This window comes from Theropithecus gelada, chromosome 1 (assembly GCF_003255815.1).
Source record: "Theropithecus gelada isolate Dixy chromosome 1, Tgel_1.0, whole genome shotgun sequence".
NCBI classification, from domain to species: domain Eukaryota; kingdom Metazoa; phylum Chordata; class Mammalia; order Primates; family Cercopithecidae; genus Theropithecus; species Theropithecus gelada.
The window spans coordinates 161,657,204-161,729,292 of NC_037668.1; the positions used below are offsets into that span (position 1 = coordinate 161,657,204).

At 41.3% G+C, this 72,089-nt stretch overlaps 2 pseudogenes; both read right to left on the reverse strand.

Annotated features, from left to right (window-relative positions):
- Positions 1-22,175: 22,175 nt before the first annotated feature.
- LOC112610650 lies at positions 22,176-23,063 on the reverse strand (annotated as a pseudogene).
- A 10,584-nt stretch (positions 23,064-33,647) lies between these two features.
- Positions 33,648-34,794, reverse strand: LOC112613251 (annotated as a pseudogene).
- Positions 34,795-72,089: the final 37,295 nt, after the last annotated feature.

Below are 72,089 nucleotides of genomic sequence, written 5' to 3' on the forward strand. Positions count from 1 at the left end.
TCTCTTCAGAGTATATCTGAAATCTAACCAATTTTCATTATTTTCCCTGCTGCCACCATCATTTCTTGCCTGTATTGCTGGAATAGTAACAGGTCTTCTAGCTTCTACCCTTGCACCTCCATAGTCTGTTCTCAACACAGCTGCCTGAGTGATCCTTTGAAAACAGAGTGGCTCCTGTCACTCCTCTGTTCAAAATCCAGCCACAACTCCCCATGTCTCTGAGAGTAAAAACCCAAGTCCTACAGTGGCTACAAGGCCCTACATGGTTCAACCCCCATCAATTCTCTGGCCTTGTCTTACAGTGGCTACAAGGCCCTACACAGTTCAACCTCCATCAATTCTCTGGCCTTGTCTCCTGCCATTCTCATTCACCCAGTCTAGCCACACTGCTGTTTCTTAAAGTACCAGGCATGCTCCCGCCTTGAGGCCTCAGTATTAGTTGCTCTCTCTGCCTGGGATGCTCTGCTCTTAAATGTTCAGATCTGATTCTCTTACTTCCTTCAAGTCTTTGTTCAAATGTCACAATCTAAACTGGGCTCCTCTGTTTAAAATTGCTACCTCCCACAGATCTTTTTACCCCCATTTACTTTTTCTTTTGTCCAAAGAACTTACTTATCACCCCTCAACATCCTGTACAATTTACTTAGTTATTATGTTTGTTGTTATCCCACCCACCTACTCCATACCCCTAGAATGGAAGGTCCTCTTGGGCAAGGAACTTGTGTCTCTTGCCTCCTGGTGCATTTCAAGTGCTCACAACTGTGTCTGGCATGTAAGAGGCACTCAGTACTGCTATTGTTTGAATGCCCCCTCCAAAACTCATGTTGAAATTTAATTGCCTTCGTGATGATATTAAGAAGTGGGGGCCGGGCACGGTGGCTCAAGCCTGTAATCCCAGCACTTTGGGAGGCCGAGATGGGCGGATCACGAGGTCAGGAGATCGAGACCATGCTGGCTAACATGGTGAAACCCCGTCTCTACTACAAAATACAAAAAATTAGCCTGGCGAGGTGGCGGGCGCCTGTAGTCCCAGCTACTCGGGAGGCTGAGGCAGGAGAATGGCGTGAACCCAGGAGGCGGAGCTTGCAGTGAGCTGAGATCCGGCCACTGCACTCCAGCCTGGGCGACAGAGCAAAACTCCGTCTCAAAAAAAAAAAAAAAAAAAGAAATGGGATTGTTAAGAGACAATTAGGCCATGAGGGCTCTGCCCTCATGAATGGATTAATGCTGTTATCTCCAGAGTGGGTTCCTGATAAAAAGCGAGTTGGGGCCTGTCTGCTCTAGCTGGCTTATATCTACTCTCTTGCCCTTCTGCCTTCCGCCATGGGATGGATGCACCAAGAAGGACCGGCCAGATGCGGGCCTCTCCACCTTGGACTTCCCAGCCTCCAGAGCTACAAGAAATTAATCTCTGTTCTTTATAAATTACCCAGTCTATGGTATTCCATTATAGCAACAGAAAACAAATCTGTTGAGTGAGATTTAGGCTAATCGGAACAGTTCAATGATTTTGACAAGGGACAATAAGGCAAATTCCAGTTCAAATGTGCAAAGCTGGAAGCAGGGAAAAAAAACTGAACTACAAACCAGATTCTGAAATCCAGATGAATCAATCAACAACTTGCAAGGCCCAAATACAGTTAACCAAGCGCCTAATTTGCTCCATTTTTGTGTAAAAATGGTTGATACACTTGACTGGAAAAATGTGGAATCCTAAAACATTTATTGGGAACATGGAGAAGACACTAACAATTGTGGAAACCCTGGTCTTGGACCCTCTGAAACAGCCTCTTGTCATGCACCCTTTTGCTGAAAGAGGGCTCTCATTCCAAGGCTAAGACTGGAATGCAGTTTGGGGGCAGGGGCAACATTCCTGGAAAGATTAAAGAAGATAGGTTGCTTGCAACTCCCTTGATACCCTTTTGTTCTGGGTCTGTGCCTGAAGGCTGAGGCCATTAAGCAGAAAACAACTGGCGTTGCTAAGAAATGAAGACACACAGTCCTTGCCCAGGCCTGGCTTTTCACCTCAGTAGGGCTGGAAATACACATGGTAAGATCCAGCAACGTTGCTGATATTCTTTCACCCATAAACAAACATTTCTTTTTTCTTTTTTCTTTCTTAATTTTTTTTGAGATGGAGTCTCACTCTGTTGCCCAGGCTGGAGTGCAGTGGAGCAATCTTGGCTCACTGCAACCTCCACCTCCCAGGTTTAAGTGATTCTTCTGCCTCAGCCTCCCGAGTAGCTGGGACTACAGGCACGTGCCACCACACCGGGCTAATTTTTGTGTTTTTAGTAGAGATAGGGTTCACCGTATTGGCCAGGCTGGTCTTGAACTCCTGACCTTGTGATCTGCCCACCTCAGCCTCCCAAAGTGCTGGGATTACAGGCATAAGTCACTGTGCCTGGCAACAAACATTTCTTGAGCTTCTATTATGGCCAGACACATTCTTGGCTTTGATGAAACAGTGATGAGAATTTTTAATATAAGGTCCCTGGTTTCATGGAGCTTATGTCCCAGTTGGGAAGACAGAAAATAATCAAGTAAAAAGGGATTTAGGTAGTTTCAGATGATGGCACTTGGTAGACACTAAGAAGAAAATTTAAAACGGGAATATGATGTGGGAGAAACTAGTTTAGATAGGGTGATCAGGGAAGGTCTCTGAGGTCTATTAGATACAAAAAGCCAAACTAACGATTTTCTTGCTCTCACACTCAAAGCAGCTCAGAACACTTAACTTGCGATCACCAAATCATGTTGGCATTTCTCCCTACCAATTCTCCAGAGTACAGTAACTGCATATCCTATAATTCAATTCAATTCTGACACTAGATACCTGGACACAGCATCAGATCCCACAGGGTGAGGGCTCAGTCCCCCAAGATGGCCCCACTTCAGGTACCAATTGCAAGTCCCAGGTTATGACCTGTGATTCTGACCTATCAGCTATAAATCCAGGTTCCCACAATCCCCCTCCTCGGGTTTGATAATTTGCTGGGACAGCCCATAGAATCCAGGGAAACACTTAACTTATGTTTACTGGTTTATTGCAAAGCCTATTTATTATAAGCGGTAGAGATGAAAAGCCAGATGCAGAAGCACATAGGGAAACGTGGGGGAAGAGGTACCTCCATGTGTTCAGCAACTTGAAAGCTCATCAGATCTTGTTAAGGAGTTTTTATAGAGCTTAACTTCCAGCTTTCAGCCCCCTTTCCTGGAGGCTGGCGGATGGGCTGAAAGTTCCAACCCTCTAATTCTCTAATCACTGGGTCTTTTTGGTGACTGGCCACATCCTGGGCTATCTAGGGGCTTCACCCCAAATCACTCATTAGCATGAACCCAGGTGTGATCAAAGGGGGCTCATTATGAATAACAAAGGCACCTCTATCACTCAGGATATTCTAAGGGTTTTAGGAGCCCTGTGACAGGAACTGGGATATGTCATATCATACCACAGAGGGTAATATTTCCTCTAAGACCAGATGATGAAAAGGATCCAGCCATGCAAAGAACATTCAGGTAGAGAGAAGAACAAGCACCGAGGCTCTGGGCTGGGGAGGATGTTCATGGAGCACCAAGGAAATATGTGTGGCTCTAGAGAAGTGAGTGAGAAGAGAAGGGACAGAAGATGAAGCTGGAGAAGTCACGTGGGGTTAGACTATGCAGTGGGACACTGACAGTTACAAAGTGAGTATCATATTCTGACTTTAATTTTATAAATATTGCTCTAAACTGTAGGGATGGTTAAAAAGCTAATTCAATACACCAGGTGAAAAGACTTATGGCTTGGACAAGGAGGGTGGTGCTTGTGATGGAAATAAAAAGACATGGATGAATTCAGAGATACTAGATATTTTACAGTATGAAAAACCGGATGCACCAGACAATTAACCATAGTAATTTGTATTCAACAGTGAAAACAAAGGGATGATGTAAGGGATCAGAATATGCCACCCCATGATATGCCACTTTGGCATAAGGATTATTTTGAGCTGAAAGCAATTGAGAAACAGCAGACACTGAAAAAAATTCTCTGCCATCCCCCTCATTTGCCTGAAAGTCTGACATGAATTTTCATTTGTAGAGATGTCTCTCTCTCCCACACCAGCAATAGAAGGACAACTATGAAACTCTTAATTACCAGAGACAACTCGAGACCTTAACAGCCCAGAAATGGCACAGAGAGGAATCTACATAGAAACCTTATAAAATAGCCCTTATCATCCATTAGTTTCCTTCACATATCTACCTTGACACAGTTTACCATCCCTAAAAGGCCTAAATTGCTTTTCCTTTTCTTTTTCTTTTTGTTTTTTTTTTTTTTTTGAGACGGAGTCTCACTCTGACACCCAGGCTGGAGTGCAATGGTGTGACCTTGGCTCACTGCAAACTCTACCTCCCAGGTTCAAACGATTCTCCTGCCTCAGTCTCCCAAGTAACTGGGATTACAGCACCCACCACCACACCCAGCTAATTTTTGTATTTTTAGTAGAGATGGAGTTTCACCATGTTGGCCAGGCTGGTCTCGAACTCTGCCCTCCTCGGCCTCCCGAAGTGCTGGGATTACAGGTGTAAGCCACCATGCCCGGCCCCTTTCCTTTTTTTTATTTGAAATAAGGCCTCACTCTGTTGCCTAGGCTGGAGTGCAGTGGCACAATCAAGGCTCACTGCAGCCTCAACCTCCTGGGTTCAAGTGATCCTGAGTAGCTGGGATCACAGGCATGCACCACTATGCTTGTCTAACTTTTTTATTTTGTAGAGACAGGGTTTCCCTATGTTGTCCAGGCTGATCTCAAACTCCTAGGCTCAAGCGATTCTCTTGCCCTGACCTCCCAGAGTGCTGGAATTGTTGGTATGAGCCACCACACTCAGCCCTAAATTGCTTTTCCTTTATCTTGTCACTTCTCTACAAATTTATTGTTCTTTGCTAACATGCTATATAAGCCCCAAGTTCTAAACATCCCTTTGAGTTACTCATCACTGAGTTCTTCTTGCATGTATCCATGTTGCTTTTGTTAATAAGCTCTGTTTGTTTTTCTCGTGTTTATCTGTCTTACCTCAGTTTAATTTCTGGCGCCCCAGCTGCAGAACCTAGAAGGGTAGACAAAAAGGTTTTTTCCTCCCCTACCGTGGATAATTGTGCACTATCTGTCACACAACAGCATTTATGTACTCTCAAAGTGGTAGAAATGAACATGCTCATTAAAAAAACCCTAAAGATACAGTCTCTCTGTTGCATATAAAAATAAGAAGCACGTAACTTAAAATTATGCTTAGTAATCAGTGTTTCTTGGAAATGGTCTAGATACCTAATTAATATCCATTAATTGTTGCAATTTAGAATCACTCTAAAATTTTAAGTTACCAAAGATCTTGGAAACTACAAGCTAATTATTGTCGAAATAAAGCTTATTGGAATGATTTTTCTATTTGGTTAAACATAAATTTATATGTTTTATAATCTTAAACATTACATAGAACTAATGCTAACTTATTCAATCAGTAGATCTGTAGGAGTTAAAGGGCATACCTAAGTAGAATAAAAATGTACACTTATACTTAATGTCTGTAATTCAGAGAAAATATAACCAAAAGTATTAAGCTAGTTTTGCTTGTTAGAGATTTACCTAAATTATATTAACTCGAGTTCTTAAAATGTTTCTGAGTTAGTTTCTATAATAATACTTCTTTCCTCACATTAAAAATATTAGAAGGCCGGGTGCAGTGGCTTATGCCTGTAATTCCAGAACTTTTGGAGGCTAAGGGAGGCAGGTCACTTAAGCCCAGGAGTTTAAGACAAGCCTGGGCAACATGGAGAAACCCCATCTCTACAAAAAATACAAAAATGCCGGGCGCGGTGGCTCAAGCCTGTAATCCCAGCACTTTGGGAGGCCGAGACGAGTGGATCACAAGGTCATGAGATCGAGACCATCCTGGCTAACCCGGTGAAACCCCGTCTCTACTATAAAATACAAAAAAACTAGCCGGGGGAGGTGGCGGGCGCCTGTAGTCCCAGCTACTCGGGAGGCTGAGGCAGGAGAATGGCGTGAACCCGGGAGGCGGAGCTTGTAGTGAGCTGAGATCCGGCCACTGCACTCCAGCCTGGGCGACAGAGCGAGACTCTGTCTCAAAAAAAAACAAAAACAAAAAATACAAAAATTAGCCAGTTGGGATGACATTTGCCTATAGGTAGTCCCAGCTATTTGCGAAGCTGAAGCAAGACGATCACTTGAGCCCAGGAGGTCTAAGCTGCAGTGAGTCATGATAGTGCCACTGCACTCCAGCCTAGGTGACAGGGTGAGACCCTGTGTCAGAAAAAAAAAAAAATAAAAAAAATAAGGTTAAATTTCATTAATTTCTGGGAATTTTAGGAATATTTCACTTATATAAGTGTTTATTTATCTCTAAGTCAATCAAAATATAATTATTCTAAGAGGCTTTGTAATCTAAATTATTAATACCATCTAGGAGGTAGGATAATACTACACATTCACACAACGAGCGTAAAGACTTTCGTGAGTTATGGACACATGAACACACAGACAGATTGAGAAAGAACTCTTAGGGCTCCAATTCTAAAATTTCAACTATGGGTCAAGCATAACCATAAGGTGGGTCACACAGTTAGAGTTAGCACAGCCAGGATTCCAGCCCTGGTACTCTCTAGCTCCACATGGACTAAGTGATTGAGTTAACCACTTGCAGTAGCCCTACTTTATGGCCAAGTGCGGTGGCTCACACCTGTAATCCCAGCACTTTGGGAGGCCAAGATAGGTGGATCACCTGAGGTCGGGAGTTCAAGACCAGCCTGACCAACATGGAGAAACCCTGTCTCTACTAAAAATACAAAAATTAGCCAGGCATGATGGTGGGCACCTGTAATCCCAGCTACTCAGGAGGCTGAGGCAGGAGAATCGCTTGAACCTGGGAGGCGGAGGTTGCAGTGAGCCGAGGTTGCACCACTGTACTACAGCCTGGGCGATAGACTGAGACTCCATCTCAAAAAAAAAAAAAAAAAAAAGCCCTACTTTACAAAAATGGGGAAAATCAGTGTAGTTAAAATAAAGATTTCCTCTTAGAAAGGGGGAATAAAGGAAACTTTCAGTACAGCTCCAACATTTTGATAGCAAATGAGGTACCCAGGTCCTGCTGGGCAGGAACAGATACTGAGGTAAAAATACAACACCTACATGGCCAGGAGTGGTGGCTCACACCTGTAATCCCTGCACTTTGGGAGGCTAAAGCAGGTGAATCACTGGAGGTCAGGAATTCAAGACCAGCCTGGCCAACATGGTGAAACCTCATCTCTACTAAAAATACAAAAATTAGTTGGGTGTGGCGGCGGGCGCCTATAATTCCAGCTACTTGGGAGGCTGAGTCATGAGAATCGCTTGAATCCAGAAGGTGGGGGTTGCAGTGGGCTGGGATCGTGCCGTTGCACTCCAGCCTGGGTGACAGAGCAAGACTCCGTCTCAAAAAAAAAAAAAAAAGTCAAATTTGTAAACATAGAAAGAATAAAGTCATCCTAATTTCAGAGATCACTTAGCTACCACTTTCCAGGAGCTCTCTAGTCTTGATAAGGGCAAAGATATCACAGCTGTCTTATTTAATTTTTTCTGGATGGTCCTAAACCAAGGTGGCAGGTTTAGTTTAAAAATAGGAGATACTATGTCCCCTTCTCTAAATTACAAGACCTTTCAGAATACTGTGATATTTTGACTTAGAAAAAATATATAAATAAACTTTTTAGATTAGGCAACTGGAAATATCTAGAACAAGGACACCTCTATGTCTAGTCTAGACAAAGACACCTGTTCATAGTATAAGGAAAAGGAACACTGAAAGAACAGTTGCTCTACCTTAGCTCAAAAGATAGGATCTGAAAAGACAAAGAACAAAGTTTGGTTGCCAAATGACAGCTCTGCAGGAGTAGCTGCTCTGGTCTGTCCACAACTGCCCTTAACACAAAAGGGAGAAATTTCCACGCAATTGCAAAAACAGAATACTTTCTTTCTACCATAAACCCTACCACCATTCTATCATTCTCTTCCTTGGAGTAACAAAAAGTTTTCAGTGGTAGAAATCTCAAATACACCTCAGTCTCTGTCTTTGTCTCAGCTGTTTCCCGTCTGTTTGGGCTTTCTCACTAGCCAATATACTGTTCTGCTTAGTAATTTCACTCCAGTGAATTTGTCATAAGTGGAGTACCATAATTTGACCAATAGTTTGATGATGGCAGAGACTGACTAATCACTGCCTAATGCCTCCCCTATAAACATCTCAAACCTCGGACCTAGCTGTGATAGCCTCTGGGTCAAAGACAATTCAGATGTAGGACACACAACAAAGGCTGGATCCTTAAAGATCTCAACTGATCTAGTTATGACCTCCCAAAACTGCTGCAAAAAGGAGGATGTCAAAGCCCTTTAGGCTGTCTTATCTTGTATACTGCCAGAAAACAAAAATAAAAACAAAAACAAACTTCCTTGCACTAGCCCTTATATTACCTGCGTTCTGCCTATCAAAAAGTCCTGTAGGTTCAGCAGCCACATCGTACAAGAACTAGGGCTATTAATAATTTGCTTTCTTGCTTCCCTATAATCGTCAATGCCAATTACATCCTATCCTCAATCCCTGAAACAGCTACTTACTTTATAGTCATAGGCCTATTCCTTACATGCTTTAGAATGTCCTTGCAAACATACTCATATGTTTTTTTATTTGGGAAAACCAACAATACATGTGGACAATGATGCCCAAAGGGCTTACAGAAGCATCCTCTTATTTCACCCAAGTACTCAACAATAACCCTGGAGACATCCAATTCTCCTAGGAATCTATTCTTATAAAATATGATGCCTCTCTGTTATGCTCTCCAGATGAAGAGGCTTGCAAAATTGATTTTCTCCATTTGCAGAGAGTGTTTACATACAAGGCACACAATGTCTCCAAGAATAAACTCCCAAGTTTATCACATCCAAGTCCATTATCTAGGTCATGACATCACACAAGATGGAAAGCATCTTTGTTGAAAAACTTTAGGGACTTGCCCCCATCCAATTACTAAAAGACAACATCAAGGATTTCTCAGCCTCATAGAAAACCATAGATATTGGATTCCTAATTTTCAGAATTTGCTGTCCCTTTAAATGTTCTGATAACAGCAGAAATACCTGAGCCCTTGCCCTGGACGGGTTCACTTGAGACTATTTTCTATAACTTAAAGGACTCCCTTCAAAACATTCCTATCCTTGAATTTCCCAATTACTATAAACCTTTCTATGTATACATGAAAGATCAGTACAAATCTTGGGGGCTTCTAAATCAAAAGCTCAATGGACATCATAGTCCAGTAGCTTATTTTGGCCTCTCACTTGACCCTGTAGCAAAAGCCTACCCTTCTTGTTTGTGTGTAGTCACAGCAGCTGCAAAGTTAACTGAAGCCTTTGATGATTTAGTCTTAGGATTTCCACTTAACCTCATGGTCCCTCATGCTGTTCAAGCCTTATATTCAACTAAAAGCCACCCGACATTTTTGTGCTTCTAGACCGACCTCCTATGGAATCCTTCTACTCTAACATGCATATATTTCCAGTACTGCAATACCCTAAACCTCACCACCTTTCTTTCCCTTCCAGAGGAAGGCGAACCTCATGACTGTCATGCATGAGTTTGGGAGGATTCTTTGCCTTACTCTGATCTTGATTTCTAATTTAATTCCACTTAAGTAAAATAACACACTTAATATAATTTGATTTATTTTAAATGTATTAAGATTTGTTTTATGTCCCAGAATATGGTCTGTGGTATATGGTTCCATGTGTGCTAAAAAAGAATTTTCAGACCAGGCGTGGTGGCTCACGCCTGTAATCCCAGCACTTTGGGAGGCTGAGATGGGCGGATCACGAGGTCAGGAGTTCAAGACCAGTCTGACCAACATGGTGAAACCCAATCTCTACTAAAAATACAAAAATTAGCTGGGCATGGTGGTGCACACCTGTAATCCCAGCTACTCAGGAGGCTGAGGCAGGAGAATTGCTCGAACCTAGGAGGTGAATGTTGCAGTGAGCTGAGATCGTGCCACTGCACTTCAGCCTGGGTGACAGAGTGAGACTGTCTCAAAACAAAAACAAACAAACAAACAAACAAAAAAAGAATTTTCAAAAATAAACGAATGAAATAAAAAATAAGGCTGGGCACAGTGGCTCACACCATAATCCCAGCACTTTGGGAGGCTATGGAAGGGGCATCACTTGAGACCAGGCGTTCAAGACCAGCATCAGCACCATAGTGAGATCCTGCCTTTACAAAGTAAATAAATAAAAAAGAATATTCTTGCAAGGGTTTGGGTCAACTATAAAGTTAGAGGTCATAGTCTTCAAGATTGTCCTCACCTCTGACACCAACTAAAAACTCAGGATGTTCCCAAAACCACTCTAAGTTTTTTTTTTTGTTGTTGTTGTTGTTGTTTTGAGACAGAGTCTCACTCTGTCGCCCAGGCTGGAGTGCAGTGGCGCGATCTCGGCTCACTGCAAGCTCCGCCTCCCAGGTTCATGCCATTCTCCTGCCTGCCGGGTTCACGCCATTCTCCCGCCTCAGCCTCCTGAGTAGCTGGGACTACAGGCGCCCGCCACCATGCCCAGCTAATTTTTTGTATTTTTAGTAGAGACGGGGTTTCACCATGGTTTCAATCTCCTGACCTTGTGATCTGCCCACCTCAGCCTCCCAAAGTGCTGGGATTACAGGCGTGAGCCACCGCGCCCGGCCCACTCTAAGTTTTGATAACTTGCTAGAACTCATATAACCCACTGAAAATATACTCATGGCTATAGCTGTGATTATTGGGAAAAGGTACAATTAAAATCAGCCACGATACAAGCACGTTAAACAGAGTCTAGGAGAAGTATCCAACATGCAGTTCCTGTTTTCCTTTCTCTGTGGAATCAGGACTCATCATTGGTTTGTGACAATATACAAGAAGTATTACCATCCAGGAAAGCTTACCTGAGCTTCAGTGTCCAGAGTTTTTATTGGAGCCTCATCATAAAGGCATGATTGATTGCCCATATGGTTGAATTCAGTCTCCAGGTTGGCTTCTACCAGGTAACCCAAAGCCCCTACTCTCAGACTATTAGCTGTGGCCAACCCCACCCCATATGATGTGGCCAGCCCCTGCTTTAAACAAAGATATTTCTATACAGTCTGACACAGATTATCTGCCAGAAGCTGAGGGCAAAGGCCAGACCTCTCTTTGGGAAAGGCCAAATTTTTTACTAAACAATTTTGTGGTTCTATAAAGTGTTCTAGAAATGTCAATTAAGTAAAATTGGTTGATAGCTTATGCCACATCTTTTATATCCTTCCCCATTTTCTGTTTATTTGTTACATCCATCATTGAGAGACAGGCATTGCAATCTTCAACTATAATTGTGGATTTGTCTAATTTTAGTTACCTCAGTATTTTCTTAATCTACGCTCTGCTATCAGGTACATAAACATTTAAGATTATTATGCCCTTTTGATAAATTGACATCTTTATCATGAAAGGATCCTCTTTATCCCTTGTCATATTGTTTTATCTGAAATACATTTTGTTGGATATTAACATAGATACTCCAGTTTACTTTTCCTTTTTTGTAACAGTGTTACTGAAATAAAATTAACACATACCTCTCTTTGAAGTGTACAATTTAGTGACTTTTAGTACATTCACAGAGTTCACATCTATCACCACATCCATCACATAAATTTGTGATAATTCCAGAACATAAATATAAGCATATATATGAACATATATATCAATCTATATCTATATTATATTTTTCTTTTTTATTACAGCTTATTTTTATTACAGCTTACTTTTCTTTTTATTACAGAGTTACAAGTGTTTTTCAAATATTCTGGATATAACTCCTCTATCTGATATATAGATATATATATATATTTGTGGAGACAAGATCTTGCTATGTTGACCAGACTGGTCTCAAACTCCTGGCCTCAAGTGATCTTCCTCCCTTGGTTTCCCGAGATACTGGGATTACAGACATGGGCCACTGCACTGTCATCCAGAACATTTTAATCAACTTAAAAAGAAGCCACATCAGTTGCTACTCCCCATTTTCCCTAACTAACAGCCTGGCTACCACTAATCTACCTTTTCTCTTTATGAATTGACCCTTCTAGACATTTAATATACATAGGGTCATATAATATGTGATGTTTCGTGTCTAGCTTCTTTCAGTTAGCTAGCATAATGTATTCAAGGTTCATCTATGTAATTGTATGTATCAGAACTTCTTTTGTTTTTATGGCCAAATAATGTTCTATTGTATGAATATGACATTTATCTGTTGATAGACATTTGGATTATTTGCAGTTTTTGCTGATTATAAATAATGATGCTATGAACATTCATGTGTAATTGTTTGTGTGACACATGTTTTCAATTCTCTTGGTACATACCTTGAGTATATACCTAGGAGTGGAATTGCTGTGTCATATGGTAACTCTAGGTTAACTTTTTGAGGGGTTGTCCAGCAGTTTTCCAGAATAACTATGCCATTTTGCATTCCTAATAACAATTTAAAAGAGCTCAAATTACCCACAGCCTCACCAATACTTGTTATTATTCTTCTTTTTCATTATAGCTATTCTAGTGGGTGTGTAGTGATATTGTATTTCTTTCTGGTTTTGCTTTATATTTCTGTATTGACATATAGTGACATTGGGCACCTTGTCATGAGCCCATCAACCATTTGTGTATCTTCTTTGAAAAAATGTCTGTTCAAATCCTTTGACTATTTTTAAATTGGCTTATTTGTCTTTTTTTCTTTTTCTTTTTTTTAGATAATGTCTGGCTCTGTTGCCCAGTCTGGAGTGCAGTTGTGCCATCTTGGTGACTGCAATCTCTACCTCCCACCTCAAGCTATCCTCCCACCTTAGCTACCCAAGTAGCTGAGACCACAGGCACACACTGCCATGCCCGGCCAAGTTTCGTATTTTTCATAGAGATGGGAAGTCACCATGTTGTCCAGACTGGTCTTGAACTCATGAGCTCAAGTGATCTGCCTGTCTTGGCCTCCCAAAGTGCTGGGATTACAGGTCGAAGCCACCACACCCAGCTTATTTTTCTTTTTATTACAGAGTTACAAGCATTCTTCAAATATTCTGGATATAACTCCTCTATCTGATATATGACTTGAAAATATTTTCTCACATTCCAGGAGTCATTTTTTTTTTCTCTTTCTTTTCTCTAATAATTCATCGCTCTTTCTTTCTTGAGATAGGTCTCACTCTGTCACTCAGGCTGAAGTGCAGTGGTGTTATCACAGCTCATGGCAGCTTCAACTTCCTGGTCTCAAGCAATCCTCCCACCTCAGCCTCCTAAGTAGCTGGGAACATAGATGCATGCCACTATGCCTAGCTATTTTTTTTTTTTTTTTGTAGAGATGAGGGTCTCCCTGTGTTACCCAGGCTAGTCTTGAACTCCTGGGATCAAGTAGTCCTCCGGCCACAGCCTCCCAAAGTGCTGGGATTACAGGCATGAGCCCTGGGCTTTTTCACTTTCTTGATGATATTCGTCAAACCATGAAAGTTGCTTTTTCTTTCTTTCTTTCTTTCTCTTTTTTTTTTTTTTTTGAGTTGGAGGCTCACTCTGTTGCCCAGCCTGGAGTGCAGTGGCATGATCTCAGCTCACTACAAGCTCCACCTCCTGGGCTCAAGTGACTCTCCTGCCTCACTCTCCCAAGTAGCTGGGATTACACGCACATGTCACCATGCCTGGCTAATTTTTGTATTTTTAGTAGAGACAGGGTTTCACCATGTTAACCAGGCCGGTCTTGAACTCCTGACATCAGGTAATCTGCCTGCCTCAGCCTCCCAAAGTGTTGGGATTACAGGTGTGAGCCACCGCACCCTGTTGAAAAGTTTCTAGTATGATGAATTTCAATTTATCTATTCTTTCTTTGTCTCTTGTACTTTTGGTGTCATCTCCAAAAACCTATTGTCTAATCCAGAGTCAAGAATATTTATACATATGTTTTCTTCTAAGAGTTTTATAGTTTTAGTTCTTAAATTTAAGTCTATGACCCCTTTTTGACTTAATTTTTGTATATTGTGTGAGGTTGGGGTCCAAATTCATTTTTTGCATGTGGCTATTCAACTTTTCCCATACCATTTATTGAAGAAAATATTCTTTCATTCCTATTGAATGGTTTTGGAACTCTTATTAAAAACCAGTTGGTGATTGATATATGGATTTATTTTCGGACTCTCAATTCTATTTCATTGATTTATATTTCTGTCCTCATGCCCATACCAGACTATCTTTTGTATTGTTTTGTTTTCTTTCTATATATAGAGAGAACAAAAAGAGAGAACAAAATAAACCCATATATATTTTATTTATATATATATTTTTATTTATATATAAAAATATATTTATTTATATATTTGTTATACATAATATTATATATTATATAATTGTATATATTGTTAAAGGAAACTATATGTGGCCTGAGAAGAACTCCAAACTTCTATATTTGAGTACTTGTGAATGAACTGTAACCTAACTTAATAGGTAGACAAGATTGAAACCCTAATTTAGAAGTATGCACCTGTAACAATAGCTGAGCACTGGCAAATCCCAGTAGCTATACTTCAACCACTCGTAGACTGCTGACTGTTCAAACTGTGTTCAAATAAGGCAAAAGCCGACCTGTAACCAATCCAGTTGTTTCTGTACCTCTCTCTCAATTTCTGTACATCACTTTCCTTTTTTGTCTATAAATTTATTCTGACCACAAGGCAACCCAGGAGTCTCTGAATCTGCTGTGATTCTGGGGGCTGCCCAATTTACAAATAATTCATTGCTCAATTAAACTCCTTTAAATTTAATTCAGCAGAAGCTTTTCTTTTAACAGATGATGTCAGAAGTGGGGTCTGAAGTGGAGCTTCTCACCACCCCCAGGAGTCCTGAGTCAACAAGCAAGGTACCTGCAGGACCCACTTGTATACATTGATCTCTTGGAGCAGCTAGGGATCATAGGTAAGTTATCTCGATCTTGGAGTTCCACAGATTTGTGTTTTGAGCTCTCTGAGTTTCTTTGGGCAAATTTCTGATCCAAACTGGGTTTGGAAGTCACAACAGAAACTGGACTGGGTCCAGGAACGGATTTGATCTGATAATTAACTGGCTTGGATCCATTAGAGGCCTTTTACATCTGACTGGGTCAGAAAGAAACTGGTAATAAATGGTAACATTGCAGGGAGTGTAAAATTTGGTTTTTAAAAATTTGTGGGGATTTTTGTGTTCTATCTCTTTGTTTCATTTTTCTTGCAGTAGGAAAAAAATCATTGGCTAAGTTAAACAAGGGAACTGGAGAGTAAAGCCAATATTTTAGGTAAAAATGGGATCCTTAATTTCTGGAAAACTGAGTTCCTTCTGGCTTATACATCAGACACAGAAAGCAGCAAAGTCTTACAGAAATGGCAAAATCTTACTAAAGATGACTTACAGTGGAATGTTCTGAATGAAAAACAATGCATTGAAGTGCGTTTTAAAATGAAGACTCAAATATTAAATCTTATAAACTTTTAGCTTAGTTACTATCCCGATCCAAAGGAAACAGACTGCTGCAGCACCAACTGGCTGACTTTGGATAAATAATGGGCCACATTTACCTGAGTAACGGATGGGATTGGGTTAGAGACCCTCCCCTCAGTGAAGTTCCTCTTGTTTAAAAATGGGTTAAAGATGACAGGGCCCAATCAGGGTCAAGTTTGAACCTTGCCAGTTTGATATTTGGTGCCCCATGCAGCCAGTTGAGTGGCATCTTGCAAAATTCAGAGGCTGTTGCCCGTGGTTCCATGAAACAGAAAAATATGATTTTCCTTTATGATGTGGCTTGGCCCCCAGGGCTATAGTGTGGAGATCTTGGTCACTAGGACCACTCAGGGAAAGGGAACCCGGAAGCCTGGCATGCAGGCCAAAGGGTAAGAATTTCTTACTAGTCAGACTTCTGGCCCCTCTCTTCCTCTCTCTCTCTGTGCAGACTGGCTGAATGAATGGTAAAAATCATTGTTTATCTCCTCTGTAAAGTTTTGATTAATGGAAAAAATGATTCATGAGGCTCATCTTAAGCTGTATTGTGCTTTTTGTGTCTTTCTGTATTGTTGTCATAATGAGGGGTACCTTAGGATAGAATGCGGGCTTAGGACCCCATAAGCCTGTTGTTCAGGAGGGCTCAGCAAAACTGGTCAGTAATAAACTTTGCTGCAGGTCCTTGAAAAAAAAAAAAACGGGATGAAGTCTCCATCTGGTCTTGTATGTCCTTGGTGCTTGACCTGGTAACTACGTGGCAGGACTTTCTTTGGGTCTCTGCCATTTTAAAATGCCCAGGTTCAATTCCCAGCTTAGGAAGTGAGTACTTTCTGATTGGTATTTGGGTAATATTTGCCCTTTTTTAATTCTCTTCCCCTCAACAAACTGTCTTGAATTTTCCTTTCTCATAGCACCTGTGAGGTTACTTTCGGTAAAGTTTAAAAGCCAGAAATATCAGCCATTTGGTCTGGCTAAAGTCAGGTAAAAAGAAATTTAAAAGGACTTTTAAAGTCAGCTTAATTAAAAGTGGATATTCAAGCTCTAACAACCTGGGACTCCTTGGGAAAAACAACAGATAAAAGAGATTCTGTTTTGGGAAAAACCTCTGTTTTCCTCATGAAATCCTAGGAATTGGAAGTGGATAGATTCCTTTCAAAATCTAAGGCTGTGTTCTGTTTTGCATTGCATTATTTGACATTTTTTACTTTGGGAGTATCAGAAGTTACTTCACATTATGAGAGAGCTCTGGTGTGTAATAACTAAGTAGAAAATATACTTTTAGGGATGTCTAGTGACAGTTATGGGGAAATACTCAGCTCTGCACTTGGACAAGAGAAGCATGCTCTTGGCCACATACAAGTATGGAGATGTCTCCACCCCCCACTGAGAGATAAGACTCCCATGGGGATGGGCTGACTCCCTTTTTTGGGGGGGGGGATCCAGGATCTGGTATAAAAATGGGACTTAATTTTTGGAGATGTTTTGCTTTCTAGCTGTGCCTGCTTTTTATATTAGACCCTAGAAACTGTATGCTTTCCTGGCCCTGTTCTTCCAAGTACTCCATTGTAAAGCCAGTAATCCAATTAAGAAACCGAGAAACTGGTGCTGGGTGTGGTGGATCATGCCTGTAATCCCAGCATTTTGGGAGGCCAAGGTGGATGGATCACCTGAGGTCAGGAGTTCGAGATCAGCCTGACCAACATGGTGAAACCTCATCTCTACTAAATATACAAAAATTAGCTGGGTGTTGTGCATGCACCTGTAATCCCAGCTACTCAGGAGGCTGAGGCAGGAGAATCACTTGAACCCAGCAGCCAGAGGTTGCAGTGAGCTGAGATTGTGCCACTGTACTCCAACCTGGGCGACAGAGCAAGAATTCATCCGAAAAAAAAGAAAGAAAGAAAGAAAGAAACTTAGAAACTGGTAAATGAAAAATCTTACAACTACTGCAACTACTCGATCTTCTTCTGTCTCTCTGTCTGGTTATGTATGTGTTGCGTGTGTATGTTTATATAAAAGCTCTAATTAATTGGCTTTAAGAAAAATAAGCACTTAAGTCAAATATTTTGAAAGAAAAATAGAAACGGTAATGCCTCTTAGTTCATGTCACTTTAGTAATCTTAGGGAAATAAAAAGTTTTAAAGATTATTGGCAAAAATAAAGACATTTGGTCTAAATTAGGGAGGTTAGATATTAGGTTTGCTAAATGTTGTAAGGTCATAAACTGCTTTGACTTTTCAAAATTGTTCAATTTGCCTAGCTTGGAGACATTAGATTCTAGATAAGGCCTAGGGCATGTGGAATTAGCTATGCCCCCTAGCTATGCAAAGAAAGTTATAAAGGAAACATATTTTATATAGGAAAGAATCTTGTGGCTGGGCATGGTGGCTCACGCCTGTAATCCCAGCACTTTGGGAGGCCAAGGTGGGCAGATCACGAGGTCAGGAGTTCAAGACCAGCCTGGCCAACATGGTGAAACCCCATCTCTACTAAAAATATAAAAATTAGCCAGGCATTGTGGCACATGTCTGTAATCCCAGCTATTTGGGAGGCTGAGGCAGGAGAATTGCTTGAACCCAGGAGATGAAGGTTGCAGTGAGCCAAGACCACGCCACTGCACTCCAGCCTGGCAACAGAGTGAGACTCTGTCTCAAAAAAAAAAAAAAAAAGAAAGAAAGAAAGAAAAGAAAAGAAAAGAAAAAGAAAAAATCTTGTGGCTGGGTGCAGTGGCTCGCACCTGTAATCCCAGCACTTTGGGAGACTGAGGCAGGTGGATCACCTGAGGTCAGGAGTTCGAGACCAGCCTAGCTAACATGGTGAAACCCCGTTTCTACTAAAAATACAAAAACTTGGCCAAACTTGGTGGCACGCACCTGTAATTCCAGCTACTCAGGAGGCTGAGGCAGAAGAATCACTTGAACCCGGGAGGCAGAGGTTGCAGTGAGCTGAAATCATGCCATTGCACTCCAGCTTGGGCAACAAGAGTGAAACTCCACCTCAAAAAAAAAAAAAAAAAAGAATATTGTATGGTAAATTCTTGTTCTAAAGTAAAATAACATGTTGTTTAAAAAGAAGGATGTTGGCCAGGTATGGTGGCTCACGTCTGTAATTCCAGCACTTTGGTAGCCTGAGGTGGGCGGATCACGAGGTCAGGAGATTGAGACCATCCTGGCTAACATGGTGAAACCTCATCTCTACTAAAAATACATATACAAAATTAGCTGGGCATGGTGGTGGGTGCCTGTAGTCCCAGCTACTTGGGAGGCTGAGGTGGGAGAATGGTGTGAACCTGGAAGGTGGAGCTTGCAGTCAGCCAAGATCCATTGCACTCCAGCCTGGGCAACAGAACAAGATGCTGTCTTTAAAAAAAAAAAAAAAAAAAAAAAAAGATTATTAAGACAAGTCAGAAAGTCCAAGCATGTTGTAGATGGTCTGTGTAAGTTGTGAAAGGAAATTTATACACCAAAAGTAAAACTTGCTAAGAGTTATCATTGTAGCATGTAATTGAAACTACTTAAAAAAATAGATTTATGTGTAAGGTGTGTGAAGAGAGTGAAATGTGTTTTTGGTAAAAGATTATGAGAAGGCATGGTAATGTAAATGGTGTTTGTTTGTTTGTTTGTTTGTTTTGACAGAGTCTTGCTCTGTCATCCAGGCTGGAGTGCAGTAGCATGATCTCAGCTCCTGCAACGTCTGTCTCCTGGGTTCAAGCAATTCTCCTGCCTCGGCCTCCGAGTAGCTGGGACTATAGGCACATGCCACCACACTCAGCTAATTTTTGTATTTTTGGTAAAGACAGTGTTTTGCCATGTTGGCCAGGCTGATCTCAAAGTCCTGAGTTCAGGCAATCCGGCTGCCTCAGACTCCCAAAGTGCTAGGATTACAGGAGTGAGCCACCCCGTCCGGTCCTGGAATGTAAATTTTTGTCTAGTTTAGGGGTTAAAGGATTTTTTAACTAGATAAGATAAAGCTAAAGGTTTGAGTAAGTTGTGGAAGGTTTGTAAAAATTAATCTTGTAAAAAAAATTCTGTGTGTGAAAATGTTGACTAAATTTAAAGGGGTATAATTCAGTTTTTCTGTAAATCGACATAAAAATAAAAGCACAACAGGCTTTTCTTAAAGCATTGATCTCGTCTTTCACAAAAATTGTAAAGGGCTACAAAAGATTTATAAGAATCTCACCTCATAGTCAAACTGGTTAAGCATAAGGTATTTTAAACCTTTAGCATAATTGATAGGTTTCCCAAAATTAAATTTCAACATCAAAATTGCCTTTTCTGACCTCTAACTTTGGGATGCAACAGAAGGCCCCTGAAACATCCAAAAGAGAGGTAAACAGGACTATTTGACATTTTAAGTTACATAGGAAGCACTATCAAAATAAAAATAATGTTTAATCTTCTTCAGGTTATATTTTAGTGAATGACATTAATATATGTTCCAAAATTGAATGGGATTTATAAAATTCTAATATGTCTGAGTATATGCTATCAATCATAATTATGGTTATGATGTTAAGTAATTGTAAACCACAGAAATAACCAAATTTCATTGTCCTTTGTGCCTTTACCTATAACTACTTAAAGTTATTTTCACAGTTCATTGCTTAATGCTGATGTAGTTTCTGAAAACTTCATAAGCATGCAAAATTCTAGAATATGGTGTGTTTTAGGAGATTCATGAAGGGATGGAAAGGACCCGAAAAAGCACTCTTGAATACAGGTTTCTAGTAATTTTAGAATTATATAATTTGAACTGGGTAAAATTCCTGGAACTTTAATAAAAAGACTGACTGGTTTATAAAACTGCTAACCCAAGTAGAACAAAAATTGACTGAATAACTAGAAAATACCTTGCCAAATTTTAATGTTAAATCAGCTGATAATGAAATTGTTTAGATGTACAATTTGAACAAAATCCATGGTCTAAGTCAAATTACCTATGATAACCCATCAGTTAGTGCTTCACATGTAATTTGGAGAAATAACTGGTATTCTGCATTCCATGACTCATCATGGAAAAGACAAAATAATCCAAATTAAATATATTGGTGTGGTAATTTATAAATTGCTAAAATCATTTATAACTAATGTTTGGTTTGTCAAACCCAAATTCCTGGGAGAACAATCAAGGTTCAGGTATATTTGGTTACTGGATGGGCCATTTATACATTTTATAACGGGATTTCATTCAATTATCATTTTTAATGCATGTCTTCTAGTTGTATGAAAGCTCTCCCATGCAAGAGGGCTGATGTTATAACAGTAGATTATTATGCTACAGTGTATTTTCACCAGGTAAAAAAGCTTTTTATGGTTCACTGAGACAGTCAGCCACTTCACAATGTAGAACCCGAAGATTGGATCTTCTGAGAGCATTAGAGAAAGACTGCCCTTGCCATCCACATTGCAATGAAATTTGGGGGTCCTGAACCTTGGGTTCATAATATCACAACTGAGAAGGATCCCTCCACACTCTTGGAACTGTACACTCATTGGAATCCTTAAGGTAAAGCTAACCAAGGAGGTGTCTCCCCAGAAGAAAATGGCAGCTTTGATGTGAACAGCTCTTCCTAAGATCATAGATCAAGACTTCTACTGTCATGAGACTCTTATCTTTGAACATTTTTCCTTGTTTATGCCTCTACTAACAACAGAAATGAAAAAGAGGTCTGTTGCTTGCACTTGCACTTATGGTGTATACTTTCATTTGTGAAGGATTTTGCAGTCAGCCGTATATGTGGATAACCTTATACTTTGAAAGATAAAAGATGAAGGCCCAATACTGGTGAGAAACTTTAATGGTACATTCCTTGCCTCATGGTCAGTCAGAAACAGAACATTGATTCACTCCTCTTATCCCACATCATGGGTTAAAGATAAATTGCCAGGAGGCCTTCACTCTTCTAGAAGTGCATCAATTGTTAGGCCCTTTTTCCATGGTTTGGAATAAAAGAGGCAGTGGTTAGAAATGTATCCCTCATGATAGGCTCTATAGCAGATTCTATTGTAAAGGCTATAGTTACACAACAGACTTTAAATTCTCATGTGAAAGTTATGTTAAATTAGAGAACTGGCTAAACAGAGCAGTAGCTGTGCAGCTGCTGGCACTTGTGGCCTATGGAGAGATACATTAAATGTAGATTATAAAAATTCAGTTTTAGAGGATTCATGAAAAGACCACTTAGTTAAGCGAGTAGACTCTTCATCTAGCTCATTCTTTGATCTATTTGATTTTAGGAGGTTTGGTTTATGGGGACCTTGGGGAAGGAGCATACTTCAAACTCTTGGTATTATCCTCCAATAGTCAAAATAATAGTTTCCTTGGTGCACTGTGTTCTCTCAAAGATTTTTAAATGTTTACATGCAGAATGTCAAATGGTCTGTCTTCAACTAGAATGACGAGAGCTGAAAGAAATGTGCAACCATGAGGACAATATAACCTATGAATGACATGCTGAGACTGGAAACTCAAAATGATGGTAACTGAGAGTGGCACTAAGGCCTTAAGTTTTGTTTTTTGTTATTTTTTTAATCTTTTAATTGTCATTTTATAGCTCCCCACCACAGCTGCCCCCCACCCTTCCCTTCAATGATGACGTTTGCAGGCTTCAGGGGACCAGGGAACAAAGCTGGCGCCTGGCAGCCCCACCACACTGCCAGCCAAGGAGAACAAGTCAAAATTACAAATTATCACAACAATTAGCGCCTGTACTTGGGGGATCTGCAAATTGAGGAGACCCCTGCTCCTCATTGTACAGAGGTCTATTTGGCAGTGACCTTGCTCTGGAGACAATGATATTCCTTCAGCCTGAGGGAATTGATGTTGATGAACCCGGTGGCATCAATTGGCTCATAATCACCCTGCACGTTCATGCTCACCAGCTCCTCATTGTAGAGAGACAGTGGGGACTCCCAGCCGAGGGTGTACACCTGGCCCTTGAGGACGGACACCTGCACTTTCCCTTCCACTCGCTTCTGGGACTTGGCGATGCAGTGGCGGACAAGTTCACACCCAGGGCTGTGCCAGAAACCAGTGTACATCAGCTCAGCAAATTTTAAGCCCAGGCCTTGTTTGATTTCGCGCACTTCCTGGTCCATGGTGAAGGCCTCAATGTCTAAATGAGCGTGGAAAGGAATGGTGCCTGCTGGAGTCTCGTAGATATCTCGGGACTTCATTCCAATGAAGCAGTTCTCCACGATGGCAATACGGCCCATGCCGTGCGTGCCTGCAACTTCATTCAGGTACATGAAGAGCTCCAAGGAGGTCTAGTAGGTGGTGCCATCCTTGATGTTGGTCACCTTCACGGGGACCCCTTTTTTGAACTCGATCTCGAGAATGTCAGGGGTGTTGGGGGCTTTGGCAGGGTCCTGGGTCTTTGTGTAGAGACTCGAGGCACTTGGTTCTTGGAGTTCTCCAGGATTCCAGCCTCATAGCTGATGTGCATGAGGTTCTCATCCATCTCGACCCAGCTGTTTCTGTACCTCACTTCCGGTTTCTGTAAGTAATTTCCCCAGACGAGGCATCCCTAGGTTTCTCTGAATCTGCTGTGATTCTGAGGGCTGCCAGATTCACGAACTGTTCGTTGCTAAATTAAACTCTTTTAAATTTAAATTGGCTGAAGTTTTTCTTTTAACTATATTATATGTATAATATATACTGGTATACATTATTAATATATAACATATACTATTATACATTATTGTATTTTATATATGTGCTATTATATATTATATAATATATTAATATATAACAATAATTGTATATATTCCATATTTTATATAGTTTATATTTTTTATATGTTATGTATATAATTTCTTTCATTGAGAAATATGTATTTCTCTTTTGCCCTTTCACCACAGAACACATTATCTTAATTAGCTTCGTAAAGTTTTTTAATGTTTTTATTTTTTGAGACAGAGTTTTGCTCTTGTTGCCCAGGCTGGAGTGCAACGACATGATCTTGGCTCACTGCAACCTCCACCTCCTGGGTTCAAGTGATTCTTCTGCCTCAACCTCCTGAGTAGCTAGGATTACAGGTGCCCAATACCACGCCCGGCTAATTTTTTGTGTTTTCAGTAAAGCTGAGGTTTCACAATGTTGGCCAGTCTGGTTGCGAACTCCTGACCTCAGGTGATCCACTTGCCTTGGCCTCCCAAAGTGTTGGGATTATAGGCGTGAGCCACCATGCCTGGCCATGTAGCAAGTTTTAAACTGAAGTGTGAGTCCTCCAACTTTGTTCTTCTTTTTCAAGATTGTTTTAGCTATTCTGGGTCCCTTGCATTTTCATACACATTTCAGGATCACTTTGTCAATTTCTGCACAAAAGGCAGCCAGAATTTTGATAAAAATTACATTAAATCAGTAGATCAATTTGTTGGCATTCTAATGCTATTTTAAAATATTAATATTAAAATATTGCCATTTATTTTATTCTAATTTTTGTGCCTTTTAACAATATTAAATCTGTCAATCTATTGACATAGGATATCTTTACATTTATCTTTAACATCTTTAATTTTTTATATTGACATTTTGCAGTTTTCAGTGTACAAGTATTACCCCTCTTTTTTGTTAAGTTTATTTGTTTTTTGTTTTTTTCAGGCAGGGTCTGGCTCTGTTGCTCAGGCTGGAGTGCAGTGGCATCATCAGAGCTCACTCCTATGGGCTCAAGTGATCCTCTCTCCTCAGCCTCCTGAGTAGCTAGGGCTATAGGCACATGCCACTGTGCCTGGTTAGTTTTTAAATTTTTTGAAGAGAAAGGGTCTCACTATGTTGCTCAGACCAGTCTCAACCTCTTGGCCTCATGTGATCTTCCCACTTCAGCTTCCTAAAGGATTGGGATTACAGGCAAGAGCCACTGCTCCCAACCAAATTTATTCTTAAGTATTCTATTCTTTTTGATGCTATTGTAAATGGAACTGTTTACTTAGTTATGTTTTTGGATTGTTCATTGATAGGGTCTAGAAATACAACTGATTTTTATATATTGACCTTGTGTCAATACACTCTTACTAAACTTGTTTATGAGTTTGAATTGTTGTGTTGGGGGCGGGGGTGGGTGGGTACTTCTTAGTATTTTGTATATACAAGATCTTATCATCTCTGAATAAAAATATTTTTATTTTACTTTTCAATAAAGATATGTTTATTTCCTTTTCTTGCCTATTTGCCTTAGCTGGATCTCAAAATACGATGTTATTTTTATTATTATTATTATTCTTTTTTGAGATAGAGACTCACTCTGTTGCCCAGGCGGGATGGAGTGCAGTGGTACAATGTTGGCTTACTGCAACCCCTGCCTCCTGGGTTCAAGCAATTCTCCTGCCTCAGTCTCTCGAGTAGCTGGGATTACAGGCATATGCCACCATGCCCAGCTAATTTTTGTATTTTTATTTTTATTTATTTATATTTTTTGAGATGGAGTTTTGCTCTTGTCACACAAGCTGGAGTGCAATGGTGCAATCTCGGCTCGCTGCAGCATCTGCTTCCCAGGTTCAAGCAATTCTGCTGCCTCAACCTCCTGAGTAGCTGGGATTACAGGCACCTGCCACCACACCCAGCTAATTTTTGTATTTTTAGCAGAGACAGGGTTTGGCCATGTTGGCCAGGCTGATCTCAAACTCCTGATATCAGGTGATCCACACACCTCGGCCTCCCAAAGTGCTGGGATTACAGGTGTGAGCCACCACACCTGGCCTGATGTTAAATATTAACAGCAATAGTGAAAGCAGACATTCTTGTCTTGTTCCTCACCCTTTGGTTATTCAGTAGTGTGTTGTTTAATTTTCACATATTTGTGGGAGTCCCAAATTTCCTTCTGTTATTGATTTCTAATTTCATTCCATTGTGATTGGAGAATATGCTTTGCATAATTTCAGTCCTTTTAAACATATTGAGGCTGGTTTTAGGCCTAATACATATTCTATCCTGACGTATGTCTCATGTGCTATTGACACAACATGTATGCTGCTTTTGTTCAGTGACGTGTTCCATAGATGTCTGTTGAGTCTACTTGGTTTATAGTGCTGTTCTCCTGTTTGCTTATTGATCTTCTGCTTTGTTGTTCTATTATTGAAAATGGGGTATTGAAGTCTCCAACTATTATTGTTGAATTGTCTATATCTTGATTCAATTATGTCAATTTTTGCTTTATGTATTTCGAGGCTCAGTTGTTAAGTGTATATATGTTTATAATTGTTATGTATTTCTGATTGACCCTTATCACTCTAAAATGTCCTTCTTTGTCTTCAGTAACAATTTTTCGTCTTGAAATCTATTTTGTCTGATATTAGCATAGCCACTCCAACTATCTTTTAGTTACTATTGCATGGTATATCTCTTTCCTTCCTTTTACCTTTAAATCTTTCCCTCCTTTTACCTTTAAACTCTATGTGTTTTTTAATCTAAAGTATGTCTCATTTAAAAGAAATAACAGCAAAAAAAGGAGAACTAAAGTATATATTTTGTAGACCATGTATAGTTGGATCACATCTTCCTTTATCCCTTCCAGCAATATCTTCCTCTTCAGTGAATTTTTTTTTTTTTTTTTTAAAGATAGAGTGTTGTTCTTGTTGCCCAGGCTGGAGTGCAATGGTGCAATTTCAGCTCACTGCAACCTCCCAGGTTCAAGTGATTCTCCTGCCTCAGATTCCCAAGTAGCTGGGATTACAGGCATGTTCCACCACACCCGGCTAGTTTTGTATTTTTAGTAGAGACATGGTTTCACCATGTTGGCCAGGCTGGTTTCAAATCCCTGACCTCAGGTGATCCACCCGCCTCAGCCTCCCAAAGTTCTGGGATTACAGGTGTGAACCACCGTGCCTGGCCTTCATTGAAATATTTAGTCAGTTTACATTCAGTGTAATTACCAATGAGGTAGAATATGTCTGCCATTTTGCCTAAAGGGAACTTTAGTATTTCTTGTAGGGCAGATATTTGGTGATGAAATCTCTCAGTTTTTGTTTAACTGAAAATGTCTTAATTTCTCCTTTATTTTTGCAGGATAGTTTTGCTGAATATAGAACTCTTCATTGATAGTCTTTCTTTTAGCACTGAATATGTTATCCCAGGACTTTCTGGCTTCCAGGGTTTCTTTTTTCTTTTTACTTTTTTTTGAGATGGAGTTTCACTCTTATTGCCCTGGCTAGAGTACAATGGCGCAATCTTGGCTCACTGCAACCTCTGCCTCCCGGGTTCAAGCGATTCTCCTGCCTCAACCTCCCAAGTAGCTGGGATTAGAGGCATGCGCCACTACACCTGACTAATTTTGTATTTTTAGTAGAGTCAGGGTTTCTCCATGTTGGTCAGGCTGGTCTTGAACTCCCAACCCCAGGTGATCCACCCACCTCCGCCTCCCAAAGTGCTGGGACTACAGGTATGAGCCACCATGCCTGGGCTTGGCTTCCAAGGTTTCTGATGAGAAATCAGTTGTTAATTTTACTTAAGAACACTTGTAAGCTGGGCGCGGTGGCTCACGCCTGTAATCCCAGCACTTTGGGAGGCCGAGGCGGGCGGTTCACAAGGTCAGGAGATCGAGACCACGGTGAAACTCCGTCTCTACTAAAAATACAAAAAATTAGCCGGGAGCGGTGGCGGGCGCCTGTGGTCCCAGCTACTCAGGAGGCTGAGGCAGGAGAATGGCGTGAACCCAGGAGGCGGAGCTTGCAGTGAGCCAAGATCGCGCCACTGCACTCCAGCCTGGGTGAGAGCGAGACTGCATCTCAAAAAAAAATAAAATAAAAACAAAACAAAACAAAGAAAAGAACACTTGTAGTAATGAGTTGCTTTTCTCTTGCTGCTTTCAAGACTCTCTTTGTCTTCTGATAATTTTGGTTTGTTTGTTTGTTTGTTTGTTTGTTTAAATAGAGATAGGGGTTTGCTCTGTTGCTCAGGCCGGAGTGCAGTGTCTCTGTCATAGCTCACTGTAGTCTGGAATTGATCCTCATGCCTAAGCCTTCCAAGTAGCTAGGACTACTGGCACATGCCACCATACTCAGCTAATTTATTTATATTTATATTTTTTGTAGAGTTGAGGGTCTTGCTATGTTGACCAGGCTGGTTCCAAACTACTGGCCTCAAGTGATCCTTTTGCCTTGGTCGCCCAACATGCTGAGATTATAGGTGTGAGACAACATGCTTAGTCTCTTTTAACAGTTTTTGTATGACAAGTCACGGTGTGGATCCCTTTTGGTTTATCCTACTGGGAGTTTATTTTCTTGGATGTGATGACTTTTGTTTGTTGTTGTTTTGTTTCTTTCTAATTTGAAAGGTTTTTGGCCATTATTTGTTTGAATATTCTCTCTGACCATTTTTTCTGTCTTTTCCTTCTGACACTTCCATTATGTGTATGTTGACACACTTTATGGTTTTCCATACATCTCTGAGGACCTTGGTTTTTTTTCCTTCAGTTCCTCAGAATGAGTAATCTCCTCAGTTATTCTGTCTTCAAGTTCTTAGATTCTTTGTTTGGCTTATCTTTGTTTGTTTGTTTTAGAGCAATAGAGTCTTGCCAAAGGGCCCAGGCTGGACTAAAACTCCTTGGCTCAAGTGATGTTCCTGCTAAAGCCTACCAGGTAGTTGGGACTAGAGGTGTGTGCCACTGTGCCTGACTGAGTTCTTGGATTCTTTCATATTCTGCTGAAATCTGCTGTTAAGTTTATCCAGTGATTTTTCATTTCAGTTATTTTACTTTTCAACTTCAGAACTTCTGTTTGTTCCTTTTTTAATTAATTAATTTTTTAAAAAGTTGACAAAAAATTATATATAGTGTATAAAATGTTTTGAAATATGTACACACTGTGGAATGACTAAATTGAGCTCATTCACATATGCATTACCTCACATACTGATTGTTTTTTGTGGTAAGAACACTGAAAGTATATTCTCAGCAATTTTCAAGAATACAGTGCATTGTTACTAACCCCAGTCACCATGTTGTATAATAGATCTCTGGAGCAGGGTTTGTCATTGTTGCTAGTTGTTGCTATTGTTTTGTTTAGTGACTTTCCTGGACTAATTCTGTAAAGTCTGTATTCTTTGTAATATAAAGTCTCTGTTCAATTAGCTTAATGGCCAGTTAATGATTGAACACAGATTTCCTCACCTATCTTGAATGAATAAGTCTTCCAAATTTTGTTGATTCACTTGGTATTGGGGTATAGTTTCAATTCTCTCTCAGGCAGTTTACATCTCTCTTTAGCCTTCATTTCTTGCTTAGGAAAAGCCTTAATATCAGCCAGAGGCAAGAAGACATTGGGTTCTTCTCAGGTCTCTTCTGGGCATGCACACATCATGTGCATGGCCTAATAGATTCCTAGGATTGCATCAGAGCTTTCCAAATCTCCCAGTGAACATCTTATTCTTCAGTTTTTTTCCTTTAAGTTTTTCATCAGCATCTTGTTATCCCCAACTGTTAGCAACACCTCTGGCAGTTTTGATATTAAACAACTGCCGATGATTGTTTTCAACAAATGTCACATGGATAGGACTATTCACAGAGACTGAGCTGTAACCAATATTCAGACCAATAAAGACAAGCTCTGAGAATAGAACTTTTCATCGAGCTGCCAGGCAAGTCAAATAATGACAGTCCTCTGGGATTGAGGCTTTCCTGGAGCTCCAAGTCCATTCTTCCCCCTCCAGTAGCTGCTAGTCTGCTGCTTTTCATAGCTATTGTAATAGCATAGCTATTGGATTTTAATACTACTTTGAAGAGGATGAAGAGGAGTTAGAATTAGGAAAAGCTTAAAAACCAAATCTCATTGTTCTTACCAAGATTCAGCCATTTTTCTTGACTAAACACTGCTCACATTGCTGCAAACTTGTGTTTAATTTCTAGAGTCTAAAAAATTAAAAAATTTAATTCTGATGGGTTGTGGAGATCTTATTGCTTTTATAGTGTAGCAAATTTTTGGAAGTCCTTATTCTACCATTCTGAAAGTTGGAAAGATCTCCAGCTTTCATTTGTTTTTTGTTACTATGTTGTATTATTTTATATTCTTTTACTTTTATTCTATGTGTGCCTTTGTTTTATTTTTTTTTCAAGTTTTCACACATAGCGTTGATTGTGTCTTTATTTTAAAATGAGTTTCCTTCTTCCCTGTTGAAGTTATTAAAATAAATGAATAAATAAATAGAGTTTCTTGAAAGTAGATAGTATGTAATTGGATCATCCTTTTTTATCCAGTTTGATAATCTCTGCTTTTTAATTGCATGTTTAGAGGATTTAATTTGACTTACTTATTTATTTTATTTTATTTTATTTTATTTTATTTTATTTGTTTTTCAAGATGGAGTTTTGCTCTCGTTGCCCAGGCTGGATTGCAATAGTGTGATCTCGACTCACTGCAACCTCCGCCTCCTGGCTTCAAGCGATTCTCCTGCCTTAGTCCTGAGTAGCTGGGATTACAGGCATGTACCACCATGCCTCACTCATTTTGTATTTTTAGTAGAGATGGGGTTTCTCCATGTTGGTCAGGCTGGCCTTGAACTCCCAACCTCAGGTGATCCACCTGCCTCGGCCTCCCAAAGTGCTGGGATTATAGGCGTGAGCCACCACATCCAGCTGACTTAATTTTGATTTTTAGAAGATTTAATTTGAAATTGTTTATTAATGTTGTAAAACATAAAGCTACTCGCTCTATTTTCTTTCCATTTGTTCTATCTATTCTTTGTTCTCGCTCTCTTCTTTTTGACTTCTTTTAGATTGTTTTTTATACTTCCATTTTATCTTTTTCATTGCCTTATAAGCTATACTACTTTCAGTTTTCTCCTTGTTTTTTTGTTTTGTTTTTGGTGGCTGCTTTATGGTCTTTAATATACACCTTCTACTTATCATTGTCTACTTTGAAGTAAAATTATACTATTTCACAAATAGTATTAGAACACATGGCAGTGTACTTTTCTATTTCTCCTCTCTTGGCTTTTGCCCTATTGCTGTCATGTAATGTCTATACATGTTATAAGCTCCATATTTCAGTTTGTTATTTTCATTTTCATACTCTGTTACCTTTTTTTTTTTTTTTTTGAGATGGAGTCTTGCTCTGTCACCCAGGCTGGAGTACAGTTGTACCATCTTGGCTCACTGCAACTTCTGCCTCCTGGGTTCAAGTGATTCTCCTGCCTCAGCCTCTCTAGTAGCTATGATTACAGGCACATGCCACCACACCCAGCTAATTTTTGTATTTTTAGTAGAGACGGGGTTTCACCATGTTGGCCAGGCTGGCTGGTCTCGAAGTCCTGTTGCGTGATTCACCCACCTCGGCATCCCAAAGTGCTGGGATTACAGGTGTGAGCCACCGTGCCCCACCCTACCTTTTTTAAAAATTGTAAAAATAATTTTTAAAGTTCTTTTATATTTGCCCACATATTTACCATTTCCAGTGCTCTTCATGTTTTGGGGGTAGATTCAGATTTTTTTTTTTTTGACAGAATCTTGCACTCTCACCCAGGCTGGAGTGCAGTGGTGTGATCTCGGCTCACCGCAACCTCCACCTCCTGGATTCAAGCAATTCCCCTGCCTCAGCCTCCCGAGTGGCTGGGATTACAGGTGTGCACCACCATGCCCAGCTAATTTTTGTGCTTTTAGTAGAGGTGGGGTTTTACCCTGTTGGCCAGCTTGGTTTTGAACTTCAGACCTCGTGATCTGCCCACCTTGGCCTCCCAAAGTGCTGGGATTACAGGCATGAGCCACTGTGCCTGGCCAGATTCAGATTTTTATTTCATAATATGTTCCTTCTGCCTGGTGACTTTCTTCAAATTCTTTTTTTTTTTTTTTTTGAGACAGGGTCTCACTCTGTCACCCAGGCTGGAGTGCAGTGGTGTGATCATAGCTCTCTTCAGCCTTGACCTTCCTGGGCTCGGATGATCCTCCTACCTCAGCCTGCAAAGTAGCTGGGACTACACGTGTGCAACACCATGCCTTGCCTGGATAATTTTTGTATTTTATGTAGAGACGAGGTTTCACCATGTTGCCCAGGCTGGTCTTGAATTTCTGGGCCCAAGTGATCCACCCACCTCAGCCTCCCAAAGCTCTGAGATTACAGGTGTGAGCCACCATGCCCAGGCTCTTTCACATTCTTTTTTTTTTTTTCTTTTTATAAACTTATAGTTTTATTAAGACAAAAACTGACAGTGTGGTATGAAGTTTACATTTAAAAAAAGTTTTCACAGAAATCTAACACATGCCTAAAAAGGTTTTACAATGTAGTTCTAGATGCAAGTCTAGGCAATATCAAGAACTGATGGATCTCATGACTTAGGACAGAGCATTTTGGATATCAGTTACTTCTTAGGATTTTTTTAAAAATGGTATTGTTGGCTGAGCAGGTGGCTCACGCCTCTAATCCCAGCACTTTCGGAGGCTGAAGCAGGTGGGTCACGAGGTCAAGAGATCGAGACCATCCTGGCCAACAATGGTGAAATCTCATCTCTACTAAAAATACAAAAATTAGCTGGGCATGGTGGTGGGTGCCTGTAGTCCCAGCTACTCAGGAGGCTGAGGCAGGAGAATTGCTTGAACCCAGGAGGCAGAGGTTGCAGTGAGCCGAGATCATGCCACAGCACTCCAGCCTGGTGACAGAGCAAGACTCCATCTAAAAAGTAAAAATAATAAAAAAAAGGTTTTGTTTGTTTTTTTGTGTGTGTTTTAAAGTGAACCACTGCCCAGTATGAAAGTTTAATCTTCTCCTAGGACCAACGCTTTTGAAATCACTCAACTCGAATCAATTCAGTGGAACTTGTGCTGTCAGTGACTGAACCCTGCCACCAATGGTTTCAGAGTTCAAAGGTCAAAAAAGGGATCTGCTCCAAGAGTTCTCCCCACTAAGAGTATGGGCCCTTGCTTTCCCTACTGTCTTATCTCCTCTACCACCCTCTTCCCCTTCCCCAACACCTCAGCCAGTGGCTTCAACAAGGTGATATTTATAACTTCATTATTGGAAAGAAAAGGGTCTTCTGTCTAATTTCAGGAATTAGCCCCTCTGAGACAGAATGATCTGCTCATATTGTATACTCTCCAATAAAAGACCTTCCCTCCTCAGTCAATTTCCATCTCCAAAATGGCAATTTTGGTAATTTACCAACTAGCGTATCCTTTGCGGTGAACAGCATCAGGTTTAGGCAGGGAACATCTTGGCTTATATAGGTTTCAGACATTCACAGCCTTTTTTTTTTTCCATTTAAAAAACTTTATTTAAATGGAGACAATTCGTCAAATGATTGGAAAATAAATAATGAAAAATAGTTCTTTAGGGTCTTCTGGTGAGGTGGAGGAACACACCAAACTGCACTGGCCCTGTCAGGGGACAGACACCCTTGTGGGGTCAGGCTCAGCCCTCTGAGTGGCATGAGGTCCTGCAGGCGGCGGGGCCCTCACACTCCAGCCCCCTGCCTGGTGACCCACCCTGGGCCTAGGGATTCACAGCTTTTAATCATAGTCCTTATTTATGATGCCAATGACATTTCTTTCAAAGGTAAAATATTCTGGACATAGAAGCAAATCATTAGTTGTCTGTTCTTTCCATTGCTTCACCATTTCCCCTATCAAGCACCAAATTTTTATCAAAATGATGCTACCCATCTCCCTTCCTCTTCTCCCCATCCCTCCCTCCCCCAAATAATACATCAGTAATAGCCAAAAACTGCACACATGCTATGCTGTAACAATGCAGTTAACACTATTGGGAAGTAGGCTGTGGGCTGTGGAGATGCTCTTTGAAGATCTACAGTATTTTTATTTGCTCTCCCACACACCCAACTCTGCAAGTGTTGTCCTTCACAGAAGGCCCTTTGCTTTTCTCAGCAAAATGAAGAATAGACTGCCTTGAAACACTTATCACCTTTCCCCTCCACTGGGATGGGCCTGCAAACTCTACAGCTTGGAATGGCTGTAAAGCACTTGGGCTGCTGTAGGGCACAGAAACTATACTGGCTCTTCAAAGGACATTTTCTCAAGCCACCTCTATGCTGTCAAGACAAGTAGAACTCCTTCCCTTCCCACTGGAAACCCACATTCAGATGTGACAGGGGCTGGTACTCAGGAGAGTCAATTATTGTCATATTTTTTGTCATCCTCCTTCTTGGGGTAGGAATGCCTTTCCTCATAGAAAGATATGACAACCTGTGGGCTCTTGACATTGGCTTCCTTGCCAGGAAACAGGTCAGCCTCATCAGAGTTTCTTCATTCCACTGGGAACATGAGCTCTCCACTGAAGTCTGTAGCTCCAATAATCTGCTCTGGCATCAAACTTCCAGCAAAGTCTCATGGCTTTTCTGACCCTTCTTTCTTCTTCTTCGGTTTGCTCTCCTCTCCCTTTAAAGCAGGAGATGTAAAAAAAAAAAAAAAAAAAAAACCAAAAACCAAAAACAAAAAAAAAACAAGTTTTCTGTATGGGCTGACTCACTCCAAGGCCCAGTAATAAGCAAGGCTCTGTCAGGGCTCTCATAGTGCTATCAGCAGAGCCAGAGCCCAGAAGGAATGGGCTCCAGGAGCAGGGATGAGAAAAACAAGTTCTTCTTATCAGTTTCCCCTTTTTAAAATTCTCTCCCCATACCATTATTCTTTGTTCTGCTCTCCTAACTATTTTTGTAACTATCTCTGCAAGTTGGTAAGGATTTTGTAAGTACCTGTTTTCCCATCTGTGCAGTATGGCAAAGGTCACAAGACATGCCTGAGTTTCAACATCTGTCACTGTTTGATAAACTGCCTTTGTTCTGCTTCTGTACGCTTGCTTGCCCGCCCTGCAGGTTTCACACCACTAGCTGACCAACGCCCTTCGGATGCATGTATAAAAGTCAAGCCCTGTCTTTGTTTGGGGTTCACTCTTTGGATGTTAATCCGCTGGGCTGGTGCACCTAAATAAATCCTCCTGAGTCACCCATTGGTCGCTCCTGTCCCTTTAATTCTCACAACACCTTATCTTCAAAATCATCAGCTTTGGGCTTGCCTCCCTCTGATTTATCTGTCTCATGTGTTATTTTCTGTGACTGCAGAAACTCAGCAATGAGGTCAGGGCAATCCAAGTTCTCTTCTGGTTCCCATGTGTAGTCCTCATTGAGAGCCCCTTCCACTTTAGGAGCTGCTCTACTTTTCCCTTTACCACTCCAGAGTTGAGAACTTTTTCCACAACAAATTCCTCTTCCTCCACTTCTAGAACCTCCTCCACTTTCCTCTTGTTTTGTTTTTTCCTCATAGTGCCCGCTAGCTTTCTGGTGTAAAGGGTGACACTACTCAGAGCAGTGCCCAAGAGTCCAAGAGGAATTGGTGCCACACTACTGGCACATCGTGGTGTGTTGGCAGAGGGAGTGGCGCCCAGGAAAGCAGCAAGCCAGGTGGCCACAGTGGAGCCCCTCCCTGAAGTGGCCTACTGTAGGTCCTGGCCAAGGGCCCTTCCCTTAGCCAAACAAAAGAACCTCACACTCTGTGCTGCCCACCTCCCACCCTCTTTCAACATTCTTTTTGTTCAAGTGTGTTGGTTAATTCTTCCAGGTTTTGTATGCTGAAAAACTTGTGTCCTATGTTTTTGAAAATTTTTCTCCGGGAATATAATTCTAGGTTGACAATTGTCTTCTAGTACTTTAACTATATTGCTTCACTCTCTTCTAGGCTTGCATTACTTGCAGCAAAAATCTTTTGCTATTTTTTATATTCTGTACGTAAGTTCTCTTTTTTCCTTTGGCTGATTTTAAAATTTAAATTTTTCTTCTCATAAGTAGTTCTAAGCAATTTGAATATGGCATACTGGCATACTACTTTTGTTGCTATTACTTGGGCTGGGGGTTTATTGACCTTCTTAGATCCATGGATTTATACTTTTCATCAATTTAGAATTTTTCTCTTTTTTTGAGACAGAGTCTCATTCTGTTGCCCAGGCTGGAGTACAGTGGTGTGATCACAGCTTACTTCAGCCTCCACCTCCCAGGTTCAAGCAATTCCCCTGTGTCAGCCTCCCAAGTAGCTAGGACTACAAGTGCATGCCACCATGCCTGGCTAATTTTTTTTATTTTTCGTAGAGACAGGGTTTTGCCATGTTGGCCAGGCTAGTCTTGAACTCCTGGCCTCAAGTGATCTGCCTGCCTCAGACTTCCAAAGTGTTGGGATTACAGGCATGAGCCACCATTCCGGGCCTATTTAGAAAATTTTTATCTATTAGTCTTTCAAATATTTTTTCTGCCTACCCCTCACTTTTTCTGGGACTGCAATTACGTGCATATTAGGTCACTTGAAGTTTTCACACATCTCACCAATGTTTTGTATACCTTTTTCCGTGATCTATTTCCTTCTGCATGTTTATTTGTATAGTTCCCATGCCTTCAAATTCTGTAATCATTTTTTTCTGTAGTGTCTAATCAGCTATTAATCCTGTTACAGGCTGAACTGTGGCTCCAAAAGTCCATATGCTGAAGCTCTAACTCCCCATGTGACCGTATTTGGAGAAAGGATCTTTATAGAGGCTACAAAGGTTGCAAGAAGTCAGAAGGGCACATCCTAATCAAATAGGACTGGTGTCCTTATGAGAAGAGAAGGAGACACTTCTGTGTGTGTGCACCCAGATAAACAAACATGTGAGGACACAGCAAGAAGCTGGCTGTCTACAAGCCCAGGATAGAAGCCTCACGATAAACCAACCCTGGCACCTTGATCTTGAACTTTCAACATCCAAAACTAAACTTCTGGCCAGGTGCAGTGGCTCATGCCTGTAATCCCAGCACTTTGGGAGGCCGAGGTGGGTGGATCGCTTGAGCTCAAGAGTTCAAGACCAGCTTGGGCAACATGCCAAACCCCATCTCTACCAAAAATATAAAAATTAGCCAGGCATGATGGCACATGCTTGTGGTCCCAGCTACTCAGGAGGCTGAGATGCTAGGATCGCTGGAGCCCAGGAAGTCAAGGTTGCCATGAGCCATGATTGTACCACTGCACTCCAGCCTGGATGACAGAGTGAGATCCTGTCTCAAGAAAAAATAGATAAATAAATATAAACTTCTTTTGTTTAGGCCACCCAGTCCATTGTAGTATGTTATGCCACCCCTAGTAGACTAATAATACAAATTCCATCCAGCATATTGCTATAAGTTCTATATGGATATTTAAAAAAAAGAAAAAAAGAAAAAAAAAATCTTCCATGTGTTTCAGCATGCTCTTAATTCCTTCTTGAAAACATGTCCTTTCTTTTTTTTTTTTAGACGGAGTCTTGCTCTGTCGCCCAGGCTGGAGTGCAGTGGCATGATCTTGGCTCACTGCAAGCTCTGCCTCTTGGGTTCATGCCATTCTCCTGCCTCAGCCTCCCGAGTAGCTGGGACTACAGGCGCCCGCCACCACGCCCGGCCAATTTTTTGTATTTTTAGTAGAGACGGGGTTTCACCATGTTAGCCAGGATGGTCTCGATCTCCTGACCTCGTGATCTCTGCCTCGGCCTCCCAAAGTGCTGGGATTACAGGCGTGAGCCACCGCGCCTGGCCGAAAACATGTCCTTTCTTCTTGAAAACATGGAATATATTTATGATAGTTATTTTATTTTTTTAGAGACAGAGTCTCACTCTGTTGTATAGACTTGAATGCAGTGATGTAATCATAGCTCACTGCAACCTCAAACTCGTGGGCTCACATGATCCTCTTGCTTAGCTAAGCAACTAAGATTACAGGTGCATGCCAGCATGCCTAGCCAATTAAAAATTTTCTTTTTGTAGAGATGCGGTCTTGCTATGTTGCCCAGGCTGGTCTTGAACCCCTGACCTTAAACAATTCTTCATCCTCAGCCTCCCCAAGCATTGGGATTGCAGATGTGAGCCACCACACCTGGCCAATGATAGCTATTTTAATGCCAATTATTTGTATCATTTCTGGGTCTATTTCTGCTGACTTATTTTTCTCCTCATTATGGGCTGTTTTTGCATGCTTGATAATTTTTTATTGGATGACAAACTGAATTTTATATTCATGGGTGCTGAATTTTTTTGTAGTTTTAAAATGTTATTGTATTCATTTTGGGATGCTATTATTTGTAAACATATTGGTCATTTCAATGATCACTTTTCAGGTTTTTTTGTTTGTTGTTTTTTGTTTTGTTTTTATGAAACGGGGTCTCACTATATTGCCAAGACTGGTCTTGAACTCCTAAGCTCAAGTGACCCTCCAACCTCGGCTTCCCAAACTGCTGGGATTACAGGCATGAGCCATCATGCCTGGCCAGTTTTTAGCTATTTAAGTGAAATTAGAGCAGCCTTTATTCTGCAGTGAAATTGCCTTCACTACTGAGACGGTCCTTCTTAGTACTCTACCCCAGCTCTGTGTATTGTAAAGTTGCTCCACTTTGATGATGGGGAATATGGACTATTCTCAACCTAGTGTAATTTCTGGTAATCGTTTGGCCCAATTCTATCCAGTGGTTCTTTCTTTGGTCCCTGTCAGTTTTTTCACACCCACATGCTAATCAGTACTCAACTGAAGACTAAAAGGAAACCCTTTGTAGGTCTCTGCTGCTCTCTCCAATAGTTTGCCTTGCAAGTTCTAGATGCCTTCACCTCTTCAAATTCTCAGCTGTAGCTTCTCAACTTAAGGACACTCTGAGCTCCGTGTGGGCTCCTCCTCATTGTGCGGAGGTCTAGAAAACACCTCCAGCTATGAGGCTGAGTGAGCCATTTTTCACATTTTTTCACTCAAAGGACCAACATTTTTCTGCATGGCCAGTTTTAGAAAAACTATTGTTTCTTGTCTTTTGTCTGTGTTTTTAGTTGTTGAAGGTGGGAGGGTAAATGTGGTCTTTGTTATACTTCCATGTTCAGAAGTGAAAGCCTCTCTAAAAGCATTTAAGTACTTGGTACTTCCAGCTGAATAGGTGCGAACAGCACACTATATCTATTTATTTATTTTGTTTATTTTTTAGAGACAAGGTATCATTCTGTCACCTGGGTTAGAGTGCAGTGGTGCCATCATGGCTTACTGCAGCCTGGACCTACCAGGCTCAGGTGATCCTCTCACCTCAGCTGCCCAAGTAGCTGGGACCACAGGCACAGGGCACTGTGCCTGGCTAATTTTTTAATTTTTTTTTTTTTTTTGTAGAGATAGGGTCTCCCTGTGTTGCCTAGTCTGGTCTCAAACTCCTGTGCTCAAGTTGGTCTTGAACTCCTGCTCAAGTGATCCTCCCACCTCGGCCTCCCAAAGTGCTGGGATTACAGCCACGAGCTACCACTCCCAGCCTATATTTAGACTACTATGATGATCACAAGATGTCAGGACCATCAAAATTTCTTTGGATGGTATTATGTAATGTTAGAGAGAAAGAAATACTACATCTGGAAGAATAACTTTAATAATAGGAGTGCTTACCTGATAAATTTTATAACCTACCATCATTCTCCAAAATCCACAAATTAAACAAGTGAGTTCAATGGGGACACTTTAACAGTAATCATCCCTGCACATACCAAGCTAGGAAGCAAGAAGAAACAAATACCAAAAACTTACTGTAGTGCAGACCACATTTCCTGATCCTAATGAGATAAAAGGAGAAATCAATAACAAAAAGATAATTGTCAAATGCAGATATTTGGAAAACATAATACAAGTCTCTCTATGAACTCATGGAAAGAGTTTCAAGATATACAGTTGAAGTAAATAATTCAAAGTATTGAATATTGTTTAACATATGGCACCATTTCTGTAAAGGGGGGAAGTATATATTTATATTTCCATATATATATATAAATAATCTGGAAATATACACAAAAAATTTAACAATGGGCACTTTATTGGGGAAAGTATATGAAACCATGTGGATGGGATCAGTAATAGTAATGAAACTTTTCACTGAATACCATCTTACATTTTTCATTTTTCAATACTATGAATATATCAACTAACCAAAAATTAAGTGTTCAAAATTATTTATAAAATATATATACACATACATTTTCTGAGATGGAGTCTTGCTCTGTCACCCAGGTTGGAGTGCAGTGGCTCCATCTCAGCTCACTGCAACCTCTGCTGCCCCAGTTCAAGAGATTCTCCTGCCTCAGCCTTCCGAGTAGCTGGGATTACAGGGGTGTGCCACCATGCCCGGCTAATTTTTTGTATTTTTAGTAGAGATGGGGTTTCAGCATCTTGGCCAGGCTGGTCTTGAACTCCTGACCTCATGATCCACCCATCTCGGCTTCCCAAAGTGCTGGAATCACAGCTGTGAGCCACCATGCCTAGCCTATAAAACGTATTTTTTAACAATTTATAAACCAAAGAAGGAAACATAATGGGGAATTATAGTTAGAACTGAATGTAACAATAAAATACTTACATTCCAAAATTTGTAAGAAGTTGCTGAAACAGTACCAAAAGGAACATTAATAGTCTTAAATGTTTACAGTACAGCAGAGGCTAGATTGGAGTTAAAGTGGTAAGAATTCCCTTCTAAAAGTTAGAAATACTGTCATAATAGTGCAGACCCTATAATAATAGTGCAAATCATGCAAATTCAAGGAAAACATTTTAATTGAATTCTCTTTCTGTCATATGATGGATAATTTATTTGAGCAAATCTGATTAAAACAATTAAAATTCTGGCCGGGTATGGTGGCTCATGCCTGTAGTCCCAGCCCTTTGGGAGGCTGAGGCCAGAGGAGCACTTGAGCCTAGGAGTTCAAGACTAGCCTGGGTAACATGGTGAAACTCCGTCTCTACAAAAAATACAAAAATTGACCGGGCATGGTGGTGGTGCACCTACAGGTGCTACTAGTCCCAGCTACTCAGGAGGCTGAGGTGGGAGAATTGCTTGAGCCTGGGAGGAAGAAGTTGCAGTGAGCCAAGATGGTGCCATTGCACTCCAGCCTGGGTGACAGAGTGAGCCCCTGTCTCAAAAAATAAAATAATAAAACAATTAAAATTCTCAGTAAACACTTTTTTTCAACAAAAATAACATTTTAAAATGTATTGATGGGCTGGCATCAATCTCCAAATTCCCACCATGAGTTGCAAGCAGCGGTTCTGGAAGCTAAATGCTCTTATATCACTCTGAGGTTGTCTAAACAGCTCTGAGGTCTTGATTTCCATGGATTACAGGGTTTCAGGAAATAGGCCTAGGGACCTTCCCCAGTGGAGAATCTGTTTTGTTGTTGTTGTTGTTTGTTTGTTTGTTTGTTTTTGAGACTGAGTTTCGCTCTTGTTGCCCATGCTGAAGTGCAATGGCTTGATCTCGGCTCACTGCAGCCTCCGCCTTCCAGGTTCAAGTGATTCCCACCTCAGCCTCATGAGTAGCTGGGATTACAGGTGCCTGCCACCACGCCCATCTACTTTTTTGTATTTTTAGTAGAGACGGGGTTTCACCATGTTGGTCAGGCTGGTCTCGAACTCCTGAGCTCAGGTGATCCACCCACCTCGGCCTCCCAAAGTGCTGGGATTACAGGCGTGAGCCACCGCCCCCGCCCCCAGTGGAGAATTTAATGGGAGATAGCCACTTACAGTCAGGATCCAAATGAATATACCCCAGTATAAAAGTAAACAAAAATAAAATCCTATTGTAAAAAAGTCGGGTGACAACTGATTTGACCTTAGTACTAGACAGAATGAGGAGAAAATCTCCATGGGTAATTTACAACAATAAGCCATCTGTGGTACCCAGGATCTAAGATGGTTTCAGTGACCTCTGCCTGCTGGCATTCACTTCTTGCATACACTCACCTTGTACATTGAATAAGGCTGATCTGTGCAACTAATAAAATATTGCAGAAATTACTAGATGTGACTTCCAAGGGCTAGGATATAAAATATTGAGACTTCTAGTTTTCACTCTGTTGGAACACTCTCTCTGGGGGAAATCAGCTGCCATGTCATGAAGACATTCAAGCTGGTCTGTAGACAGACAAGGAACAGAGGCCTTTTTCTAGCAACCAGCATTACCTCGCCAGGCCCGGGACTGAGCCCCCTTGAAAGTGTACCCTCCGGCCCCTAAGTTAAGCCTTTAGATGACTGCAGTCCCAACTGACATCTTTAATGTAATCTCAGGTGAGACCCTGAGCCAGAACCACCCAGCTAAGCTACTCCCATTTTCTACAAAGATTGTGTAAAGATAACTAAGGTTTGTTTTAAGCTACTAAATTTTATGTAATTTGTTATGTAATGAACAACTAATATACTAGACCTCCTAAAGGTTTTTGGTCTGAACTTATGCTGCCTGCATGATCAGAAAAAAAACAAGTGGAAATTTAACAACCTGTAGAAACAAATACAAAATGTCTTAGGAAGAGCTTATTTTCAGCCCAGGCCTCAATGAATTACTAAGGATAACTTTCAAGGAAAATAATAGTTTACATTAAGAATCACAAAATACCAGCCAGGTATGGTGGCTCACGTCTGTAATCCCAGCACTTTGGGAGGCCGAGGTGAGCGGATCACCTGAGGTCAGGAGTTCAAGACCAGCCTGGCCAACATGGCAAAACCCTGTCTCTACTAAAAATACAAAAAGTAGCCGAGCGTGGTGGCAGGCTCCTGTAATCCCAGCTCTTCAGGAGGCTGAGGCAGGAGAATCACTTGAACCCAGGAGGCAGAGGTTGCAGTGAGCCGAGATTGCACCACTACACTCCAGCCTGGGCGACAGAGCAAGACTCTGTCTCAAAAAAAAGAAGAATCACAAAATCCCTAAAGGCAAGATACCATGAGTCAGACCCAATGAACCGATAGACAGGAGAAGCAGAAATGCAAGGGCTCCTTATGCCAGATTTTCCCAGTCATAGAATCTAAAAGGAATATGTTTAATGTATTTCAGGAAATAAAGGCAGAGAAAAGAAATTATGAGCAGGAAATAAGAAACTATAAAGAAGAGCCAAGTAGATTTTAAAAAGAACAAAGCAGAACTTCTAGAAATGAAAAATATATCATTTTAAATTAGTCAATGAACTGACTAAAGAGTAGATCAGACACAGCTGAAAAAAGAACCAGTGTACTAAAAAACAGGCCCAAATAATTTATTAGATATTGATCATTTTTGATTTGGGTAAAAAAAAAAAAAAGAAGAAGAAGAAGAATTTACGAGGATTCAGTCTATGGATTCAAAAATGGAAAATATAAATGAAAGGTGGTTATGAGACATGGAAGACAGGATTAAAAGGTCTAACATAACTCAGTGGAGCTCCAGAAGGAGATAACATTAAGAACAAAGATGAAGCAACATTTGAAGATAAAATGGCTGAGAATCTTCCAGGGTTGTTGAGAAATACCAATCCTCATATCCAGAAAGCCTAACAAAATTTAGAGAGGATAAATAAAAGTAAATCCAACAGAGATATATCACAATTTAACAACAAATGAGAAAAGAGACGATCTTAAAAACCAGAACAAATTAACAGTAAGTATAACAAAGGAAATAATAAAAGTAAAAACATAAATTGATGAAATAGAGAAGAAATGACATCATAGAGGGGTGCATAACAACAAAACAGGCATTAAAATAGGCAAACGTATGGCAAGATTGATAATAAATAAATGCTTAATAATTAAGTTTACATATAAAAATAATGAGTGGAAAGGGGGCATACAGTTTTAAAGCATAGGAAACTATTATGAAGAACTTTATGTTAGTAAACTTAGATGAAATGAACAATGCATTAGGATATATTTGCCTTCATGTAAGAGAATATCTGATTAACAGTTGTTGAGCAATAAGACTTTTTTTTTTTTTTTTGAGAGGGAGTCTTGCTCTGTCACCCAGGCTGTAGTGCAGTGGCATGATCTTGGCCCACTGCAACCTCCGCCTCCCAGGCTCAACCAATTCTCCTGCCTCAGCCTCCCAAGTAGCTGGGATTACAGGTGCCCACCACCACACCCAGCTAATTTTTGTATTTTTAGTAGAGACGGTGTTTCACCATGTTGGCCAGGCTGGTCTGGAACTCCTGCCCTCAAGTGATCTGGCTGCCTCAGCCTCTCAAAGTGCTGGGATTACAGGTGTGAGCCACCATGCCCAGCCTGCAATAAAACATTTAGGTAAAATATACTTTTTAAATTTTGGGTTTTTTTTTTTTTTTAATTGTTTTTTGGTTTTGAGACAGGACTCTTACTCTGTCTCCCAGGCTGGAGTGCCATAGTGCTATTACTGCTTACCACAGCCTCAACCTCCCAGGCTCAAGCAATCCTCCTACCTTACCTGAGAAGCTGGGACCACAGGTGCATACCACCATGCCAGGCTAATTTTTCTTTTTAGAGACAGAGTCTGGCTATGTTGCCCAGGCTGGTTTCCAACTCCTGTGCTCAAGTGATCCACCCACGTCAGCCTCCCAAAGTGCTGGGATTACAGGCATGAGCCATTGTGTCCAGCCTTAATTAAAATATAGAATGGATTTTGGTCAGGGAATCTAATGCTATTTACATAGGATTGGCGCTAATTGTTTTTTATACAAATTTTTTAGAAGCAAAACATTCAAATGGACAGGTATACAAATCAAGTGCACAGCTCAACACATTTTCACAAAGTGAATGCATCCAAGTCACCAGCACATAGATCAAGATAAAGAACATTACCATAAAACAGGAGCTTCCTTGTGGCAGTAATAATTTAAAACTTAATTCTTACAAATGCTTTGTAGCTCACATGGATTCAACTGGCTTGGATTTTAACAGCAGTAAACAATTTTTTGCCCACCAGTTCCTAAAACATATTGAAATAGTTGTTTTCCCCAGAATTTGAATTCTTGCCTTAACTCTGCCTGCTCACTAAGTCCTCTATATCCACCAGTGTCTGCTGAAGTTTCCAAGAAGCTCACACATGTGAAGCAAGGCCAGTGCCATAAAGTTTCAGCATATAATCACGATGTGCACTACAAAGCCACTTGAGGCCTATGAAGAGGCTTGTTGAGGGGTGTGCTGTTTTGCTAGGGACCACATCTTCACTAAGGCCCAGTGTGTGTAGCTTTGCCTTTTTGTAAAAGAACAAGCAGCAATGTCCTCACATAAACTATTGCTGTCTGCTAAGGTCAAAATATGAGGCGGCTTAAGACTTAAAGGCTCCTGAGAAGTTAAAAGCTATCTACAAAACAGTAAAAACCCACTTGGCTTAATATAACTTCTTTAAGATGCCAAAGTCAAAACACGTTATACACACTCTGAAGTCTAAAGCTCAAAGCTACACACCTTACATAACCCAATTCCCTTTTGTGTGTATATTTCGCCATCCAAAATTTAACCCTCTATTTACTTACCAGGGTTCACAGCCCAACATTTCAGTTGTTGGGATTTTGAGGTTACACATCTGAAATGCAAGCCTCCTTACTATAGAGGCGATGCTTGCCTCTGGATATCTTAAATCACGGAGGGTAACTATCAGGAGATTCTACTTTCTACAGGCGAACCAGCTTGCTGGAGAAAGAGATTAAGTTACCCAGGCCCATTTTCTTAAACTCACCACTCAGGTAACCCTTACTCCTCTCCCCAGGAAGCTAAGAGTGGGGAAGTAGAGAGAAGCCAGGAAAGTTATGCTAATGAAGCTCTCCCCAATTCAGCAAGTGATAGAAAGATACATTCTCCCCAAACCTATTGGTTCGGAAAACCATGCATTGAAAGTTAGAAGATCTCATCTTAGTGTGTCAAAACTGCTCTAGGAGAATATGTAACAGACCTAGAGAACAGGGTTAGAAGCTCTGTACACAACTTGTCAAACAGCTAGAGCTCCAACAAGGTGCTCAGGTAGTCCCAAAACTAGCAGTGATCGAGTCAAAGAAAATCTATATTTTTCTACTGGGTTTGATAATCACTAGGAGGTAAGATGTCATGTCCTCCACAAACAGGGAATAAAAAGGCATAAAGAGGGAATAAGAGAGATAAAAGGACAGCAGAATGAAATACAAACAGCACAAGAGAAACAAAAAGGGAGTTAGGTACGATATGGGAGAACTGCAAGGAAATCAAAACAACCATTACAACCAAAAGATGCAAAGACAGTAAAGCAGAGCACGGACATCATAGAAAATGCAATCAATGAATGATGTAGGAGGCAAAATCAGGAAATCTCCTAAACTGGGGGGAAAAAAATGAGGAAGGATGAAATAAAGAGAAAAAGATGGTGGCAATAGTAGACAAAACAAATTCATCAATAACTCAAGAATTACAGCTGTTCCTAAGAGAGGGAGGAAAAATGGGGGGGAAAAAGTCAAAATTGAAGCCAGGCATAGTGGCTCACACTTGTAATCCTAGCACTTTGGGAAGCTAAGGTGGGTGGATCACTTGAGACCAGAAATTCGAGATCAGCCTGGTCAACATGATGAAACCCTGTCTGTACTAAAAATACAAAAATTAGCCAGGCGTGGTGGCATGCACCTGTAATCCCAGCTGCTCGGGAGGTTGAGGTGGGAGAATCACTTGAACCGGAGAGGCGGAGGTTGCAGTCAGTTGAGATCGTGCCACTGAACTCCAGCCTGGGCGACAGAGGGAGATCTTGTTTCAAAAAAAAAAAAAAAAAAAAAAGTCAAAATTGAAAGTTTTTAGAGCTGGGTAAAAGCATTAAAACCAAAAGTGATCATCATATTGAAGAAAAGTCAAATAGACCCATATAGACATACTCTGGCAAAAAATTACAAAAAATAAAGAAATTGACCTAAGTACCTAAACAGGTTAGCTATAAAGAAAACAAATTATGTTTGATTTTAATCTTTTTTTGTAATACTAAAGACACCAAGGGAACAATAGATACAGAACTTTTAGGGAAAATTTATATAACTTAGTCATTAATCAGCAAAAGACATGTCCTAGAACAGATGTCTCAAAGGGTAGTCCATGAACCCTTCAGGGTCTTTGAAAACTTATCAGAGAGTCTGCAAGGTCGAAGTTATTTTTATAATAATACTAAGATGTTATCAGCCTTTTTCACCGCATAGGTATTTGCACTGTTGATACAAAAACAATGCTGGATAAAACCACAGTTTAGCACAAATCAATGCCATGGTGCCAACTATACTAGAAATTATATTCTTCACCACCACACACTTGCAGGAAGAAAAAAGTGTCCTTGATGAAACAATAAAAAATACTAATTTTCATTGTCCTGAATCTTAAGTACACATCTTTTTAATATTCTGTGTGACAAATAGGAAGTATATATAAAGCCCTTCTGGTACCTAGTGGAGCGTGATGATGGTCTCAAGGAAAAGCACGTGTGTGACTGAGTTGCAAGCCGACCTAGCTGCTGTTTTCATGTATCATCATTTTTACTTGAAAATGAACAAAGTGAGCCTGTTACTTCAAAGGAAACAATTGCTGGTGTTTGTTGCCAATGAAAAAATGTCAGATTTCAAGTGAAAATTACAATATTGGGAAAGTCATATCTGCCACCTTTGAGCTCAGTTCTCTGTTGCTTAAAGACTTTTCTGATGAGATTAGTGGGAATGCAAATGAGTGTGTCTTTTTTTTTTTTTTTTTTTTTGAGACGGAATCTCTCACTCTGTCACCCACTCTGGAGTACAGTGGCATGATCTTGGCTCACTGCAACCTCCAACTTCCGGTTCACGCCATTCTCCTGCCTCGGCCTCCCAAGTAGCTGGGACCACAGGTGCCCGCCACCACACCTGGCTAATTTTTGTATTTTTTAGTAGAGACGGGGTTTCACCGTGTTAGGCAGGATGGTCTCCATCTCCTGATGTCATAATCTGCCCGCCTCGGCCTCCCAAAGTGCTGGGATTACAGACATGAGCCATGGCGCCCGGCTGAATGTAACTTTTTAAAATATTGTTTAATGAAATGTGTTGACATCTGGAAGACATGCATAATTCAGTGAACTATTATTTTCCAAATAACTAAATGCATGATGTTACAAAATTAGGGTAAAAGATCCATTCAGTGTGAAAGATAGACTGATGGATTCTAACTGAACAGAGTATGAAAGATTCACTGAATCGGTTTTAGAGTCCACATTGCAACTAAACTTTAGGAAAAGCTACCAGTTGTTGAATTTTGATATAGTATCAAAGGAGAATATCTAGAATTACCTGAAAAGAATATTAAAGTATTTCTCCCTTTCCCATGTATACATCCATGTGAAGCCAGATTTTCTTCATATATTTCAACCAAGACAACGTATTATAACAGATTGAATGCAGAAACGTATGAGAATTCATCTGTCTTCTATTAAGCCAGACATAAAATGGATTTACAAAAAAGTTTTTTATATCTGACCAAACGAATATGCCTGGGTGAAGACGACAGAAAAGTATTCTCAGATATGCAAGAGCTCAGTAAATAGAATACCTACTGCTCTTTTAAAAGGAATTACTTGAAGACTTATTTCTGCCATTCAAGATATGGATTATATAGCCACACAATGAGAAGTTGGGTGATAAGAGGATTGTTTTGTGATTTATAAAATGTCTCCAAATGACTTGACTGTCGTTGGAAAAAGATAGGGGATGTGAGGCAGACAAAATCAAAGTCCTTTGTCTAGAATGCATATCTCCCTATGTGCCCACCTAAGTCCTATTTAGATTTTAAGACATATCTCAGATCCCACATAAAATCATAGAATCTCGGTACTGCAAAGGATCTGGAAAGAGGCAAATAACTTGTATTATTATGTACCTGGGTGTTTAAAATTCATCCACATTTAATCTGTACAGAAACCTAAATTGTCTTGTTATCCCCATTTTCCAGATGAGGAAGTCCAAGTTCAGAGAGATAAAACCTCTTGCCCAATGTCATCCTTCCAGTTAGATGTGGAGTGGGAACTAAAACCCAGATCTTTTCTACTTGGAAGTCCAGGTTCTTTACATTTCACTCTATCTCAGAGTTCTTCTATCTAAATAAGCCCTGCCCAACCTGTTGCTCAAGTCTTCATTAAGACAGCTTCATCCACCGTTATCAGTCCAGTCCCCTCCAGGGATAAGGAATTCAACATATTTTAATGCAGTCCATCGTATCTATTGAGGGCATTTAAAAGTTTCTCTCTGGCCGGGCGCGGTGGCTCATGCCTGTAATCCCAGCACTTTGGGAGGCCGAGACGGGCGGATCATGAGGTCAGGAGATTGAGACCATCCTGGCTAACACGGTAAAACCCCATCTCTACTAAAAATACAAAAAATTAGCTGGGTGTGGTGGCGGGCACCTGTAGTCCCAGCTACTTGGGAGGCTGAGGCAGGAGAATGGCATGAACCCGGGAGGCAGAGCTTGCAGTGAGCCGAGATTGCGCCACTGCACTCCAGCCTGGGCGACAGAGCGAGACTCCATCCCAAAAAAAAAAAAGTTTCTCTCTATATTAAGCTGACATATTTCTTCTGAAACCCTTGCTTACAAATCCTAAGAGTATCCTTTGAAGTTATGCGTAATGAGAAAGTGAAAGGGGCTAACCGCTTGTATAGCTGTTCTCTCTCTTTATGTAGTCATTTTTATGCAGCACGAAGGCAGGTGTACCGTGAAGCTAATGAAGCTTCAGAGCCCCCAATCACTGGAAACTGTGGAGTGTTCTAGATGGAGAGAAACAGATTGTGTTTAGGAAATGTGTCTGGTAAATTGGCTGAAGAGATCTCAGAAAAAAGGGACCTGAAACTCCAAATCTCCAGTAATCTGTTCTGATTTCTCTTCTCATCTTTAGCAAGCATTTATTTTGTACCAATTTTGTACTGGAAACTTTGTACTATTTTCCTTAAAGAGGGTTCCAAAAATTGTATTCAGCCCCACAAAATCTGGATCCACTCCTGGTTTGACCCGTAGCAGTCCTGTTAAATATATTTTCAGTATTGTATTTATGTCTAGGCATTTACTTGAGAAAAATGAACCCCTGTCTTGTTTAACCTACTGTGGTTTTTATTTTGATTTGCTTTTTTCGTTTTTTGTTTGTTTGTTTGTGATAGGGTCTCACTCTGTTGCCCAGGCTGGAGTGCAGTGGTGCAATCACAGTTCACTAGAGTCTTGAACTTCCAAGCTCAAGTGATCCTCCTACCTCAGCTTCCAGAGTAGCTGGGACTGCAGGCACATGCCACGATGCCCAGATAAATTTTTAATTTTTTGTGGAGACAGGGTCATGCTATGTTTACTCAGGCTGGTCTTGAACTCCTGGCCTCAAGTGATCCCCCCGCCTCAGCCTCCCAAGTGCTGAGATTACAGGCATGAGCCACCATGCCCAGCCAACCCATTGTTATTTTGGATCTCCATCAAGGCAGCCAGGCCAATATCATGATACAGAATGCTTAATTTCTACTTGCCATGTGCAAACATGACCACCACTCTAATACCACCGCCACAGGTAATTATTTCAAGGGGAGGCCTGACCCAGGCCAGGCCAATCATTCCTTGCCCACAATTTTCGAACTGGGACCGTAAAGGCAGTCAGTCTCTCTCTGGTTACCTGCACAATCAGCTGGCAACTGTGTCCGTCTATAATTGTGTCTCCTTATTTCCATATGGAGGAAGACAGGAAGCCCTTCCTTCAAGACAAGGGCTATAGAAAGTGTGTCTTTCCAATTGTTCCTTGGGGCCAGCTGCATTTCTGTCCTTCCTGTGATTTGGTTCATCAATTCTTCCTTGACCCAAGCTGGTTAAACAGTTTCTGTCTCTTGTAGCCAATAGGTCTGCCTATTACAAAGAAAAATTTGCAATGCACTTCTCATACAGCATGTATGAACCAAGCCAGGGTAAGTCCCCAGAAAACTCCCATCCTATGCCTTTCCATGTTAACAATCTGCCTATGACTCTATATCTCCTGAGCTCCTAGATCCACGTATCCAACTGCCTCACTGATAGGATATCTCAAAGGCACCTCAAAGTCAGTATCATCTTTCCTCAAATCCTCTGCCTCCAGGGCTCCCCATTGCAGTAAACCCAGTACTCACCTCTAGGTGCCCAACTCATAAACTTGGATGAGGTATGTGACTTATAAAATCTAATATGAGGCCAGGTGTGCTGGCTCATGCTTGTAATCCTAACACTCTGGGAGGCCGAGGTGAGAAGATCACTTGGGCCCAGGAGTTTGAGACTAACCTGGGTAAGATGCCAAGACTCCCTTTCTATAAAATATTTTTAAATGGCCGGGCGCGGTGACTCACGCCTGCAACCCCAGCACTTTGGGAGTCCGAGGCGGGCAGATTGCTTGAGATCAGGAGTTTGAGACCAGCTTGGCCAACATGGTGAAGCCCTGTTCCTACTAAAAATACAAAAAATTAGCCTGGCGTGGTGGTGCACGCCTGTAGTCCTAGCTACTCAGGAGGCTGAGGCAGAAAAATCACTTGAACCCGGGAGGCAGAGGTTGTGCTGAGCCGAGATCACACCACTGCACTCCAGCCTGGGTGACAGAGCAAGACTCCATCTCAAAAAATAAATAAATAAATTTAAAAGCGATCCAGGGGTGGTGGCGAACGCCTGTAGTCCTAGGACTTGGGAGGCTGAGGTGGGAGGATTGCTTGAGCCCAGGAATTCCAGGTGACAGTGAGTTATGGTAGCACCACCACCCTCCAGCCTGGGCAGCAAAGCAAGACCCTCCCTCTAAAACAAACAAATTTAAAAACCATAACATGTCCTGTCCCTCTTGTTTAACCATACTCTTGCCTCAAGTCTCTACCCTCCAGCCACATTGGTTTATTTAAAATTAATAAAGTAACATCTCCCTTTCCCCCAGTGTTCTTCCACTATACCATTTGACATATAACTTTCTTATGAGAAACTGTAAATTCCATGCAAAATACTTAAAAGGGAGAGCTATGGAAGCCCCTTGCACCCGTGGGCTTCCTCTAACTGACCTAGGTCTTCTAGACACGGCTCTCAGAAATAAGGTCTATCAGACCTTCTACCAGACACAGCTTTCAGAAATAAGGTCATTCCAACCCTCACACATCTCCGAGTTTGCAATAAGTGGGGTAGAAATAGAAGAAACTATAGAGATCCTAGTTTTGCAGCGATGTGTGTCAAGGGTCGTGCTGACTGAATTTTATGTGGGATGGCTTCAACAGGGCCCAATCTGCTTAACAAATAAATGATTGGACCTCTGCTGCCATCCTGGTAAGAAACATTGATCCAGCTTCCTCATCCTGCTCTCTTCCTAATCAAAATCTCATGCAGAAGCATCTGATTGGTGAGCTTGCTTTCATGCACGTGCCATAGCTATGCATAAGAGTCTGTCTGAACACGGACTGAGACAGTGAACATCTGACTTCTGCTGTGGGCAGAAAACAACCTCAAAGGGAAAGGTAATAAAAAAGATGTTGGGCAGCCTTAAAATATAATTGTCCCTTCCCCATGGCTTAACCGAGTCAGCAGGTGACATTCCTCTAGCCATGGAGATTGCTTCACTATAGGCATCTGACCCAGTTCACGCCAGTGAGATGTTAGGGAGTCTGGGGTTGTTGTAAAATATTCTTTCTTTCTTTTCTTTTCTTTTCTTTTTTCTTTTCTTTCTTTCTTTCTTTCTTTCTTTCTGTCTTCTTTCTTTCTTTCTTTCTTTCTGTCTTCTTTCTTTCTTCTTTCTCTTTCTTTCCTTCTTCCTTTATTTCTTGCTTTTGTTTCTTTCTTTCTTCTCTTTTTCTCTTTCTCTCTCACTTTCTCTCTCCCTTCCTTCTTCCTTCCTTCCTTCCTTCCTTTTTCCCTTCTTCCCTCCCTCCCTCTCTTCCTTCCCCCTCCCCTCTTCTCCCCTTCCCTCCCCTTGCCTTCCCTTCCTTTTTTTCTTGAGACAGGGTCTCACTCTGTTGTCCAGGCTGGAGTACAGTAGAACGGTCTTGTCTCACCACAGCCTTGACCTCCGGGGCTAAAGCAATCCTCCCACCTCAGTCTCTTGAGTAGCTGGGACTACAGGTGCACACCACCATGCCCAGCTAATTTTTGTATTTTTTGTAGAGACAGTGTTTTGCCATGTTACCCAGGCTGATTTTGAACTCCTGAGCTTAAGCAATTTGCCCATCTTGGCTTCCCAAAATGCTGGGATTACAGGAATGAGCCACTGGACCTATTCTGTCACTCTCTCTCTTTTTTTTTTTTTTTCCAGACAGAGTCTGGCTCTGTCATCCAGGCTGGAGTGCAGTGGTGCCATCTTGGCTCACTGCAACCTCCGCCTCCTGGCTTCAAGCAATTCTCATGCCTCAGCCTCCTGAGTAGCTGGGATTACAGGTGTGCACCCCCATGCCTGGCTAATTTTTGTATTTTTAGTAGAGATGGGATTTCACCATGTTGGCCAAGCTGGTCTCAAACTTCCAACCTGAGGTAATCTGCCCACCTCAGCCTCCCAAAGTGCTGGAATTACAGGCATGAGCCTCCTCGCCCGGTAGCCCTCTCATTCTTAAGCTCTATTGATTACCAGCTATCTCTCTTTCTGGACAAAGTGCTTTAGGGATGTGAGGCCAGCAATTTTGTCACCATGGAAAAAGCTGTCCCCCAGATAAAGCTCGGACAGCAGATGCAGAGTAGAGATATGGAAAAACAGTGAAAAACTGAACTCTGGCCGGGCACGGTGGCTCACACTTGCAATGCCAGCACTTTGGGAGGCCAAGGCGGGCAGATTATGAGGTCAAGAGATTGAGACCATCCTGGGTAGCACAGTGAAACCCTGTCTCTACTAAAAATACAAAAGATTAGCCGGGCCTGGTGGTCTACACCTGTAATCCCAGCTATTTGGGAGGCTGAGGCAGGAGAATTGCTTGAACCCAGGAGGTGGAGGTTGCAGTGAGCTGAGATCGTGCCACTGCACTCCAACCCAGGTGACAGAGTGAAACCCCATCTCAAAAAAAAAAAAAAAAAGAAAAACTGAACACCAATTCCGGAGTCTGCCCAGGTCTCACTATAATGTGAGCCAGTAATTTTTTTTTTTTTTGAGATAGAGGCTCGCTTTGTTGCCCAGGCTGGAGTGCAGTGGCCCGATCTCAGCTGACTCCAAGCTCCTCATCCTGGGTTCATGCCATTCTGCCTCAGCCTCTGGAGTAGCTGGGACTAAAGGCACCCGCCACCACGCCCAGCTAATTTTTTGTATTTTTAGGAGAGACGGGGTTTCACTGTGTTAACCAGGATGGTCTCGATCTCCTGACCTTGTGATCTGCCCGCCTTGGCCTCCCAAAGTGCTGGGATTACAGGCATGAGCCACCACACCTGGCCAATGAGCCAGTAAATTTTCATCATTTAAGCCAGGTTGAGGTTTTTGTTTATCTAAAAAACCCCACATATCTGACATAGAAGATGTATCCCAAATATGTAAATAACTCCCAAAACTCAATACTAAAATAACAAACAACCCAATCAAGAAAATGGGCAAAAAAATTACAGAGACATTTCACCAGAAAAGATGAACAGACAGCAAATAAGCATAAGAGAAGGTGATTGGCTTCATTAGTCATCAGGAGCAATATGACGAAACCCCACCTCTACAAAAAAAGAAAAAACTGATATATAAATAACAAGGTAAGGTTAGTGAACGAAGACTTCCTGGAAAGGAGAAGCAGAGGTTATAAGGATAAAATCTTGCAACAATATGAAAGCATTTTGGAAAGTATAACTTAGAAAAGTATAGGTTTCATAATTTTTTTGTATCTCCTGTAAGTTCTAGCATAATATTGCAACATGTTGCTAGTATTTGGTAAATGTTTCTTATTCATTCCTATTATAGGGTTCATAAATAAATTGTTCAATGAGTGGAAAGGCATTCAAATCAAAGGGCAGTGTCCAGAAAAGATTCCCACAGATTAGCCCCAGACCTGACTCAGGTCCCAAGGACTTTTCCCCTTGTTATGGGCAGAGTTTAGGGTTGGCCACCTGTTATTTTCTTAATCCAGGAAAATTGAGGTCACACTGTTAGCTATGGCATGGTTTGCAGTCTGAGTGACTGGTATCAATCTTGTGCTTCCTGTTCTACAAAAAGATGTAGGTTCTGATGGGTATGGGGACACAAGATGCCACCTGCCCAGGTTGGCATGCTTCCTGTAGCAGCCCCCTCTGCATGCCTTCCCCTCCTGCCTGACTGCCAGGCTCAGTGTTCTGCAGAAACCAGCACTGATGATATCTCATTTCTCAGATCCGCAAGGGCCCCCTCAGCTGCAGATTGGTAATGTGACAATTAACCTTCAAGGGCGCAAAGTCTCAGGTATGAGGCACACAGCAGCAATCACCTCCGGTAGTCAGCATCTTGCTAGCTAGCCCACCTGCACCCCAAAAATCTGGTGATGCTGTGATTTGCAGAAGTGAAAGAAAACTGTTTAATTAACCATCTTTCTCACCTCTCTAGGGCCATAAAAGCTCTGGACTTTCCCCCATCAAAAGAATCTCTTCCCTTCCCAACAAGCTACACAATGGAGTGTAAATAATTAATTTTATTCTAATAGATCCTATAATACTCTTTCCTTTAGGAAACCTCCTAGCTGAACACTTCGCCTGGACACTGAAATTCAACTTTTTCCCCCAAGTTTTCCTTCATTCTGAACTCTAAAATTTACTTATTTTTTTCAATGAAAACACCCTACTTCTACTTCACTACTGTTGTTTTGGTTTTCTGTCATTGCAGGTCGGATCTTCACAAGTATACCTATCTTAAATTTTAATATCATAGAAGACAGGCACTGGCTCTGAGCTTATATGGTAGAACCTAGCAATACCTAATTTTTACAATAATAAACACATTACATAGCTGGGAAAACAAGGTGTAGTTAAACAATATTCACAGCTTTCCAGCTCCCTCCCTCTCTAGAAATTCCCTGCCTGTATCTGAGGAAAAGAAAGGGGATTCCATGAGTCACCAAGAAGTTTGGAAACTGAAAGTCACCCATTCCCTGCCAAAATGTTTTTTGGGCATATATGTTTAAAGTGCAATAAGGTAACCAGACACAGTGGCTCATGGCTGTAATCCCAGCATTCTAGGAGGTCAGGGCCAGAGGATCTCTTTGAAGCCAGGAGTTCAAGACCAGCCTAGGCAACATAACGAGACCACATCTCTACTTGGGGGAAAAAACATCCAATAAGGTAAAAGACCTACTCTGTATCTCTTTTTCCCTTTTCATATGCTCAGAACTACAAGGGTCCCACACAAAAGATTCATAAATTACAAGTCATTTCATATATATTTATGTTTATTATTTCTTAGTTTAAAAAACATATGAAATGCCAAAACATAGACTCTGCATTCTGTAACCCTACCCACTACCCTCACATACCCATAACACTTCCCTCCTCTCCTGGTTTCCTCATGGCGAACAGGCAATGCCGAAGCTCTCCTGCCTACCTACCATGAACTCTTACTTTGCTCCAGTTCTCCCACTAGGGCTCAGATGCCCAGTTAGTTTCATCCTTCTAGTTGCGGCCAGACCTGGGAGATTCTTTCCCAGAGGCAGGAAGTACGATGAAAGCCTGGGGAAATTTCCCAACCCCACCCACAGAAGCTAATTCAGGAAAAGCCTGTAGAGGCGATTCATGGGCTTTAAGTTCATGCATCCTAAACAAATGCGGCCACCCAGAACTGTCTTCTAGTCAACTCAACCACAAACCGTGGAACGACTCCTGTGCCAGGAGAGACCCAGGCTGGTGGTAAGGGGAAATTTTCTAACCAATCAGCTTTCCACCTAAACAATGAAGAAAAGTCCCTGAGGAGGAGGCTGTGGGACCAAGTAGGGGAAAATGGAAGCAACACCTGGGTTAGGTAGATGCAGAAAGAACAAGCATCCCTGGGCTGACCTGGGAGGCTCTCTCTTCAACAATGGGTGCATAAATTAGAACCTGAACTTTGGTGGCAATCAGTTTACACCAATGTAACAAATCCCAAGCTCAGATGATGTTTAAAATGATGGGGATGGCTAGGTGTGGTGGTTCATGCCTGTAATCCAAGAACTTTGGGAGGACGAGGTGGGCGGATCACGAGGTCAGGGGATCGAGACCTTCCTGGCCAACATGGTGAAACCCCATCTCTACTAAAAAAAAAATAGAAACTACACACACACACACACACACACACACACACACACATAAATATTAGCTGGGCATGGTGGCATGTGCCTGTAATCCCAGCTACTTGGGAGGGTGAGGCAGAGAAGTGCTTGAACCTGGGAGGCAGAGGTTGCAGTGAGCTGAGATCGCGCCACCGCACTCTAGTCTGGTGACAGAGCAAGACTCCATCTGGAAGGAAGGAAGGAAGGAAGGAGGGAAGGAAGGAAGGAAGGACAGAAGGAAAGAGGGAAGAAGGGAGGGAGGGAGGGAAGGAAAGGAAGGAAAGGAAGGGAAGGAAGGGAAGGAAGGAGAAAGAGAGAGACTGAAAAAGGCTGCCAGCTTGGTTCTATCATTAAGGCTGTTAGCATTCTTTTTTCTTGTTGTTGCTCAACATAATCCACAGCTTCACAAGTTATAACATTCTTGAGGCAAGGAACAATGAACCTCTGGCCTCCGCATATTCCATGACAGCAGAAATTCCCCAGGCAATACAGATGTAGGACCCAAAGTAATAGGTTTCAAATTCTGTCTTTTTTTTTTTTTTTTTTTTGGAGACAGGGTCTCACTCTGTCACCCAGGCTGGAATGTAGTGGCGTGATCTCAGCTCACTGCAGCCTTCACCTCCCAGGCTCAAGCAACCCTCTCACCTCAGCCTCCTAAAGTAGCTGGGACTACTGTGCTTACCACCGCACTGGGCTAATTTTTTAAATTTTATGTAGGGTGGCTGGGCACGGTGGCCCACGCCTGTAATCCCAGCACTTTGGGAGGCTGAGGCGGGTAGATCATGAGGTCAGGAGTTCAAGACCAGCCTGGCCAAGATAGTGAAACCCCTTGTGTGTAATTTACATACTCCCTAGGGGTGTCTACTGAAAAAAATACAAAAATTAGCCGGGCATGGTGGCACATACCTGTAGTCCCAGCTACTTGGGAGGCTGAGGCAGGAGAATCACTTGAACCCGGGAGGCGGAGGTTGCAGTAAGCTGAGATCGTGCCATTGCACACCAACCTGGGTGACAAGAGCAAAACTCCATCTAAAAAAAAAAAAAATTCATGTAGAGAAGGGGTTTCATCATGTTGCCCAAGTTGGTCTCAAACTCCTGGGTTCAAGTGATCCTCCCACCTCGGCCTCCCAAAGTGCTGGGATTACAGGCATGAGCCACTGCACTCAGCCCCAGAAAACTTTGTAAACCACTGCTCAGTAATGCCTGACTTTGGTACAGTCCTTTGATTTCAAGTACATTTGATTCCTTCAGCAATCATCAGAGGTTATTAGACTCGCTTCCTCTGCAATGATTAGGAAGGGTAAGTAGTATAGAGATAGGGCCCTGGGTGCCTTGAAAGCAAGCCTCACTTTTATAAGAATCCCAGCCTAGCAGGGCTGTGGTAAGAGAAGTGGGCAAAGCAAAAGGAAGTTTGTTACTGATACTCAGTGCTATTGAGTGATAATGCAACCGTTCATCTTCCTGTTGAAGAGTTTGACATGCTTTCACAGTTATGAATGAAACTCTCTCGGATTGTTTTTTAAAAATTCCTTCAAGATCTCTAGCTTTTAAAAGAGTAGCAGTACCTTCCTCCATCTGCAGTCTAACACATTTCCATGGTGACTGCTCTAACATAGTGTGGTGTATATTCCTCATTTCTGTGGCTGCCGTTCATCTGAACCCACTCCTTGTATTTGGATAATCCCTTATCATTTGAGCTTTAGTAAAAAGCAGGGCCAATGTCCCACTATAGAAGTAGAAGGATCCAATACTTACTGCCCCAGCACCTCTTGCAGCAAGGGAGAAGGCCTGTGACCTTGGCTTGGTCAACTGGACATGTCCAGCCAAGGTGTTGACTGAGGAAATAGTAATGCAAATAAAGAAGCAGGGAAACACTTTATTCCAACAACAGTAACATCCAGGTTTTCATGCCAGGGGTGGCATCCAGTGTCTGGTGCTGGCAGCAAGAAAGGCTTTGTTAGACTGGTTCTGTGGTGTGACCTTGGCAGTGGCTGTGTTTCACTCTCTCCCTCCGCTTTATTTATGTCCATTTGTGGAGCTTAAGTCTCCAGGTAATCCTGCGAACTATCCAACCCTTTTGGTTGCTTCAGGCACAAACTTGGGAGACATCTTTGAGTTTCCTCTATAACCTTATATCTAATCCAATAGGAGATTCTGGAAGTGGCCCATTTCCTCTGCTAGTACTCCCTGGCCTACACCACCATTATCTCTCACCTGAATTACTGAAATAGACTCCTTTAAAAAAAAAAATAGTTCATCAAACATTTTTTGTTGCCAAAAATTTTATGTATTTATTATGTACAACATAATGCTTTGAAATATATATACACTGTGGAATGGCTAAATCAAGCTAAATATCATATGCTTAACCTCACGTTTCTTTTTTTTTTTTTTTTTGTAGTGAGAAGGCTTAAAATCTACTGTCTTTGTGATTTTGAAGAATACAACACATTGTTTTTGTGTGTGTGTTTTTCTGTGACAGAGTCTCACTCTTGTTGACCCAGGCTAGAGTGCAATGGTGCAATCTCGGCTCCCTGCAACCTCCGCCTACTGGGTTCAAGCGATTCTCTTGCCTCAGCCTCCCGAGTAGCTGGGATTACAGGTGCCTGCCACCACGCCCAGCTAATTTTTGTATTTTCAGTAGAGACAGGGTTTCACCACATTGGCCAGGCTGGTCTTGAACTCCTGACCTCAGGTGATCCACCCACCTCAGCCTCCTAAAGTGCCGGGATTACAGGCGTGAGCCACAGCACCTTGCCCAACATATTGTTATTAATTCCAGTCACCATGTTTTACAACAAATCTCTTGAACATATTCCTTCTAACTGAAAATTTGTATCGTTTGACCAATATCTCCACCCCCAACACTCAGACTCTGGTAATCACCATATTACTCTCTGCTTCTATGAGTTCACTTTTTTAGATTCCACATATAAGTGAGATCATACACTTTTTTTTTTTTTTTTTTTTTTGAGACGGAGTCTCACTCTGTTGCCTAGGCTGAAGTGCAATGGCATGATCTCGGCTCACTGCAACCTCTGCCTCCCGGGTTCAAGCGGTTCTCCTGCCTCAGTCTCCTGAGTAGCTGGGATTACAGGCTTGCACCACCACGCCTGGCTGACTTTTGTATTTTCAGTAGAGACAGGGTTTCACCATGTTGGTCAGGCTGGTCTTGAACTCTTGACCTCAAGCAATTCCCCCGCCTCGACCTCCCAAAGTGCTGGGTTACAGGCGTGAGCCACTGCTCCTGGCCACTATTTGTCTTTTTGTGTGTAGCTTATTTCACTTAACATAATGTCCTCCAGCCCTTTTATTTCAATTACATTTGATTCCTTCAGCAATCAAAGCAAATAATGGATGTTTTCCAGGTTCATCCATGTTGTTGCAAATGACAGAATTTCCTTCTTTTTAAAGGCTGAATAGTATTCTATTGTGTATATGTACCATATTTTATTTATTTATTCATCCATTAATGGACATTCAGGTTGATTCCATATCTTTGCTATTGTGAATAATGATGCAATGAACATGGAGTGCAGATATCTCTTCAACACACTAATTTTATTCTCTTTGGATACATGCCCAGTAGTGAGATTGCTGGATCATATGGTAATCCTAGCTTTAACTTTTTGAGGAAACTTCATACTGTTTTCCATAAGGGCTATAATAAATTACATACTTCCCAAGAGTGTGCAAGGGTTTCCTTTTCTTCACATCCTACTGATACTTACCATTTCGCTTTTTGATTAATAGCCATTCTAAGACCTGTGAGGTGATCGATAGACAACCTTGTGGTTTTAATTTGCTTTTCCCCAATGATTAGTGACATTACGTTTTCATATACCCATTGGCCATCATACACCTGTTGACCATTTACATATCTTTGTTTGAGAAATGGCTATGCAGGTCCCTTGCCCATTTTTAATGGGGTTATTTGTTTTCTTGCTATTGGATTGCTTGGATTCCTTATGTGTTTTGGATACTAACCCCTTATTAGATAGATATATGGTTTGCAAATATTTTCTCCCATTCCACAAGTTGTCTCTTCACTCTGTTGATTGTTTCTTTAACTGTGCAGGAGCTTTCCAGTTTGTTATAATCCCATTTGTCTGTTTTCACTTCTGTTGCCCGTGCAACAGCCTCAACTGGTTTCTCTGCTTTCACTTTGTTCCCATACAGACCTGTCTCCACACAGTAGTCCGTTACCTTTTACAGTCATAAGTGAGATCATGTCACTCCTCTGCTCAAAGTCACCCCACAGCTTCTCATTATTCAAAATAAAATGCAAAATGCTTGTCAAGATCTATGTGATTGGTCTCTTGCTTGCTACCTTTCTAATCTCGTCTCCTCCCACTCCCTTACTTGCTCACTCTGCCCGGCTGCACCAGTCTCTCTTCAATTCCTCAAAATGCTAAGCACACTCCTGATGCTGGACTCTCAGCCTTGCTATTCCCTGTGTCTAGAATGCTCTTCTCCAAGATACCTATATGACTTGCTTCCTCACTTCAGTCAGGTCTCTACTTAAATGCTCCTTTATCAGATAGGCTTCCTTGACCACCCTATCTAAAATTGCACTCCTGGCCAGACGTGGTGGCTCATGCCTGTAATCCTCGCACTTTGGGAGGCTGAGGCAGGCAGATCATGAGGTCAGCAGTTCGAGACCAGCCTGGCCAACGTGGTGAAACCCCATCTCTACTAAAAATACAAAACTTAGCCAGGCGTGGTGGTGGGTGCCTGTAATCCCAGTTACTTGGGAGGCTGAGGTAGGAGAAGCGCTTGAATCCAGGAGGTGGAGGTTGCAGTGAGCTGAGATGGTGCCATTGCACTCCAGCCTGGGCCACAGAGTGAGACTCTGTCTCAAAAAAATAAATAAATAAATAAAATAAAATTGCACTCCTCTTTCCTGCCAGTTCCCCTCTATTTTTCTTTGCTAACATCTGAACCATTACTCCTTAGTTTTTTCTTCAAATGCATGTATGTATGCATTTGTCTGTCTCCACCACTAGGATGTAAGCTCCCTGAGAGTAGGGACTTTGTCCCTTTGTCCATTTGTTTTCTGCCATATCCCAGTGCCTAAAAGAGTACACAGTACTTAGTGAGCACTCTATAAACATACATTAGGTAGATGTATTCACCAAATACATTTCATTTCTGTTTAAATCTGCCATAGTTGATTTCTGTTTCTTGCAAATTAACATGTTAAGAACCTTATCTGATAGACATGTAAGACGCTGGGAATCAAATTTCTCTCTCATTTAGTGACTTTGAGCAAAGTCACTCAGCACTCTGGGTCTTAGTTTCTTTATATATTGCCCCTCTTTGCTCTAAGATGATTTTACAATTTTTAAAGATGCCATATGTCCTTTTTTTTTTTTTTTTTGGGACAGGGTCTCACTCTGTCACCCAGGCTGGAGTACAGTGGCACGATTTCAGCTCACTGCAATCTTCCCCTCCCAGATTCAAGCGATTCTCCTGCCTCAGCCTCCTAAGCAGCTGGGACTACAGGCGTGAGCCACCACACCCTGCTAATTTTTGTATTTTTACTAGACATGGAGTTTCACCATGGTGACGAGGTGGGTCTCAAACTCCTGACCTCAAGTGATCCTCCTGCCTTGGCCTCCCAAAGTGCTAGGATTATGGGTGTGAGCCACTGCGCCCAGGCAAAATGCCATATTTCAAAGCCACAATAGAATAATGGTTTTCCCAAAGTATATACAGTCATACAGTGACATTCTGGTAATGACAGACCCCATGTACTGTGGTGGTTCCATAAGATTAGAACGAAGCTGAAAAATCCCCATCACCTAGTGACATGGTGGTCCTCTTCACATTGTAGCCACTGCCACAGCACAATGCATTACTCTTATGTCTGTGGTGATGCTGGGCTCAACCAATCTATTGTGCTGCCAGTCACATAAAAGTATAGCACATACAATTATGTACAGTACATAATAGATTTTATTTTGTCTTATTTTTAATTTTCAAATATTTAGGGGTGCATGTGCAGTTGTTTTACACAGATATATTGTGTAGTGGGAAAATCTGGCCTTTTAGCATACCCATCCCTCAAACAGTATACATTGTACCCAATAGGTAGGATTTTATCCCTCACCCCCCTCCCATTTTCTACCTTATGGAGTCTCCAATATCTGTTATTCCACTGTGTATATCTCTATGTAGCCATTGTTTAGCTCTCACCTGTAAGTGAGAATACATAATACTTGATAATGAAAAAAAATACTTGATAATGATAAATGAGTATGTTACTGGTTTATGTATATACTATACTATACTTTTTATTGTTATTTTAGAATGTACCCCTTCTATTTATATATTTTAAAAGTTAACTGTAAACCAGTCTCAGGCAGGTCCTTCAGGAGGAATTCCAGAAGAAGGCATGGGTATCATTGGAGGTGACAGCTCCAAGCATGTCGTGGCAACTGGAGACCTTCCAGTGGGACAAGATATGGAAGGGAAGACAGTGATATGAATGACCCTGATCCTGTGTAGGCCTAGGCTAATGTGTGTGCTTGTGTTTTAGTTGTTAAGAAAAATGTTTAAAAAGAAAACATTTAAATAGAATAAAGATATAAAGAAAAAATTTTTTGTATAGGTATGTAATATGTTTGTGTTTTAAGTGAAGTGTTAATATGAAAGAGTCAAAAAGTATTAAAAAAAAAAAAAAAAGAAAGAAAGAAAATTTTCAGGCTGGGTGTGGTGGTTCAGGCCTATAATCCCAGCACTTTGGGAGGCCAAGGCAGGCAGATGGCTTGAGCTTAGGAGTTCAAGACCAGACTGGGCAACATGGCGAAACCCTGTCTCTACCAAAAAATACAAAAATTAGTCGGGCATGGTGGTACATGCCTATAGTCCCAGCTATTCAGGAGGCTGAGGTGGGAGGATCATATGAAACTGGGAGGCTACAGTGACCTGAGATAGCACCACTGCACTCTAGCCTAGGGGACAAAGTGGAACCCTGTCTCATAAAAAAAAATAATAATAAAAACTTTGTAAAGTAAACAAGTTATAGTAGGTTAAGGTTAATTTATTATTGAAGAAAGAAAAATTTTAAATACATTTAGTGTAACCTAAGTGTGCAGTGTTTATTTTTATTTATTTATTTTTCTCTGTCACTCCCTTTGTCTGGCTAGAGTGCAGTGGCATGATCTCGGCTCACTGTAGCCTCCACCACCTGAGTTCAAGCGATCCTTATGCCTCAGCCTTCCAGGTAGCTGGGTTTACAGGTATGAGCCACCACACCCGGCTACTTTTTGTATTTTTAGTAGCAATGAGGTCTCGCCATGTTGGCCAGGCTGGTCTCGAACTCCTCACCTCAGGTGATCCACCTGCCTCGGCCTCCCAAAGTGCTGGGATTACAGGTATGAGCCACCACGCCTGGCCTAGTGTGCAGTGTTTACAAAGTCTACAGCAGCATATAGTAATATCCTAGGCCTTCACACTCACCAGTCACTCACTGACTCACCCAGAGCAACTTCCAGTCCTGCAAGCTCCATTCTTGGTAGGTGCCTTATACGATTTTTAATCTTTTATACCATGTTTTTACTGTACTTTCCTATGTTTAGATACACTTAAATACACAAATACACACCATCTTGTTACAATTGCCTACAGTATTCATTAGGTTTGTGTCTGAGGAGCAACAGGCTGTACCACACAGCCTAGATGTGTAGGAGGCCATGCCATCTAGGTTCATCCAAGTACATTCTGTGATGTTCACACAACAACAAAATCATCTAATGATGCACTTCTCAGAAAGTAGCCCCATCATTAAGCAACACATGGCTGAACTTCATTCTTTAGCTTTTAAAGTTGGCTTTTATTGTATCTCTTCTTAGAAATGAGTCACTTTGCTCAAAGTTTCATCATTCTCAGATAATTCTTTTTTTTTTTTTTTTTGAGATGGAGTCTCGCACTGTCATGTAAGCTGGAGTGCAGTGGTGTAATCTCGGCTCACTGCAACCTCTGCCTCCCGGGTTCAAACAATTCTCCTGCCTCAGCCTCCCAAGTAGCTAGGATTACAGGTGCCCACCACCACCCTGGCTAATGTTTTCATTTTTAGCAGAGATGGAGTTTCACCGTGTTAACGAGGCTGGTCTTGAACTCCTGACCTCAGGTGATCTGATCCCCCTCGGCCTCCCAAAGTGCTGGGATCACAGGCATGGCCACTGCGCCCAGCCTCTCGGATAACTCATATATATTGTCAATGCCATATGTCACTAATGTTGCCTGTATCACCACCACTATTATCATTAAATAAAAGTAACAAGCTAAAAGACAGTACATAGGATTTAGGCTAAATAAATGCTAGAGAAGTTCGGAAGAAGGGAGTTAATCGTGAACTGGGCTGAAAACTGGGAAGGACTTGAGCTAGGTTTGAATGAAAGATAGAATTAAGATGAGTAGAGAGGAAAGGTGGTATACACCTTGCACACGTAAAAACAGAACACTACATCTATATGGTGGGGAGGTGAAATAACCAGAAATAAGAAAAGTTCACTTTAGTAGGGATACTCACACATTATCCACTAGCGCTTCTCTTGCTTCCCAGGAAAAAGATATAATCCCATAGCTTGAAGCTTTGTCTCAGGCCTTTCTCCAAATCGTACCCATGTCTACATGCTCAACTCATCTCGTTTCTCCATCTTCCTGCACCTGAAGACCTTATAAACATTTTTCTTTTCTTTGTTGTTGTTTTTTTTTTTTTTTTTTTGAAACAGTGTCTCACTATGTCTCCTAGGCTGGAGTATAGTGGTACAATCACAGCTCACTACAGCCTCTACCTCCTGGGCTCAATCGATCCTCCCACCTCAGCCTTTCAAGTAGCTGGGACTACAGGCACATGCCACCACACCTGGCTAATTTTTTGTACTTTTTTTTTTTTTTTTTTTTTGAGACAGAGTCTCACTCTGTTGCCCAGGCTGGAGTGCAATGGTACCATCTCAGCTCACTGCAACCTCTGTCTCCCAGGTTCAAGTGATTCTCCTACCTCAGCCTCCCAAGTAGCTGGGATTACAAGCACCCACCACCACACACAGTTAATTTTTGTATTTTTAGTAGAGATGGAGTTTCACCATGTTGGTCAGGCTGGTCTCGAACTCCTGACGTTAAGCAATCCACCTGCCTCGGCCTCTCAAAGTGCTGAGATTACAGGCATGAGCCACCGCACCCGGCCTGTACTTTTTGTAGAGATGGGGCCTTGCCATGTTACCCTGGCTCATCTCAAACTCCTAGGCTCAAGCAATCCTCCCACCTTAGCCTCCCAAAGTGCTGGAATTACAGATGTGAGGCATCATGCCTGATCATAAATTTTTTTTAACATTTCTGAAAATTAGCCAGGCATGGTGGTGTGCACCTGTAGTCCCAGCTACTCAGGAGGCTCAGATGGGAGGATTGATTGAGTCCAAGATGTGGAGGCTACAGTGAGCCATGATTGCATCACTACACTCCAGCCTGGGTGACAGAGTGAGACGATGTCTCAAAAAAAAAAAAAAAAGTTTATTTGTATCACTCATTGGTTCCTATAAAACTCCAGGCCTTTTTTCTCATGAACTGCTACCAAACCAAGTCTTTCCCTTCCAATGCTTATTATATATTTAATATATATACTGGGCTTTCCAATCACCCCTGTACATTTTTTTTTTTTCAGCCAAACATATAGCCTATTTAATTAGGATTTGGAATGCTAACTCTCTAGGTCAATGTAATAGGTTATAATTACTACAGGTTATGTCACCTGAAAATGTTATGAGTAAGCCAGGCATGGTGGCTCATGCCTGTAATCTGAGCACTTTGGGAGGCCAAGGCAGGCAGATCATGAGGTCAGAAGTTCAAGACCAGCCTGGACTTCATGGTGAAACCCCATCTCTACTAAAAATATGAAACATTGGCCGGGTGTGGTGACAGGCACCTGTAATCCCAGCTTGTCAGGAGGCTGAGGCAGAAGAATCGCTTGAACCTGGGAGGTGGAGGTTGCAGTGAATTGAGATCACACCATTGCACTCCAGCCTGGGCGGCAAAGTGAGACTCCATCTCGAAAAAAAAGAAAGAAAAGAAAAAAGAAAATGTTGATAAGTATTTCTCCCCGTGACATGAACTGACTATGTAACAAACCTTCACATGTAGCCCTGAAACCTAAAATAAAAATTTCAAAAAAGAAAATGTACTTTCCATAGGTCTTTACCCAGGTTTTTTTTTTTTTTTTTTTTTTTTTTGAGACGGAGTCTCGCTCTGTCACCCAGGCTGGAGTGCAGTGGCCGGATCTCAGCTCACTGCAAGCTCCGCCTCCCGGGTTTAGGCCATTCTCCTGGCTCAGCCTCCCGAGTAGCGGGGACTACAGGCGCTCGCCACCTCGCCCGGCTAGTTTTTTGTATTTTTTAGTAGAGACGGGGTTTCACCGTATTAGCCAGGATGGTCTCGATCTCCTGACCTCGTGATCCGCCCGTCTCGGCCTCCCAAAGTGCTAGGATTACAGGCTTGAGCCACCGCGCCCGGCCCTTACCCAGGTTGTTAAAGAAAATGTTGAATGAGGCAAGGCCTGGCCTTTAGAGATCTCTCACCAAATTAAGATGGATTTTGTCAGTACTCAGATTTAACTTTTCAATCAACAATAAATAAATGTGCCCAACTGTTTTGCGAGGAAGAGAGTGTAATTTAGTGAATGGAGCAATGGGGTGAACATATTCCTGTAAACATGATTCTGACACAAACTTTGCCCTTGACTTTGGGCAAGTCAATTAACTTCTCTTGAACTCATTTTGAAAATGAGAGGGCTGCACTAAACTTACTTCCTCTTCCAAAAGCCAGGGATTCTATTATCCAGTCCATATTTTCCCATAAAAAGAGACAATATTGTACTATCCCTTTATCACTCTCTCAAACCCAGGGCAATAGTATTTCTCTTTGGCCTAATTAATAGTAGTGTAGCAAAGGCGAGTCTTGTAACATCTTCAAGATAGATAGTCTAATTTCAATTCATTTTACAAACATTTGTTAAGTGCACACTGTGCCAGATATTACAGTAAGGGACTTCTAAAATAAATCGGCAATAAAAAATAAAGTTCATTACCAAATAAGGCCTGCATTCCTAATTTTGCCTCCTGCTCAATGATTTTGCTTGTGTGCAGCAGTATGGAGGTATGTCTCAGACTCCTCTCTACTGATACTAAACTTTGTAGTTTCCACAGCATCAGTCTTTGTGCATTTTATTGCAAGAATTATGTCTTATCCCTGAATTCTCAGAGATATTCTCTCATTCCCTCAGAGCCTATATGCAATTAATCATATTCTCGTTCTCTTCTTCAGATGTTCCCTCTGGAACCTTTAGGGAAATGGCAATTACATCGGTTAAGATCTGATCAGGAAAGCAGACCACTATGAGTAACATAGAATAAAGGATTTATTATAGGGATTAGATCTCATGCAATCATGGGAGCTGGTTAAACAGTCTATGCACATTTATTGCTTCTGCATCTGCTGCCAGGCCTGAGGTGAGCCAGGTCATTGATTGAAAAGGGAAGATGTGGGAGAGACAAGGGACAAAGTGGAATCCATGAAGACAAACTGGAACTGTACGTGTCTTTCTTTCACTTCCTCTACTCTAGGTAATGGGATTGAGCTCCAGGATAAGCTGGTATTCCTCAGCATAGAGCTGTACATGCACTTGGTACAGGATTTGGAGAAGATGAAAGAGGAGATCCAGTGGGAAATGGATCCTGTCCCAAAACCAGCAAAATGAGCCAGTAGATAACTGACATGTGAGCTACACAACTGCGCCTGCTCTATGCTGACTTTCAGAGCATAAAACTGGCTACTACTTCATTTCTACCTTCAAAATCTTATGCAATTTTCTCTTGTGGATAATTCTAACCAAGAAATACATAGGAAAGAAAATTACGGGAAATATAGTTACAGCTTTGCTATATTGACACAATACAAAGCCATTGCAAGAATCAATACACACAGGCTGGGCTAGGTGGCTCATGCCTGTAATTCACAGACCAGGCGCGGTGGCTGACGCACTTTGGGAGGCCGAGGGGGGCGGATCACCCGAGATCAAGAGTTCGAGACCAACCTGGCCAACATGGAGAAATCCCATCTCTACTAAAAATACAAAATTAGCTGGGCGTGGTGGCAGGCACCTGTAATCCCAGCTACTTGGGAGGCTGAGGCAGGAGAATCACTTGAACCCGGGAGGCAGAGGTTGCAGTGAGCCAAGATCACACCATTGCACTCCAGCCTGGGCAACAAGAGTGAAACTATCTCAAAAAAAAAAAAAAAAAAAAAAGAATCAGTACACAACTGGACAGCCCCAGGTCAAATTTCTCTTCCCTCATTCTTCAGAATCTTCTTTCTTTTGGGTATTCATCCCCAAGCTCCCTGCTACTATACTTGTTGCTATTATCAGGCTAGGAAAAAGCTACTGAAAATACATCTTCAAAAATCCTTATCAAGAATATTCTAAAATTTTAAGACATACAGAAGATAAAACTAAGTAAAGATTTTAAAATATACTATGTTCATGGATGAAAATTCTTAATATTAAAAGTTAATTTGAAAAAGTAAGTCAGGTCCGGTCAGAGTGGCTCACATGTGTAATTCTAGCATTTTGGGAGGCTGAGGCAGGTGGATCACTTGAGGCTAGGAGTTTGAGACTAGCCTGACCAACATGGCAAAACCCTATCTCTAAAACAATACAAAAATTAGCTGGGTGTGGTGGTATGTGCCTGTAATTCCAGCTACTCGGGAGGCCGAGGCACGAGAATCATTTGAACTTGGGAGGCAGAGGTTGCAATGAGCTGAGATCGTGTCACTGCACTCCAGCCTGGGTGACAGAGTGAGACTCCGCCTCAAAAAATAAAATAAGATAAAAAAGTAAGTCAGACCCAAATCAATCTAAGAATCCAGTGAAATTACAAACAAAATTCCAGTAAGTTTGTTCTGTTGAACCTACAAAATTCACCTGAAAGATTAAAGTACCAAGATTAGCCAGGATAATTTTAAAGAGGAACCACAAGGTAGAGGGACTTATTCTACCAGATATCAAGATGTCTTATAAAGACAAGTGTTTTTTGTTGCTGTTGGTTTGTTTGTTTGCTTTTTGTTTTTTGTTTTGAGACAGGGTCTCACTCTGTCTCCCAGGCTGATGTGATCACGGCTTACTGCAGTCTCGACCTCCTAGGCTCAAGTGATTCTTCCACCTCAGCCTCCTGAGCAGCTGGGACTACAGGCATACACCATCATGCTCGGCTATTTTTTTTTTTTTTTGTATTTTTTGTAGAAATGGGGTTTTGTCATGTTGCCCAGGCTGGTCTCAAACTCTGAGCTCAAGTGATCCACCCACCTCGGCCTTCCAAAGTGCTGGGATTACAGGCATGAACCACTGCACATGACCAAGATATAATATTTAACATCCTGGTAATGTTTTAGGAAATGTCACACCTGCCAGTGAGTTGAATAGAGAGCTAAGCATAGACCCATAAAAACATAATGCAGGTGGCATTACAAATTTTGTAGCAAAAGAAATAGATTATTGAAAAAAATTATATTAGAATAATCAATAATCTGCAATTGAAAAATTATGATAAATCCCTATTTTATATCATGTACAAAAAGAAAAATGTAGATAAAGATTTAAATATCAAAATCAAAATATTAACATTTTTAGAAGAGAATATTAGAGAATATTTTTATTATGTTGGGAACAAACCTTAAGGAAAAAGACCAAAAAATTTAACAGTGTTACAAATGTAAACTTCTGTAAAACAAGACACCATAAATAAGGAGCTAAACAAGCCACAGGCTAAGATAATATAATTGTAATAAATATAACTGACAAAGAGTTAATATTTAAGATATAAAAAGAACCTCTACAAATCAATAAAATAAAAAGTAACTTAAGAGAAAAAACAGGCAAAAGAGATGAACGAGCAATTTGCAAAAGAGAAAACTCAAATAGCCAATAAACACAAGAAAAGATGTCCCACCTCTCTACTAAAAGAGATACAAATTAAAACAGTTAGGTTTCATTCATATTCTTCAGACCAGAAATCATGGTTTTTTGTTTTGTTTTGTTTTTGAGACAGAGTCTCGCTCTGTTGCCCAGGCTGGAGTGCAGTGGCATGATCTCCACTCACGGCAACCTCCGCCTCCTGGGTTTAAGTGATTCTCCTGCCTCAGCCTCCTGAGTAGCTAGGATTACAGGTGTGCACCACCACGCCCAGCTAATTTTTGTATTTTTAGTAGAGGCAGGGTTTCACCATGTTGGCCAGGCTGGTCTCCAACTCCTGAGCTCAGGTGATCTGCCTGCCTCTGCCTCCCAAAGTGCTGAGATTGCAGGTTTGAGCCACCAGGTCCAGCCTAAAAATTGTATTTGTTGTTGTTGTTGTTGTTGTTGTTGTTAGGCACAAGGTCTCACTCTGTCACCAAGGCTGGAATGCAGTGGCACAATCATATCTCACTGCAGCCTCAAACCTATGGACTCAAGCAATCCTCCTGCCTCAACCTCCCCAGTAACTGGGACTTCAGGTGCATGTCACCACACTTGGTTAACTTTTAAACTTTTTGTAGCAACTGGGTCTCACTATTTTGTCCAGGCTGGTCTTGAACTCCTGGCCTCAAGCAATCCTCCCACCTCAGCCTCGCAAAGTGTTGGAACTACAGGCGTGAGCCACTGTGCCTGGCCTGAAAATCAAATTAAAGTCTTACAAAACTAAATGTTGGTGAGAATATGGAGAATTGGAAACTTATACACTGTGAGTAGAAGGTAAACAGGTAAAACCACTTTGGGGAGTGATTTGTCAATAACTAATAAAGTTGAAGATGCATATAACATATGAACCAACAATTCTACTCCCAAGTAGAAATACTCTGGAGAACTATCGTATGTATGTACAATGAGAAATGTACAAGAATATTCTTTGCAGCACTGTGGTAACAGAGAAAATTAGAAATAATCTAAATGCTCATTAATAGATAACTAGATGAATATAAATTCAAGCATATTTATTCAATAAAAAATAGTTAATAGTTAAGATGGATATGCTAGAGTTACATATACCAATATGGACAAATATTAAAAAATAATCTTCAATAGAAAAAGCAATTTTCAGAATAATATTTATAATATGACACCATTTAAATAAACTTTAGAAACAGGCAGAACACAATCATATATTATAGCATATAACAAATGTATTAAACTATTCAAGAATATAATATATACTAAGATAATGGACAGGGTTGCGGAGAAAGAAAAGATTTTATCAGAAGGGTACAAAATGGATTAAACTATATATGTAATGTTTAGCTTCTTAAAAATAAACAAAACATCTGAAGTAAGTATGACCAAATGTTAAGTAAGATGTGATGAGTTGAGTGGTGGATACATTGTTTTTAAATTAGTCACTGTAGTTTTCTGTGGTGGATACATTGTTTTTAAAGTAGTCACTGTAGTTTTCTGTTTGCCTGAAACAGTTTATAACTGAAGTGTAAGAAAGAATGGAAGGGAGGCAGGAGAGAAATCAGGAAGGGAGGAAGTAAGGCAGGCAGGCAGGCGGCCAAGGAGAGAAAGCAATTTCAATCTCTGTAGCCCATTTCCTATCCAATGCCATGATTTTGCCGCTGTTTC